The sequence below is a fragment of the Budorcas taxicolor genome, chromosome 24 (assembly GCF_023091745.1).
Source record: "Budorcas taxicolor isolate Tak-1 chromosome 24, Takin1.1, whole genome shotgun sequence".
Lineage (NCBI taxonomy): Eukaryota > Metazoa > Chordata > Mammalia > Artiodactyla > Bovidae > Budorcas > Budorcas taxicolor.
The window spans coordinates 19,610,092-19,682,180 of record NC_068933.1 but is presented as its reverse complement, the minus strand read 5'-3'; the positions used below and the strand labels follow the sequence as shown (position 1 = coordinate 19,682,180).

Genomic DNA, 72,089 nt, shown 5'->3' with positions numbered 1-72,089 from the left:
ATCAACCCTGGGATTTCTTTGGAAGGAATGATGCTAAAGCTGAAACTCCAGTACTTTGTCCACCTCATGCGAAGAGTTGACTCATTGGAAAAGACTCTGATGCTGGGAGGGATTGGGGGCAGGAGGAGAAGGGGACGATTGAGGATGAGATGGCTGGATGGCATCACGGACTCAATGGACATGAGTCTGAGTGAACTCTGGGAGTTGGTGATGGACAGGGGAGCCTGGCGTGCTGCGATTCATGGGGTCGCAAAGAGTCGGACACGACTGAGAGACTGAACTGAACTGAAGAATGGCCTCAACCATCAGAACAAGACCCAGTTTTCCCCACTGTCAGTCTTTCCCATCAAGAAGTTTCCATAAGTGTCTTAACCTTATCAGTCAGAGGGCAGAGAGAATGAAAACCACAATCACAGAAATCTAATCAAACTGATCACATGGACCACAGCCTTGTCTAACTCAATGAAACTAGGTGCCATGCAGTGTAGGGCCACCCAAGATGGATGGGTCATGGTGGGGATTTCTGACAAACTGTGGCCCACTGGAGAAGGGAATGGCAAATCACTTCAGTATTCTTGCCTTGAGAACCCCATGAACATCATGAAAAGGCAAAAAGATATGAACTGAAAGATGAACTCCCCAGATCGGTAGGTGACCAATAAGCTACTAGAGAACAGTAGAGAAATAACTCCAGAAAGAATGAAGAGACACAGCCATAGAAAAAACAACGCCCAGTTGCAAATGTGACTGTTGATGGAAGTAAAGTCTGATGCTGTAAAGAACAATACTGCACAGGAACCATGGTGAAGGAAGGTGAAGTCACTCAGTCGTGTCCGACTCTTTGTGACCCCACAGACTGTAGCCCACCAGGCTCCTCCATCCATGGGATTTTCCGCGAGAATACTGGAGTGGGTTGCCATTTCCTTCTCCAGAGGATCTTCCCGACCCAGGGATCGAACCCAGGTCTCCCGCATTGTAGGCAGACGCTTTACTGTCTGAGCCAACTGTGTACAGGAACCATGAATCAAGGTAAATTGGACCTGGTCAAACAGAAGATGGCGAGAGTGAATATTGACATTTTAGGTATCAGTGAACTAAAATGAACTGGAATGGGCAAATTTAATTCAGCTGACCATTGTATCCACTACTGTGGGCAAGAATCCCTTAGAAGAAATGGAGTAGCCCTCATAGTCAACAAAAGAGTCCAAAATGCAGTACTCGGGTGCAATCTCATAAAGGACAGAATGATCTCTGTTCATTTCCAAGTCAAACCGTTCAATATCACAGTAATCCAAGTACATGCACCAAGCGCAAACGCAGAAGAAGCTGAAGTTGAATGGTTCTATGAAGACCTACAAGACCTTCTAGAACAAACACCCAAAAAGGTGTCCTTTTCATCATAGGGAATAGAATGCAAAAGTAGGAAGTCAAGAGATACCTGGAGTAACAGGCAAATTTGGCCTTGGAGTACAAAATGAAGCAGGACAAAGGCTAACAGAGTTTTGCTAAGAGAACGCACTGGTCATAGCAAACACCCTCTTCCAACAACACAAGAGACGACTCTACACATGGACAACACCAGATGGTCAATACCAAAATGATACTGATTATATGTGTTGCAGCTGAAGATGGAGAAGCTCTATACCGTCAGCCAAAACAATACCAGAAGCTGACTGTGGTTCAGATCATGAACTTCTTATTGCAAAAGTCAGACTTAAACTGAAGAAAGAAGAGAAAACCACTAGACCATTCAGGTATGACCTAAATCAAATCCCTTACAATTATACAGTGGAAGTGACAAATAGACTCAGGGGATTAGATCTCATAGACAGATTGCCTGAAGAACTATGGATGGAGGATCGTAACACTGTACAAGAGGCAGTGATCAAACCATCCCCCCAAAAAAAGAAATGCAAAAAGGCAAAATGGTTGTCAGAGGAAGCCTTACAAATAGCTGAGAAAAGAAGAGACATGAAAGGCAAAGGAGAAAAGGAAAGATATATCCATATAAATGCAGAGTTCCAAAGAATAGCAAGGAGAGATAAGAAAGCCTTCCTCAGTGATCAGTGCAAAGTAATAGAGGAAAACAATTAAATGGGAAAGGCTAGAGATCCCTTCAAGAAAATTAGAGAAACCAAGAGAACATTTCATGCAAAGATGAGCTCAATAAAGGACAGAAATGGTATAGACCTAACAGAAGCAGAGATATTAAGGAAGAGATGGCAAGAATACAAAGAAGATCACCACAAAAAAGATCTTCATGACCCAGATAATCACAATGGTATGATCACTCACCTAGGGCCAGACATCCTGGAATGCAAAGTCAAGTGGCACTTAGGAAGCATCACTATGAACAATGCTAGTGGAGGCAATGGAATTCCAGTTGAGCTATTTCAAATCCTAAAAGATGATGCTGTGAAAGTGCTCCACTCAATATGTCAGTAAATTTGGAAAACTCAGCAGTGGCTACAGGACTGGAAAAGGTAGGCTTTCATTTCAATACCAAAGAAAAGCAATGTCAAAGAATGTTCAAACTACCGCACAATTGCACTAGTCTCAACACACTAGCAAAGTAATGCTCAAAATTCTCCAGACCAGGCTTCAACAGTCTGTGAACTGTGTAATTCCAAATGTTCAAGCTGGATTTAGACAAGACAGAGGAACCAGTGATCAAGAGTTCCAGAAAAACATCTACTTCTGCTTTATTGACTATGCCAAAGTCTTTGACTGTGTGGATCACAATAAACTGTGGAAAAATCTTAAAGAGATGGGAATACCAGACCACCTCACCTGCCTCCTGAGAAATCTGTATGCAGGTCAAGAAGCAACAGTTAGAACACGACATGGAACAAAAGACTGGTTCCAAATTGTGAAAGGAGTATGTCAAGGCTGTATATTGTCACCTTGCTTATTTAATTTATATGCAGAGCACATCATGTGAAATGCGAGGCTGGATAAAGCACAGCTAGAATGAAGATTGCCAGGAGAAATATCAATGACCTCAGATATGCAGATGACACCACCTTTAGGCAGAAAGCGAAGAAGAACTAAAGAGCGTTTTGATGAAGGTGAAAGAAGACAGTGAAAAAGTTGGCTTAAAGCTCAACATTCAGAAAACTAAGATCATGGCATCTGGTCCCATCACTTCATGGCAAATAGATGGGGAAATAATGAAAACAGCGAAAGACTTTATGTTGGGGGGCTCCAAATCTCTGCAGATGATGACTACAGCCATGAAATTAAAAGACACTTACTCCTTGGAAGAAAAGCTATGACAAACCTAGACAGCATTTAAAAAGCAGAGACATTTCTTTGCCAAAAAAGGTCCATCTACTCAAGGCTATGGTTTTTCCAGTAGTCATGTAAGGATGTGAGAGTTGGAGAATAAAGAAAGCTGAGCACAAAAGAACTGATGCTTTTGAACCTTGGTGTTGGAGAAGAATCTTGGGAGTCCCTTGCACTGCAAGGAGATCAAGCCAGTCAATCCTTAATAAGGAAATCAGTCCTGAATATTCATTGGAAGGACTGATGCTGAAGCTGAAGCTCCAATACTTTGGCCCCCTGATGGGAAGGACTGACTCATTCATGGAAAAGACCCTGATGCTGGGAAAGATTGAAGGCATAAGGAGAAGTGGACAACAGAGGATGAGATAATTGGATGACATCACTGACTCAATGGACATGAGTTTGAGGAAGCTCCGGGAGTTGGTATTAGACAGGGAAGCCCAGCATACTGCAGTCCATGTGGTTGCAGAGTCTGACACGACTCAGCGACTGAACCAAAATGAACTGATGTTTAGTTTTATTTACAGGCTCAAGGATGAAAGGAAAGGCATTTCCGTGGTACCAGGTTTTTATACTGTAAAACTTTTCAAAACATGAAAGTGTAAATTATTATTATTTCAATCCATTCATAATCACATTTCAGAATGCTTTGAGGAATCCCGAACCCTGCCCTCTAAGAGTTTGCCTTCTACAGAAAAGACAAGTACTTAATATCCACTCTGTTTGGTTCTTATATGGTCAGTGAACTGAGAAGAAAAACCCCTAAATATTTGTGGTTAAAGTTCCTGCCAAAATGCAGCTTTTCTAAGAAGGCCCCCAACCACAAACCTACAGTTAAGGATTAACCTCTATAGTCAAATAATAATAATGCTAAGTGTCCCTTCAAGTGGTAAAGATTAATACTCCAGACAAGAGATTATAGTGGAATTTAAAGCTCAAAAAAAAAGGACTAAAATCTAAGATTAAGGGAGAATTCTCTTTGAGTTTTAATGACTGGGCAGGGGTTCAGAATTGGAGCTGTCTTAAAGAGGCACTATTTCCTTTTGAAGTGAACATGCACCAACATCTCTTAGTGAACAGACCCTTCACTGGGTTAGGATTATTCTCTTGCCATAGGTATACATGGAATAGAGGAATAGGAAAGTACATTACTCCGGTAAAAAAGAAAATTTCTGAGCATAAATAAATAGAAACAAAACTGTAACATTAACATTATTCTAAAGGGTTTAATCTTTTCAGAAATAGGAAAATATGTACTCAAGTATATTTCTCAAAAATTATTTTTTCCACCATGTTTTCACCTAGAGTTATGGGTCAAAATTCACTTTATCCAAGCAAACCTATTTCATTTCTTTTTTATTGTTAGGAATATTTGATTTTTTATACATTCAGTAAATATTTAATGGATTACTTCTATGTGGCAGACAGCATAATGATTGCAGTTAACAGAGAAAAAGAGAAGATACAAGTATGCAAAGACACATTCCTGGTCACAGAGAATTTCACAGACCATTGGGGAGGATAGATAACTAGAATAGGAAAGATCCAAACCGTTGCAGAGAAGATATGGCTTGATCTGAGCCTTGATGAAAGAATTACTGGGAATATCAGTTATAGGCAACAAGGGAAAGAGGATTCCAAGCAGAGACATCAGTATGTGCAAAAGCTCAGCCAGAGGCACAACCATAGTACTTTCTGAGATAGGAAATTATGTGGTACAGTTTGAGCATTTTGAAAATTGAAATGGGAAGGTGAAAATATAACCATAAAGTTATTTATTTCTATAGTTATACAGAGATATGTACATCATAAAGTTAGATGGGGCACAGACCTTAAAGGGCTTGAACACAGTTTAAGGAGTTTAGATGTGTACCTCTCTGCAAAGAGAGAGTATCTGTGAAAGACACATCTGATAAAGAATTGTTATCCAAAATAAATGAAGAATTTTTTAAATGTAATGATCAGAAAAAGAAAAAAAGACCAAAAAATGGCAAAAAATCATAACAGAAGATAGGATGTCATGAAAATGTTTAATATATGATTAGGAAAATAAAGAAGGAAATAATGAGATAATACTATATATCTATTAAAATGATCAACATCCAGATAACTGACATCAAATGATGACAAGGGTGTGGAGCAACAGGAACTCTCATTCATTGCTGGTGGGAATGCAAAATGCTGGTCATTTTGGAAAATGGTTTTGTGGTTTCTTACAAAACTAAACATACTCTTACTATATGTTCCAACAATTATGGTTCTTAGTATTTATCCAAAGTAGTTGAAAACTTAGCTCCACACAAAAACCTGCACACCAATATTCATAACAGTTTTATTCATAATAGCCAAGACTTGGAAGCAATCAAATGTCCTTCAGTAGGTAAAAGGATACTATGGTACATCCAGACAGTGGGATATTATTCAGTACTAAAAGAAATAAGCTCTCTTTTCTCCAAGCCATGAAAGGATATGGAGGAAATGCACATTACTGAAAAGCCTTTCGATGAAAGTGAAAGAGAAGAGTGAAAAAGTTGGCTTAAAGCTCAACATTCAGAAAACTAAAATTATGGCATCTGGTCCCATCACTTCATGGCAAATAGATGGGGAAACAGTGGAAACAGTGTCAGACTTTATTTTGAGGGGCTCTAAAATCACTGCAGATGGTGATTGCAGCCATGAAATTAAAAGATGCTTACTCCTTGGAAGGAAAGTTATGACCAACCTAGATAGCATATTAAAAAACAGAGACATTACCTTGCCAACAAAGGTCCATCTAGTCAAGGCTATGGTTTTGCCAGTGGTCATGTATGGATGTGAGAGTTGCACTGTGAAGAAAGCTGAGTGCCGAAGAATTGATGCTTTTGAACTGTGGTGTTGGAGAAGACTCTTGAGAGTCCTTTGGACTGCAAGGAGATCCAACCAGTCCATCCTAAAGGAGATCAGTCCTGGGTGTTCATTGGAAAGGATGATGCTGAAGGTGAAACTCCAATACTTCGGCCACCTCATGCAAAGAATTGACTCACTGGAAAAGACTCTGATGCTGGGAGGGATTGGGGGCAGGAGGAGAAGGGGATGACAGAGGATGAGATGGCTGGATGGCATCACCGACTCGATGGACATGAGTTTGAGTGAACTCTGGGAGTTGGTGATGGACAGGGAGGCCTGGTGTGCTGTGATTCATGGAGTCGCAAAGAGTCGGACACAACTGAGCGACTGAACTGAACTGAAGTGGAAGAAATAATTTGAAAAGGCTATATTACTGTATGATTCCAACTATATGACTTCTGGAAAAGGCAAAACTAAGGAGAGAGTAAAAAGCATCAGTGGTGTGTGCCAGAGCTGAAGGGAAAGAAAGATGAATAGGTGAGACACGGAGAATTTTTAAGGCAGTCAAAGTACTCTGCATGGTATAATGGTGAATACATGTCATTCCAAACCCACAGAATGTACAATACCAAAGATGAACCCTAACATAAATTATGGACTTTAGGGGATAATAATATGTCAATGTAGGTCCATCAATTGTAAACAAATGTACCACTCTGATGGGTGATGTTGATAGTGGTAGGCACTACCACTCTGGTATGGAGGACCAGAGGTTATACAGGAAATTTCTGTGCCTTCTGCCCAATTTTCTTGTGAAAAAAATAAACTCAATTAGAAATTTTTTCTTGTGAAAAAATAAAGTCAATTAAAAATAATTTTTGAAACCTTCCAATGGCTTTCCATTGTCATTGGAATATTTAAACTTCTTAACACCAAAACCCTGACTACTTGTCCATCCCTATGTACATAACAGCTTCGATTCTATTCATAAAAATTAAACTACTTTCATATAGTACCTTCTTAAACATGTATTAACCCAAAGAATAATTATGATTATCATTAATTGATGCTTACAGGTGAGGAAAGAGAAGCAGAGATTATGTAACATAAACCCTCAGGCAGCCTGGAAACAGCAATGTTCAACTATACCACTTTTATATAACACTTCCAACATTAAGGATTAAGTTTGACTTAATCAAGTATGATCTTTCAGCATATCATTTTTGTTTAGTACATGATGGAGAAATTTACTACTTAAATGTGCTAGCAGGAATTAAAAGAACTAGAAAACAATTTAAACTGATCTAAGTTCAGCAGAAGCTGAGAAAAAAAACAGCACACTTAACAATATCATTGATGTTAAGTGAAATTTGCTACTTAAAGAAAGTGTAAGTCAACTGAATATCATTTTAATTAGAAAGAGTTGGAAGATTCTGATGTGGTTTCTGATGGTGATGGTTCACTTGTAGGCCAGCCTCCCAGAAAAGGAACTGACCCGCTGTATGGCTCCAAGGAAACTAATTTAGCCCAGGGCTTGAGGCAAGGTAGGGTGTGTACATTGCTTGGCTGTTTGCCCTATATCATGACAGTTTCCATGACAAATCATGACTCAGACAAGGGCACCATATAGCTGGTAACAGCCATATAAAATGAAAAGATTACGCTAATAGTTTCTAAAATGATTCAATAGTTTCAATAAACTGGATTCAAATAATTCAGAAATTACTGGAATGTTCTGAGGAGTTGCGCTTCAACCTATGTCACTTGATATTCTAATTATTTAGAGAAAACATTGATTCATTTTAAAGTTCTGATCTATATATTAATTCATATTATACTAGCTGCTAAATATATCAATTATCACTTCCAGATCTAACCACAGAAGTAAAATAAACATGAAATAAAATGAAAAACCGAAAAGTTATACTTGACCGCTTTTTCTTATTGCCATTTAGGAAACAATAATCAACAAAATTAATCAATTACCTAAGGTATCACTATAGTTCATTTAATTCTTTTCCCCATGAAAGTTGTCCTCTACATGACAAGATGCAATCAACACATTTTTACTAGAAGATACAATATCTTACAGGGCTTCCCAAGTACCACCAGTGGTAAAGAACCCACCTGCCAATGCAGGAGACATAAGAGAATTGGGTTCCATCCCTGGGTCCAGAAGATCCCCTAAAGGAAGGCATTACAACTCATTCCAGTATTCTTGCCTGGAGAATCCCATGGACAGAGAAGCCTGGCGGTCCATAGGGTCGCAAAGAGTCAGTCACAACTGAAGTAACTTAGACACATGCACAAATGGTGTCTTGCCTAAGACCAAGTATAAATATTCTAGAAACCCAAGAGGGATCCAAAATAAAAATTTATTAGCATGCAGAGCACTTGGAAGTCATGCATGCTTATAAGTAAATAAATCACAGTTTATAACGAAACTTTCTTGAATCCTAAAATGTATAGTGTGTATATATTAAGCAAAAAAATAAAATTAACTGTTAAAGTTCATGAAGAGGTCAGAGAAATGTTCCTCTTTACATTTTTATTTTCAATCTAAGTATTGGTTTATTTGAACTATGTGTGTGCGCACACATGCACGCGTACCTCTATGCAACCCCATAGACTGTAGTCCGCCAGGCTCCTCTGTCCATGGGATTTCCCAGGCAAGAATACTGAAGTAGGTTGCCATTTCCTTCTCCAAGGGATCTTCCCAACCCAGGGATAAAACCCACGTCTCCTGTGGATCCTCCCATGGCTAGAAATCTCCTGGCAAATGGGTTCAGTACAACTTGAACAAATGGTTATTTTCCACAGCTCTCTACTACTACTACTAAACTCACACCCACAGTTAACCAAGTAAGGAAGTCTGTCCTATTTCCTCTCAAGAAAGGATCCCAGGAGCTTACTGGATTGAGGCTGAGATCAGATGACTCTGGAAGATCCCTCAGCCAGGTGCTGAGTCTTCGGGAGACTGATAAAACTCCAAGGTAGCAAAAGCTTCATTGGTTTTTGCTTTTTGTGTTACATTCTATTTGTATAACTATTCAAAACTATTATAACTTATAGACTTAAGTAAGAAAATGTGTTGTTTATATGTGCATTTTCTATGAAATATTTTTAGCCCCTGAAAGACCTAAAGAATTATCATTTTAAAAACAGATATTTATTGCAAACCTAACACCTGCTAAGCACTGGGCCAGAAGCTTTACATGCAGTATTTCACTCAATGTGCACAACTTTATCTGTAGATACTATTATAGTGTTCATTTTACTGACTGTTAATCTAGGGTTTAAGGAGGTTGGTGAATTGGGAAAGCAACACAGAGTTTGCTCAGGAGTTGGGGTTTTAAGGTTTAACTGTCTGACAGCAAAGCTTTTATTCTGCATTATGCAATGCTACCTCCAAATCGAATTTAAAGTGCTTTGAGGTATATAAAGAAGTTCACAGATCATTTTTATTTAATTCTCATAATCATTCTCAGATGTCCATATTTCATGTATTAATAGTATAAAGTTTAGACTCAAACCCAAGCCTATAGCTGCCTAATTTAAATGTGGCCTAATTTAAAAGGGATAAATTGTCAAATCTAAACACTGTTTCCTTATCATTTATATTTCTAAAACAAATAGCCATGGAGGAAAGAAGGTTACTTCAGTAGTATGTAATACATACTTGGATCTATCTAAAATATAGAAATGTTTTTCTTAATTTTCTAATTTTTTTTTAAATTTAGCCTATCCATCTTCCTATCCTAAAGTATTCTAGAGGTAAAATAGGGGAAACATTTTTTTTCTATTTGGCTACTAAAAATCATGACTCAGTAGTAGTGATTATTTTTAAGGTATTAATAGAAGGGTTTTTAAAGAAAACAATGGAAAAAGTAAGAAAGGTATAGCAAGTTTCCAAGCTTCGCTTTTCACTAGAATTTTAAATATTCTTAGAAAGTCATCTATTGTCAGATTTTATTTGCTATTTTCTAAATTTATAACATAAAGGAAATGACAGGACTGAAGATGTTCCAATAGCTTACTTCATGGATCTAATTGCTGAAATCTTTTCAAAGCCCTTTGGGATGGTTTTTTCGAACACTCAGCTCTTCTCTGAAGATTACTCTGTTGAGTCCAATGGTAATGATATAATTAATCAACAGAATCTTAACTAAATATTAAATATGCCAAGGCAACATTATCTTCTGGGTATTTCTGCTTCATTGACATTTGGAAATCAAAGGCCTTTTTCTTCCACTTTATCATATATTTAATTGGTTTTTCTTCAGAGTACAGTTTCTTCAGATGTATATTTAACCTGCACAATGTGCTTTGCAAGTAGTAATAATGAAGATGCAATTAAAAATTTTTTTAACTGTTAAATTGAACTTTACATAATCTATATTTCATTTGAATGTTCACATAATTCTTGTAGAGCCTGTTTACATAAAACCAGATATGCTGCACTTAGTGGAGGTTGTAAAAGATTTTCAATTGTAATTTTGACTCCATGTGATTTTTGTTTTTCTAACTTGGGAAATCAGTCCCAAGTAAGATGTGATACCACTGAATTCAAAGTGAAAACAAGCGAATTTTATTCACCATTTTCTAATTAAGAAGATCAAATGTCAGTTTTAAAACATATTATGAAAAGCCTCAGTTTCTCCATAAATATTCAAGTTAAATGATGTACAGGTATATTTTGTTGTTGTTCCACTGCTAAGTCATATCCAACTCTTTGAGATCCCATGAACTGCAGGATTCCAGGCTTCCCTGTCTTTCACCATCTCCCAGAGTTTGCTCAAACTCATGTCCATTGAGTCAGTTATGCCATCCAAACATCTCATCCTCTGTCACCCCCATCTCCTCTTGCCTTCAGTCTTTCCCAGCATCAGGGTTTTTTCCAGTGAGTCAGTTCCTTCACGTCAAGTGGCCAAAGTATTGGAGCTTCAACTTCAGCACCAGTCCTTCCAACGAATATTCACGGTTGACTTCCTTTAGGATTGACTGGTTTGATCTCCTTGCAGGTATATACCCAATTTATACTGTTCACTAGGTTAATTTAATATGGAAGAATCCAAGGTCATGAACCCAAACAATTACATGCAATTGTCACTCTCAATTCAGAAATTTCTCAGTTCTGAAGAGCTGACTATGTCTTTGGATCTTCCACTTTCATTCTCCAATTTTTTGTCCCTAGAACATGACTGAAGTGACTGAGAGAGTTTAACATCTTTGACCTTTAAGGGAATCCCATGCTCTCCTGAACATCATATGGCACTGAAATTTAGGTGGGACACCTTGCCTCTAGAACACACCTGATTTCCAGCCTGCAGCCTCTTCCTCCTCAGCTTTAACAGTCTCAGAAATTGCAAAGCAAACAATATAAAAGCACCTCATAGATTAACAAACCATTACTAGTCCTCGACACTTCAGTAGATGAAACCTCCTTGATCCCAGACTATAAAAACGCCTTCTGAAGGCTATCGAGCTCCTCTTTGATTCTTGGCCCAAGTCTTAATTTTCTCACAGTGCTGAAGCTCTGTATTTCATTAGAGATATCATCTTAAATCCCTGTGTGCCCCTACTTGTTTAAATGGTCTCTTTTCTACAGATTCATCTGTATCTATTTTAATGGTTAACCAGTAAATATCATGATATATTTTTTACTCTTGTGATAATAAAGACTGGGTTGGGTTTTTTTTAGATAAAGCCCAATGGTTATAATCCTGAATTTTTCTCATTCTAATCTGATATAATCACTTCATATTGAGTCCTTAGGTTAAAAAGACACAACTATTATGGTCAGATTATGTTCCACAGCCATCTAAGTTATTCTTGCACTTCATGTCTCAACTAAATTCATGTAATCTCTAGTGGTGATCATCAATTGTCCCAAGAATCTTTTCACTACATTCAACATAAATAATATCATCAACAGAGTTGGAGTCTGCTGTATATCTATAAAGGCAAAATATGAAAACCTGAATCTTAGTACAAGCCCAGCCCTTAGTGTGCCAAATGTTTATTTTGTATTCAAGCTGCTTTTTAAAAATAATAATAATAAATATTTTTCAACCTGACAAAAAAAAAAAGCAAACAAACAAATATACCTTTCTTCCCAGGAATCCTCTCATGTACACCTTGATCCACAAAAACATAGCCTACATATTCACTGGTTTATTTTTAGTTTTCAAAGCGCTGATAGCCATATTTTTTTTCTTGGTAACATAAATAACACATGCTTATTCACAATAAAATAAGAAAGAAAATATCAACTAAAATTTTTTCTATAGTAATCTTTTTGTTCATTAAATTATTTAGTCGAAACTAGAATTATCTGTCATGGCATTCCTCAGAATAGAAAAACCGAGGAGCCAGCAAAGTTCCTATCTTTCAGGAACTGACAATGCAAAGCTCTAACTGCCCAGGCCATTAGGTCAGCCATTTGTCACTGAGTAATCCATTAAAAAATCAATCTAATTGTCCTAAAATTATATGAGCATTATTTACATTGGGAAGCTAATTAGGTAAGAGTGAGTGTTTAGCAACAAGCCAATAATAAATAATACTTATTTCAACAGAATCATCTCTCATAAGTATATTAAGAAATCAAAATGTAGAGTAGTTATTAAATGCGTAATACTATTAATAAGTCACAAGTCCCAGGAGAAAGGGCAAGAGCATCACATGGGACATGATTAAGGCAAAGATAACTAACAAGGAATTTAAACGCTGCCTATTGATAAATGATTAACTAAACTTGGGCCCTCATAGTTTTTAAGTAACTTTATAAAAAGAAGACAGCATTATTCTAAATTAAATAATTTTATTATGTGGGTTCAGTTGAGATAAATTGTATAAAGGCATTTAATCACATTCTCATTGAACCTAAATGAACACTGACTTCCAGAAACCTATCAAATCTTTTCTTTACTTGAACAATATAATACTATTTTGCAGAGGTGGGTTAATGAGAGATGAGCATGAAACTGATTCAAATGAATCCCCAAAATTAGTCTTCCTGAAAAACGGTGCCATAAAAATAGGTGGATACAAGGATGGATGGAATTTGATCACAGCTCAAGAATCACTGGTGACACACAACCTCAGGCAAATCAGAGTCTTGGTTTTCTAACCAAATAGAATAAGGATAACAGCCTATTTAGTGAGAATGTTGAACAATTAGAGAGATTTACGGACAGAGTAACTGGAACATTACATATTCTCAGGAATGTTTTGGTTTACTTCCATTTCTAGAAAATAGGAACAACACCTTCCTATATAAAAGGCAAAATAATTATTCCCATCACGAAAGGCTTTAATTAAGCTCTGTAAGAAAGTGTTACATAATGTATACAGTATACTAAGCAAAACTGTCCCTGCCTTGAGAACCCTATAATCCAAGCTTGGCAAAGCAAATCAATTTTAAAGAACTTGAATACAATGTCAATATCCATTCTTTAGGAATTTTTATGAGCTGCCCCCCAAAATAGTAATCTGGCCTTAAATAATGAGAAAGTGCTTGGTTAATCATTCCTCCTTTGCACAATAAACATGTTAAAGAAACAAATTCACTTAAAAAACAGATTAAATGCTTATTTTTTCTTATTACTTTAAAAATTATAATTGCTAAAATTACTAGATAATTGTGAAATACATAACCTACTCTGAAGAGTTGTTTATTATATAAATGTATATATGTGTGTGTATAGATATACATATATGCAGATTTATAAATATATGTATATATTTATAAATATAGGTTATATATATATATAATACACATATATATATATTTATACTCCAGATACCTTTGAAAAATATTTTGTGCATCTTACAGAAATATACATTATATAATAAAAATAAATAGCTATAAAATAAAAAAGACCAAGAAGCTCTAGAGCTTAAAAAAGAGAGAGAGAGAAATATTAAGCAAAAAAAGGTAGGCATTAAGGTCCTTAAAGTCAGTTCCTAAATGTCAGTTGTTAATTTTGCCCTGATTTTTCTAGTGGCCAACAGATGCCAAACTGATCATAAGACTGGATACCTTGGTGTTATCAGAAAAGCAACACTTTCCTTACATCAAGATCCAACAAAAGTTTCTCCTTGGAGGATTCTCACAAACAGAATATTAAAGGATAAAGTAGAAAATATCTACTTTATTGATGCTTTCAAACTGTAGTGCTGGAGAAGACTCTTGAGAGTCTCTTGGACAGCAAGGAGATAAACCAGTCAATTCTAAAGAAAATCAACCCTGAATATTCATTGGAAGGACTGATGCTGAAGCTCTAATACCCTGGCCACCTGATGTGAAGAGCCAACTCACTGGAAAATACCCTGATGCTGGGAAGGATTGAGGACAGGAGGAAAAAGGGGTGAGAGAGGATGAGATGGTTCAATGGCATCACTGACTCAATAGACATGAGTTTGAGCAAACTAAGGGAGACAGTGGGAGTCTGGTGTGCTGTAGTCCATGGGGTCACAAAGAGTCAGACATGCTTTAGTGATGGAGCAACAACAAAGACAATACCTGAAATAGCAACTCTAAGTAAATAAACCAGATAACTTTTTAAAGAAACTATATTCTGAGAATACTGCAATACAAGTCTAGTGAACAAAATTGAAATTTACTTTGTACAATATCCTCCAGAAAGAATGGTACTGGACAAATAATAAAACCTAAGGTGCAGAAAAGCACAAGTGCTCCTCTGCCTCATTTTTCTTATTTATAAAATGAGGAAAATGGACTAAACTGTTTCTAAAATTTTTGACTCAGAGAAGCATCAAAATAGCTAACCTAGATGCTTACACACTAATATTTCTATTAAAAGAATAACAAAAATATCACTAATAATGCTGAGAAACAGAAACATTTGGAGAGGAGGGGAATATTACATTTTGAGTTGATGGGAAATCTATCATTTCTCTGGTGACTTAAGTGAAGAGAAAAACAGGGCCAGTTACCGTAAAATGCAGGCCTGTAGATCTTGAGCTTTAATTCTTTCAAGCATGTATCATGTTTTTTTTTTTTTTAAATCATTTCATTGCCAATCTTTATAAGTTGGAAGAATTCATATAAAAATGCATGTTACTGGCTTCTCCTGTAACAGAAATAATTATTAGAATGGAGTCAGCTGAAGCTGCATGTTCAAGGTCATTAGACTCTCTAATGTGATAGCCCCATACCTAGTACTTTCTATTATGAAACTGTGTCCGTTGCCTTTTATCATTGTGCTTGTGCTATTATTCCCATGTTACAGGTTTAGAAGAACAAAATATATGATATCTCATACCTAAGTTTCCTTTTCAAATGTGGGAAGATAATTGTTGAATGAAAGCAGTTTATTTCAAGAAAAATTAGAGAGACTATATTTCTTGGGAGAAGTAAAGAAGATGCCTATATATTTAAAGATGCTCAGTTAATAGGATCTGGAAATGGGGAGATGTTTGTCAAAAAGTACAAACTTCCAGATACAGAACGAATGAGTTCTGGGAATCTAATGTACAACGTGGTGATTATAGTTAAGAATGCTGAATTATATACTTGAAAGTTGCTAAGAGCGTAGACCTTAAATGTTCTCACCACAAAGAAAGAAATAGTTATTATGTGATGTAATGGAGGTGTTAGCTAAAGCTATGGTAGTAATCATTTTGCAACATATAAGGGCATCATATTGACACATTGTACATCTTAAAACTCACATGATCTTGTTCATAATGCTGAAAAAAATATATTGCAAAGGGTGGAAGAAGAATCGGAGATTAAAATAGACCTAAGAGCTGTAACAATCACAGTGTTTTAAACCTATTCGGATCTTAAGTCAAGTAAAGAAATTATAAATATAAAAATATCTGTTTACTACACCTAGTCTAGTCCTTAACAATGGCTACAGAGTACCTGGCAGTATTTCTACTTTATATATAATGTTATCAGTTCAGTTCAGTCACTCAATCGTGTCCAACTCTGCAACCCAGAGACTGCAGCACACCAGGCTACTCTGTCCATCATCACCTCCCGGAGTTTGCTTAAATTCATGTCCATTAAGTTGGTGACGCCATTCAACCATCTCATCCTCTGTCATCCCTTTCTCCTCCTGCCTTCAATCTTGCAGCATCGGAGTCTTTTCAAATGAGTCAGTTCTTCGCATCAGGTGGCCAAAGTATCGGAGTTTCAGCTTCAGCATCATTCCTTCCAATGAATATTCAGGACTGATTTCCTTTAGGATGGACTAGTTGGATCTCCTTGCAGTCCAAGGGACTCTCAAGAGTCTTCTCCAACATCACAGTTTAAAGCATGAATTCTTCAGTGCTCAGCCTTCTTTATAGTGCAACTCTCACATCCATAAATGACTACTGGAAAAAATGTAACTTTGACTAGATGGACCTCTGTCAGCAAAGTAATGTCTCTGCTTTTTAATATGCTGTCGAGATTGGTCACAGATTTTCTTCCAAGCAGCAAGCGTCTTTTAATTTCATGGCTGCAGTCAACATCTGCAGTGATTTTGGAGCCCAAGAAAATAAAGTCTGTTTTATTTGTAAACAATGGAAAAAAACTGTTTCCATTGTTTCCCCATCTATTTTCCATGAAGTGATGGGCCAAAATGCCATGATCTTAGTGTTTTAAATGTTGAGTTTTAAGTCAGCTTTTTCACTCTCCTCCTTCACTTTCATCCAGAGGCTCTTTAGTTCTTCACTTTCTGCCATAAGGGTGGTGTCATAACTTATTTACTATGAAACAATGTACTTTGGGTTAACATGTTACATTTACTTCAAGTATTCTAGAGCAACTGAGAATAGAACAAATAATGATATTTCCAGAAGGAATACTGAAGAACAATCTAAGAGAATAAAGAAATTATTTTAAAAACTCAAAATTCAACCAACTGCCACAAAACCTTAAGAGCACATAATTTTCTTTAAGGTTTACTTGTGTGCAAAAAAAGAATTGTGGATTTTTTTAATCATATAAAAATATTACACATTCAAGTGGGGAAACATGCAAATATGCTTGTAGACACTCACATTAGGCTTAATTTAGCAACTACAGTGATAAAACGCACTAAGGGCTTAACACTCTTTTACTTTACTGATATAACTAATTAACTAATGTGAGTTTGCATATGAACTATATAACCAAGACTAAAACCTGGCTAAATAGCTACAATAAGCTGGGTCCGCAAAGGGCAGTTTTTAAGATATGAAAGAAATGCTTAACAGGGTGACCTGGATTTAGAAGGTAAATGTCTTGACTGAATTACTGTTTTAAAAACATTTATATTAATTCCTTGACCTATTATAATAGAGCTGATAGCCATACTGTAAAAAAATACAAAATCAAAATGGAAAAGTCATTCAGTGTTTAGAGTAAGTTTCATTAGGAAACAAAGTTCCAAACGATGTGTTAACTCATTTAAGTGCCTCAATACACCTGTGAATTAGGTATGTTTTCTCTGAGCTCTTCTATCCACTAAAAAGGCAGAGTAAAAACACTCTGAAGAATGGTGAAAATAAAATAACCACAAAATTCACAAGAAAGTTCTACACATAGTCACATTTCCACAGAGAGTAGAAAGAACGACAGTTTTTCATCCAGCCAAATTCGGACCAAATTTGTACACATGGTTCTCACCAAAGCCAACTGACTCTGGAGCAAGGGCTGTGCTCAACGTTGCCAAGTAACCTTCCTGCCTTTTGTGTTTTTCCAATATTCCCTTTTGTTAATGTTAAGACTCAAGATAGAGTAAAACGTCAGTAACTAGAATTCTTCACTAACTGCTCTTTTCTTTTTTGTACAATTTTGGGAGACAGTGGAAAATCACAAGGAAAAGAACCTCATATTAGATTTCATTAAACATATGCACGCAATTTTTAGAGAATATCCTGGGCACAGTATACGTTTCTAACCTCAAATCCTGTGGATCCTTTAGATAAAGGATAAAAACAGTAAAAACGGACCTCCAGAGTAAGTCAAGCACGCAGTATTGCCTAGCTCCTGGAACTGGAGCAGCCTAAGTTCAAAATCCAGCTTTTCTGTTTGCTTACTAGATTTCTTAGGCTTCAATGTATTTATCTGTGTAAAACAGGAATCAAAATAATAGTATCTACTCCATGAGGTTGTAACAATAAGACAATTCATGTCAAGCACATAGGAAATGTGGATATATAATATCATCACTTCAGTTTTCCTATTAAACTCTCAAAGCAAGTGTGTGTGTGTGTGTGTGTGTGTGAAATCTTTTGGTAATACAGTAAACCAAGGAAGATTTTGTTCATGAATGCACTATAACCTTAAAATGCAATTAATTCCAATATGATATTATACAATTCTTTCTTCAGATACAGACTTTTTTTTGTTGTTTCAATGAAAAGCTAAAAAAAAGACAGTGTTTGGGAATAAGCTGGCTCCAGGTCTGAACTTCAGCTGTCACTTACTAGCTGGGTGACTTCAAGTTACTTAAAATTTTCCTAGTCTCAGTTTTCTCATACTTTGAATAATCATTGGTATAAAGATTAAAGAGGCTACTTGACATAAAATAGGCCAAAAATAAATAGTAGCTGTTATCATTATTATAATGCATGTGGTTATTCAATCTTTCAATGAAAAACTTATTAGAATATTCAACATTTAATTTGTACTCTAACCAAGGCTTAACATTAAAAACATGTAAAGGCTATTTTAAAATTCCCTCTTACTTTGGCAGCACTATGCAGCATGTAGGATCTTAGCTCCCCAAACGGGGATCGAACCTGAACCCCCTGCATTGGGAGCACAGAGTCTTAACCACTGGACTGCCTGGGAAGTCCCTAAAATTCGTTAATAAAATGGCTTCACCTTACTACCAATTTCTGTGACTTATAAGATAATAATTAGAGAGACATGCTTGTTAAGTTTACCAAATTTTTGACATTCCTTGAGTCACATAGCCTCTTGGGTGATAAGAACAAAAATGTTCAATAATTTTTTTAAAAGGGAACACATGATACTAAGATATTTACAAAAGTCAGTGTTGTCACATGTTGATACTATGGAGCCCTGGCCACCTTCCTGATACTTTTCCATGTGATGCAAATGTAAGAATTATTTTTCCACTTGCATCATGTTCAGACGTGAAGGAAATTCAGAGCATAATACATGTACTTTTCCACTTGGGTTGCAGAGGGACAATAACATATTTGGGGATAAAGAACATAAAAACCATTATTATACCGTTTTGGCAATTTTAGAAAGAACAAAAGAGCCTGGACTGAACTTTAGCAGTAATAGGTTCTGACATCGACAGCTGGTTACCATTATCAGAATGAATCATGGAGCAGAAGTGACAGGTGGATTGGAGCAGAGGCGACCAAGAGATGCTACAGATAATTTCTTTGTTTTTAAGGGAGATTTTCTCCAGTTCCTCTGACCTAGTGCCGCATATGTCTTAATTTAAGTCGACAGATAGTGTGATAGAAAACAAAGTACAATTGTAAGTTTAAACCCAAAGATTCCAAACAAATAGAAGTATCTTAGAGGTGGTATACTTTCCAATGTGGGCAAAGCAATCTCTTTGCCCGAGAACTCTTAGTTAAATGCTGGAAATATCTAGTGCTCTGCTTAGAACAGTTTAATGTTTATTTTTTTAGATAAGGAATAAACTGTATCTGTTTTTATGGTCAAGTTAAAACAAGACTTCTACTTGTAAGCTTGACAGGTAAAGCCACTCCAATCTTTGCAGCTTTAAAACCAATGGAAAAAAAAAAATCTGTTTTATGCTTCTCAGACAAGACAACAAAGTTATGAGAGGTTTTTTCCCTTCAGATTTAGTGTAAATGTCCCACCTGACACACACAAAAGCCCAACTATCAAACGGAATGATGATGCTGATGTTCAACACCTGCGCTTTCAGAGCCGCCAACAAAGGAGACAGAGCCTTACCCTACCTCCACACCTGCTGGATGGGTGGGTACCTTTAACCTCTGCGGCTCTTGGTGGGTCCCTGCAAGACAGAAGCGCTAAAGCATGCTCTTCAAAGGGCAGGAGAGCGGGCAAACAAAAGTGTTCTCTATGACGAGGTTGAATGCTTAATTACAGAATATATCTGGCAATACGCTTGGAAGGAAAGTATACTCACAGAAAAAAATATTCGTAACTGCTCCTAAAAGAAATGGGGAGGGGAGCAGATTTCTAAAAACATCAAAAGATAGATAACTATTTAAAGGAAACTTACGACATTTCATAGTATGTATGAAATAAAATCAATTTTTTATTACTAGAAAATTTATCAAGTCTAAACACAGCATATGTGTATTACTAAAAAATTCTTTCTGAAAAACAAAGTTTTTTCACAAATACTAGACATGTCATTTATAGACCTTAAACCTTTGCATGCCTAATCAATTTAGTGCTATGCATATTCATAGTATTTAAAAAACAGTAGACAATTGTTTTAATCTAACTTTGTTGAAAAATAGATGAGTCACTAAGAAATGAACAAAGATAGCATCTGTTTGGGAAAATGTTTATTATGTTAAAGTATTAGAGGGACTTCCCTGGAGGTCCAGTGGTTAAAATACCATGCTGCCAGCACAGAGGACACAGGTTCCATCCCTGTTCGGGAACTAAGATCCCACATGCCTCATAGAACGGCCAAAATATTTAAAAAATGAAAATAAAAAATAAGGTAACAGAAAAATAATTTTTTTAATTGTGAAACTTGAAGAGTTTATAGAAAATCCAAAAGATTTCACTTTGCAGTATGACTTAAAATAGCAATATATGTGGGAAAGAATTGGAATGTTATATATGTTAAAGTAATTATGACACAATTACATTTAAAAATATTTTCAGACACTGGGTTAAATGCCTATTTCATTAAATAGCAAGATATCTCTTAACTTGTAAAATAATCATTTTACATTACTATACATACGCATTGTTTTTACAAAACAAGATTCTTTATGAGATTTAATCATTAATGGTTTGGATGCACAAAAATTATGTCTTTTCACAGATAAAAAAAAATCAGGATACTTGAGTGCACCATCCTCATTTGTGACACTGCAGTTTGTTTCAAGGCTTGAGGGGGGAAACTCAAAGGTTATATGTATGTCCAACATTAAATTTGAGCAGGAGCAGAATCCTTTTGGAGTTTCTGAAAGATGAAAGAACAAACAACTTCCTTTCATGCTCTTTTCTCATCAGAGATACGACAGACTTGGGAAGCTGCCACCTAGCCAAATACCAAGCTCCAGAATTCTTCCGAAAATTTATTCAAATAAAGTGATTTAGCCCTTTGTGTGATATCACCATTCAAGAGAACAAGTTTACATACCAGACCAGAGTATCATTAGAAGAGCCCATATTTCAGTGGCCATCCTTCTAACCTACGCTTGAACTTTGGCAGTAGTTAAAATTCAAATTGGACTGTCCACTACCTATAAATGAAGCTAAAAAGTGCTGACAGTGTGAGGATAAGGTTGGAGCAAGCTAATAGGTTTTAGTGTCTAAAACTTTTGATAATCTGGCCTTAAGTGTCATGGGTCTTTCAAGGTGGATTCCATCTGTCCTATAAAGTTATGTATTGAAACATAATGCATCCCTTTGATCTCCTTTGTAAAAACCCCATGAAGTCAACAAAATGCTCCCAGTGACTCAACAGCCAGATCCCCAACCTGTGGACATGAAAGATTTTAACACTTGCAAGTGTTAGTAAACAGTAAATGATGTGCTGAAAGCTTCTCATTGAAAAGATTCAGCAATGGGCTGAGTCCTGCCACAGGCTGTGCTGCTACCAAAACAAAGCAAAAGAGCACAGCTCAAGCCAGGATTAGGCCTGATAATTTCCATTCATATAAATTTCCCAAAGTTACTCCCTAACAAAGCATCTATCTTGAAAAGCATATTTTATTTCCAAATCACTAGGGGACAAAAATATTCCTACAAAATAGTTGCTTACCATGGTAAAGACCACAAATAGGGACTTCCCTGGTGGTCCAGTGGCTAAGACTCCATGCTTCCAAAGCAGGGGCCCAGGTTCAATCCCTGGTCAGGGAACTAGATCCCACACACTAGAACTAAGAGTTCACATGCCACAACTAAAGATCCCACATGCCACATGAAAGCAACTAAGACCTGAAGCAGCTAAATAAATAAATCAGTATTTTTTTAGAAAGAGCATAAATAAGATATATACATGTGTATAGATGTATTTAGCTGTATGTATTTTTATTTGTTTACAATGCTCTGTATTTGTGTATATGTACTTTTTATACTCAACACAGGTGCATAAACCCAAGAGTGCACAGTGAAAATCACATTGGCTTTCACAGTCAGAAGGATGCAAATTCAAATACTGGCTATTGAGTGACCTTGAGCATTTTTCTTAAAGCACTCATACCTACTCTACTGATCTGGGGATGGAGAACAACTGTATCAAAGCACTTGATCAAGTACAGCAAACAGCAAATAGTATTTCTCTTTTCCTTCCCTATATCACCATCATGCTCCAACTTTGGTCCAAGCTTTTAATCCAATCTTTTAATTTATTCAATCTGCTGTTTCAGCATTAACGTATGTCCTCAAGTTCTCGAGTTGCTTAACACAGACTCAGGAGGCTCTTTTTGAATGGTAAGGAAGTGTATTCTGCCTGAAGTCAGAAATTCCCTGTTGACGAATCTCCTAACGAGGCAAAATCTTGTCCATCCTTCAACAGCCAGGTCAGGTGTCACTTCTCCTGTGAAGATTTCTCCAATCCTGCTGGGCAGCAATAATTAATTGCTCTTTTCTCCAGTCTCCCAAATCTTGTCTCATTCTATTATTAGAGTACTTATTACATTGCATTATAATTAGTTCTTGTCCTGTCTGCTTCCTCTTAGAGAAATTGAATTCCATGAGGTCAGGATCTGTGTCTTGGTCTCCCTGGTGCCCCAGCATGAAGCACAGAGCCTGGCAGACAGCAAACACATGACAGAAAGGGAGAAAAAAGCAGAAAGGGATACAAGAAGGAATATTTGCTTGCTCTCCTTACATTTTGTCTTTGATCACATACTCAGCAATGAGTGAGGTTTAAAAATAAAGTGGTCATTAACAAGAAAACTAAACAATTCTAAATCCTTCCTAATCTTCAGAATATGATTCTATATTATTTCAGTATCTCATTCTTTAACTGCCTCAAGGAGCTGCTCATTTTCTAACACTATCCAGCTGAGCATATGACAGATGGCTCTGAGATCCACACTGTATTTTGTGTGTGAACCAGCAAATGTGCTACCAAGTGGCATATGCATGCACATGTTAGCAATGCTAGATGGTTCAAGCTTGCAAACAGAGCCCTAAATGAGGAAATGTATGTGCCATGTGAATTTACATAAACACAAAAGCCTTTTATTTAATTCAAAATTTAATACTCATCAATTTACTCAGGTATACCTGCCCATTTATATATTTAGTGCCTTTTCTCAGTCAGTCTTATTCAGGTTCCCTTGGTATAACTTTTTTTATGGTGTTTCCCTTTACACATGCAGGTGTACACACACAACCATACACACCTCTGCACTAGAATTTAAAGCCAGAAAGGGGACAGTACTGTGCCACCTTCCATTGCCATTTGCTCCCATTCCTCTCTGAGAGCACACATTCAGACACACACCTATGCACAAGCATATGCCTGAGTACCACCTCCTCTCTGTCATCTTCCACAGTGACTGCCACCAAAGTGATCTGCCTCGAGCTCAAATATGATCATTGCACTGCCACACCAAAAATTCTACCTCATCAATAATAACTGTAACTATACACCAGTCATTAACAAACTACCTTCTGCTCACCAGTTATGCAAAAATCACTTTGAAAATACTATTTCCACTTTCCAAAATGCCATTATCATGCTTATCCTATTAAAAAAATATTTTCTGGCCTCTTGATTTCAGGTCAACTGTCAACTTGCCTGAAAAACTTTTCATAACCCTTTCTCCCCTTGCCCACTGAGAGGCTGGGTGCCCATCCAACCTGCTCCCCAGGACACTGTGGAGATGTATAAATACCTGCCTCCTACTACTGTACTATAATTTTTTACATGTATATTTGCCTCAGAGTGTTTATGATACTCAAGAACAGGAACTGAATCTTGTTCATCAACTGTATACTCAGCACTTAGAATACTGAGTTTAGTTCTTTGTTGAATAGGTAAATTACTATATATTGTCCACAAAGGATTCATAATAACTTTGTATGAACATACAAGAAATTACAAAGCTTAAATAAAACAGAAGGTATAAATGAAACCTTGGGGATCAGGACTAAGAAGGTCAGCAGATTAGAGGGGGATTAATCACATACAAAAGGATGCTGGAAACATGTCAGATTATTTCCTTAAGTAAGATGAAGCCATTATGGAAGCTTTATATATCCCCCATTAACCAAGAATTCCTTAAGACTCTCATTTAAAACAAAAGTAGCCATGGCACACTTTCAGAGGGATAAATTTTTACCATCAGAGCAATAATCAGATTTCATAGCTTCAAGGCAGTAAGACAGTGGAAGAAGCACAGGCATAGGAAACAAATGATTGTCCACAATGACTGTGGTCTCTGGGAGGCTGCCCGTCTTAAAAAGGAACAGCCTCCTCTGACCCTCTAGAAAATCCGGAGCAGCTTTCAGAGCAGCGGGTGTCCTGTGATGCACAGGAACAAAGGTTGGCACCATCCATCCCCTAGTTCTGCCTAAGACATATTTTCTAACTCTGATCCATGCCACAAAGCTGTAACATTCAGCCTCAGAATTTTAAGATTACAGAATTCAGTCGACTGTTATTTTGTCACAAGTATAATATGGCAGAGGTTTGTCGTTTTGCCTCCCTGGAAACTGATCAGCTAGATGAGAAAGGAAGCAAGATCTTGGTTCTTTCTATGGAAAGACAAGGGGAGAGAGTTCAGGTAGCCAGGGTATGAGCAAGGGACGTGACCCTGGCTGACTGGTTACTTCTTAGACTTTGAATCTATAGAGAGTAATTCTAAAAATGGAAAAAGACAATCACTGTTCACAGCATGGAAAGCAGAGTAAAAAATTCAATAATGCACTAGCAATATTGAAAGCTGAAATATCCAAGTGGATTATCCCTATGGCAGAGGGTGTCTGTTGTTCATTCTATCTATTCTTTTTTCATGAGTTCCCTAAAATCTCATGTTTCCTAACTTTAAAATTGTTACTGAGTGTCAAGGTCTGTAAAATAGCCATTACCTCTAGTTGTCATTCCATTCCTGCCAGAAAAACCTCAAATCTATGTGTCCATAGTTATTGAAAGGAACGTGGCACACAAAGGAAGAAACTGTACACTATCTAGTTCAGCCCTCTCAGCTTTCAGATGAAGAAAGTGAAGTCGTTGGGAGTTAAGTCACTTGTTCTTGGTCACTATATTCACTAAATAGCATAGACGGACCAGTCTTAACCTACTGGTCAGGCAGACCAGTTCTGCTTGACCAGTAGGTTCTTGCTAGTTTGCTGCCACTACCAGGGTAGTCATATTCTTATGGGAAGGCTTCTCTCTATTGTTCTAAATTATTATGAGCAAAGACATACTCCATTAGTTCACTTCAAATGTGTTCAAACCCTTGTGACTTCACATCTCCGTATTTTCGGACATGGGGTATAGGATGAGAGAGATCCGATTTGAACCCAAGCTGTGTTCATTACTAGAATTCAGACATGGGTAGTTACATGAAACCATCATCTGGCACAAATAGATATATACATTGTCAATTTTACTTATTCAACATTTACTGAATACCTATGTGTTAGGTGCTGTGACAGGCAATGAAGATGCAATAATGAGCAAAAGTGAACTTGTTCCAGCCTGCGGAGCTTACAGTCTCCTGGGGGAGACACACACATCCCCAAATAATCACATGCAAAAAAGTCCATGCTATGCTAAATGCTGTGAAAGAAATGCACAGGGTTGGGGATTAGGTTTAGGAAGGAAGTTACATTTTTAAGTCAAGCAAAGGAAAATAGAGATTTTTCCACAAGACCTTAGCATTTACAGCACTACCAAGGAAATCTTTTGATTGGTTCCTAAAGTGTTCCCTACCCCTTGGTTATTGGCCACTGCCTTTATTCTACATTGTGAATATGAACTGCAAAAAACTAACTGCAGTTATTGGTGACCATTTATATACTAGTCTATTTCTTTATTAAACATATGGGTTATTCATTCACTTAGACTTCCCCTCTGAAATCTAGCCTTTAAACCATATCCCACAATGAGGATTAATCCCACTCAGGTTCACAAGGATGAGCAAATTCTTCACTGTGGCAGCTCTTCCTCGTCCATGCTCTGAGAAATAGTTCACATACTCAACCCTCTTTACTTACTTGTGGAAATGAGACAAAGATCCAGTGATCTTTCTGTCCAGCCCTTGCTTTCCATCTTCTGGTAGGAGCTTGCACTCACTCATATCCTTGACCAGAGATGGTTCTCCCCTATCAGGAAGGTTAAATACTAAACACATACATTATTTGGGGAGAAATGAACAGAAGAGTTGAACAGGGAAGGGATACTTGAAAACCTCTAGAGTTGGCCTCTACTTGTTGAGAGATATCTATGCTCTAAAATATGTGTTGGTGATAAAACAAAAAAAGGAAAATAGGCTATGTGAACTTCACATAATTTGAAGAAAACAAGATTCTAAAAGCAAAAGATCACGAAATAATCATTTACAACTTAAGTTTCCACTTTGCCTTGCACATTAATTACATTAAGAAAACAATATAGTACACAACTCACACTTTCCCATAAAGAGAAATCCATGAGCCTCCAAAAAGCTACCAGTAGACTGTCACTGCTCTGAGAAGAGAAAAATTAAGTGGTCTGGAACTTTTTTATATAAAATTATTTAAATAAATTAGTATTTCATTTACAATACAAAATCAGGACTAACAATAGTATGAAACTCAACTCAGTTTCTATAAGCACAGTCAAGACTTGTGAATCACTTTTAGCAGTGCTCCCCTCTACTCATATGACACTGCAAATTATTATAATTCTCAAGTTCAAACTCCAGGCATGAGACAGGAGAAGAATAATGGAGGATGAGAAGTGAATCAAGCTTCAAGTATTTAAGTAAAGAAAATGACTTCTAGAGGAGAAGGAAGATAACAGAACAAATTCAGCCTCATGGTTCTGTAGTTGAAGTAGTGATACAGAGACTCCATAGGCTTTGTCCTACTATGAGAGTTACCAATCAAAATGTCAAAATATTTGGAATTATATACAGACTATTCTTAGTAAATTCATTCCTAGATACTTGATAAAATATTTGGAAGAGAATGAATTTAATAAATTTCATTTAAGGACTCATTCTGGTATAAGTTTTGCATAGAATTTTAATGAAGATGTCAATTTTCTACTTTATATCTTATACCATTCAAACTGTCAAGCACTTAAGTTTAGAGATATTCCTGTTAAACTAATTTTTAAGAATAAACAAGCCAAGAGACTGCATTAACACTAAATATTAACAGAATGAAAGTAACAACATAGCCTTGTGGTCTATAAAATAAAGGTGACATTTTAAGATCACAGGTCTTAAAAAGGCGGAAATTCAAGATATGTGTTCCACATATACATAGTTTAAGTTTAAAAAAAACTAAAAAGAAACTCATAGTTATCATAAAGAACAAGGTAGATGAACATACAGATGGCTAACAGGCATATGAAAAGATGCTCAATATCACTAATTATTAGAGAAATGCAAATAAAAACAACGAGATATCACCTTACACTTGTCAGAACGGCCTTCATTAAAAAGTCTACTAATAACAAGTGTTGGAGAGGATGTGGAGAAAAGGGAACCCTTAATAGTTGGTAGGAATGTAAATTGGCACAGCCCCTATGGTAAAACATGCTGCTGCTGCTGCTGCTGCTGCTGCTGCTGCTGCTAAGTCACTTCAGTCGTGTCCAACTCTGTGCAACCCCATAGACAGCAGCCCACCAGGCTCCCCATCCTTGGGATTCTCCAGGCAAGAACACTGGAGTGGGTTGCCATTTCCTTCTCCAATGCATGAAAGTGAAAAGTGAAAGTGAAGTCGCTCAGGTGTGTCCGACTCTTAACAACCCCAGGGACTGCAGCCTACCAGGCTCCTCCGTCCATGAGATTTTCCAGGCAAGAGTACTGGAGTGGGCTGCCATTGCCTTCTCCATGGAAAAGCATGGAGGTTCCTCAAAAAACTAAATATAGAACTGCCATATGATCCAGCAATCCCACTACTGAGTATAATATCTGGAAAAACCAAAAACATTAATTCAAAAATATTCATGCACCCCAATGTTCATAGAAGCACTATTTACAATAGCCAAGTCATGGAAGCAACCAAAATGTCCATCAACTGAAGACTGGATTAAGAAGATGTGGTATATATACATATAATGGGATATTACTCATCCATGAAAAAGAATGAAATACTGCCATTTGCAGTAATGTGGATCTTATGCCTAACAAAACAAGTCAAAGACAAATACTATATCAATTATATGTGAAATCTAAAAAATAATACAAACAAATGTATACACAAAACAGAAATAGACTCACAGATAGAAAACAACTTGTGATTACCAAAGGCAGGATAGAAGAAAAGAGGAAAATTAGGGGTATGGGTTTAACAGATACAAAGAACTATGTATAAAACAGATGAGCAACAAGGATACATTGCACAGCATGGGAAATTATCTAGCCATTATCTTGTAATAACCTATAATAGAGTATACTCCACAAAAATACTCCATCACTGGGTTATACACCTGAAATTAACACAATATTATATATCAGCTATACCTCAAAATTAAGTCTTGACCAAAAAAGAACATGGTAGAGAAACAACTTCCTAGGAGAAGAAAAATATATTAGCTGAAGGCAGGCTGTGGAGTAGACTGCCAACACAGTATGTATAACTTTGTAGTCCTTGGGAAACCTTTAAACATGTACAGAAGGCATAAAATGATATATATTGGAGCCACTGTGATCAATTTTATATATTTTAAGTTGTCGGGGGAGAGGAGGCTTCATTTGCTTCTCTCCAAATACTGCTCCATAATCAGTCAAGATCATCAAACAGGCTTCCAGGCCTTAACATTTCCCTTTGTTACAAGGTCCTTAAAGCTGAACCATGTCCATAGTCCTGTGAAATATGTCCTGCAGAGTTGGCTTCTGAATGAAATCTATTGTAGTCCACTACCTCTAAAACTCTAGCTCCGGTAAGCTATTTTTGAGACCCAGGCATAAAGGAAAAAACACAGTCCTTTCTTTCACTTTCCGAAGTCTCTCGCAAGTTTTCCCTTTGGGCTCCATTTTATAGGAAAGAAACTCCCCCATTGTTACAGGTCAGTACACGGTCAAACCAGAGATATATTTTGTAAATACATAAAATGATCTGTTTCATTTTCCAGTGCAAACGTTATTTGAAGTAAAGATAATGCATTTGTAATTGATATAATCTTTTACTCTGCATTGGCTTTGTACATCGGACGGACGCTCTAAGGCTTCAAGAGAGCGGCTTCCATGCTTCTACTTGCATGCATCCAAGAATCTGGATCAAAATCTACTAGTTAATATTCCTCTCAAGTCTTTGTGACTCTAGGAAGGTAAGGAGGCATTCCTGAAGAAAAAGTCACTGCAACGGTGGAAGAAAAGAAAATTTATGTAATTTATATTCACCTCATTAGATGGCAGCACAACACCCAAAACCAAAGTCTAACATTCTGGTAAGGAATAAGACATCTCTGAGAAGTTGTGGAAGGAAAATAAATGCGGGGAAAGTGAGTATTTACATGAACATTTTCTATTCTATCTTGAACGCATCGATCAAAAAGCACATGTAATTTTTAAAAACAGACTGAACATAATGCAAAATTACATTCATATTTTTTCATTCAAAAAAAAAGTACTGAACACCAACTAAATAACAGAGACTGTTCTAGATCCTTCAGTTATACATGTGAACAAAGATCTGTCTCTGTCTGGAGCTTACAGTCCAAAAGGAGAAAGGAAGATATTTAATGGAAATGATACATCAGTAAGTTATCTAAGATGTTAAAAAAAAAAAACTAATTAACATCTATAGAAAAAAATCATAGAGAAGAGGTTAAGAAGGGAACCCATAGTGTTGGGGCAGGAGGTCAGGATGTGATATTACACCGACAGAGCAGTGATGGTCTCCTTGAGAAAGTGACACTCAGCAAAGGCCAAGGGGATGTGAGGGAATCTTAATGCTGACAATTGGAAGAAGACTGTTTCAAGCAGATACAGTTTCAACCTGACACAAAGGGCTAGGATGTTGCTGAAACAGAGTGAAAATGAGTAGATGAATAAGAAGTTAAAATGAACATGTAGAAACAGGGAGCATATAATACAGAGCCTGTAAGAACCTTGGCTCTGACTGAGTAAAATGGGGATGAGTTATAAGGTTTTGAACACAGAAGTGATCCAAGAGGAGACAGATTTTCAGAGCATCACTCTAGCTGCTGGAATGACAACAGAGCAACTAGAAAGTGGGGGAAAGGGGAAAAGCAGGAAGACCAGTTAAGAGGCGTCTGCATCCCCCAAGTGAAGAGGACTATAGCTCAGGCCAGGACTGTAACAGTGGAGGAGGTAAGAAGCAGTCAGATTCTAGGTGCAGTTTAAACATAGACCCAATAGGATATAGACCTTCCAGTCTAGAAGACTGGATAGAAAAGGGGAAAAAATAAGGGTTGCAAAAATGAATCCAAAATTTTTAACCTCAGCAACTGAGAGGACACAGCTATCATTAAATGAGATGACAAAGGCTGTGGGTAAAATAAATTCTGGAAGAAAAAATGGTTCTGAACATGTTGAGGTTAATATTAGACATCAATCCAATACAAAAAAGAGGGGATATATGTATGTGTATAGCTGATTCACTTTGCTGTACAGTACAAACTAACACAATATTGTAAAGCAACTATATGCAAATAAAAATTAATTTTAAAAAAGAAAATTTTGAAATATACATATTTTAGACATCAAAAAAGGAAGGTCAGTACAGCATTTGGATATGTTATTAGTCTGGAGTTCAGAAGAATATCCAAATTGGAGCTAAATAATTGGGAGTCACCAGTGTATACATGGTGCTTCCCAGGTGGCACAGTTGTAAAGAATCCGCCTGCCAAGGAGATGCAAGAGACTCAGATTTGACCCCTAGGTTGGGAAGATCCCCTGGAGAAGGAAATGGAAACCCACTCCAGTATTCTTGGCTAGAAAATCCCATGGACAGAGGAGTCTCGTGGGTGACGGTCCATGGGGTTGCAGAGTTGGACACAACTGAGCACATACACAGAGTGTATCCATGATATTTAAAGTCATAGCACTGGAGGAGATCAAGGGTAGGAAGAGCATAGGGAAAGAAGAGAAGCAAGGTCTGAGCACTGGTGTACCCTAAAATTAAACTGGAGGAACTGTCAACAAAGGAGGCTGAGGAAGAAGGGTAAGTAAGATTGGATGAAACCTAAGAAGATATGGTATTTGGTATCAATACAAAAAAGAAAACGTGCTGTTTAACAATGATGCAAGAAGTGGAATCAGAAGAATGCCTGTCATTTAGGTTTTTAAGGTGAGGAAATAATAGCATACTTGTGTGCCAGCTGGAAAAAATGATGAGGCAGGAAAAAGAGAAGAAAATTGCTGGGAAAATGTCCTTGAACAAATGAGGGGAAATAGGATCTAATGCAGGAGTCAGGAATTGGCTTTAGACAGCAATGTGAAAAATTCAAAAGAAAAGAAAGCAAAACACATAGTTGAAGGTGCTAATAGGGGAAGAAGGCTTCTAAGAGACAGTGCAAGAGTAAATAACGCTAGGAAAATACCGTGTGATTGCCAGGTGTTAGGAGATCACTTGAGGTTTGTGATCATGACTCTAAAAGTAAGACTGTCAAGTGAATAGATGAAGATGTGGTATATGTATACACAGTGGAATACTATTCAGCCATAAAAAATGAAATTTTGCTATTTCAAACAACAAGGATTGACTCGGAGCATATTATACTTAGTGAAATGTCAGAGATAGATAAATACTATTTGTTAGCACTTACAAGTGGAATTTAAAAAATAAAATGAATGAATATAACAAAATAGAAACAGATTCATAGATACAGAGAACAAACTAGTGGTTACTAAAAGGGAAGTGGGGAGAGGCAAGATAGGAATAGAGGATTAAGAGGTACAAAGTACTATTTACGAAATAAGCTGTAAGGCTATATTATACAGCATCAGGAATAGCCAATATTTCATAATAACTTTAAATGCAGTACAATCTATAAAAATATTTCATAACTATGCAGTATACCTGAAACTAATATAATTTTGTAAGTCAACTATACTTCAGTTTAAAAATAAGTAAAATAAAAGTAAGACAGTGTGACCATGTATCTTCCTCTAGTTTCATTCACCTTCAGAGCTGTAGGTGGGGAGTAGGCAGAGCTGAATTTAACCAAGATTGTGATTTTGGCAAGTGAGCACAAGATCTAGAAAGCCAGAGGGAGGCAAGGAAGTCATCATGATCACTGACCATGAAACTTAAGCAGTAGGAAGAGGAGTGAGCACACAGGAGTGCAAAAGATATTAAAAGGAAGGTAAGATGAATGACTGGAAGGTACCAGTGGAGCTGGGAGACCATGGGGGCAGGATACAGGACTGGAAAGAGAGGGAATGGTGCTCACTGCATGGGATGCATGGAACTGAGAACATAGAGAAACCACAGCTATAGTAACAGGTTGCTGAAGGAATGAGTGACCAAGCCAGGGTTTGATAACTCTGTGACAACAAATCAGCATCATCTGGATGAGGCCATAAATACACCCATTCTTAGAAATGATCTGGAAAATAAACAGAGCTTGATGATACAGCAAGTATCAACCAGTGAATTGTCACCGCTTAAGAGGTGGAAGTTCCTGTAATGAGACAAAAGCCAACAGTGACACTGAGGGAAAACATCCATAGACATGACTATTAGGATACACTAATGTTCACAGTCAGGCAAAGCTTTCATGACAGTTAAGAACCTTGATACTGTATTGAAAGAGTCTTCACATTAAAAGAGCAAACACTGAAGATGCAATCTGCTACATTTGTACCTTGCTCATTAGCGACTATTTTAAATAGCAGCCCCATAGATAAATGCTATAATGCTTGCAAACTTATATAGCAATAAATGTAGCATCTCCTCTAGATCAAAAACATCTTCCTACTAATCAGAAGTTTACTTGATTTTTTAATAAAAATGTCCCACCTTGAGTTGTATCTAAACCATATCTAAACCTGCTATTTTATGTATATCTTTTCTTCACTAGTGGTTCACAGCCTCTCTGTTGGAATACAGACCTAGAAAGAATTTCTGTTCCTTTATTCTTAATTTGTCATACAACAGTAGTCCATTTTTAGAGATCACAGAGATTATTACTTAAGTAGTCCCCCTGGTTAATAGCACAAGGTCATTAATATTTAGTATATAATTTCTTATGATTGATATATTTCAAAACTTCAAATATTTACTTTTTTGAAAATACTCCTATGGATGTGAATTATTTCTTAAGACAGTTTTCAGCCACACTTTAGTATAAGATGGATTGTGCCATGAATTACTTGGAACATACATGAGAATGAAACCTTGCCTTTGATGGGAATGAAGTTGTTTGTACCCAGCTGACCCCTCCCCCTCACCATCTTCATGTTTCTTCCAGGGAATGAACCCCCATTTTTCAACTGCACTGTTGAGACAAGAGATGTTAAGTGTCCTATTAATGTTGAAGGATGGGTGGCTGAATATCGCAGTTACTTGCATGTTACTTGGTAACTTTAGGTTGACCCACTGGATCTGGTGTCCCAAAGAAGATTTTGGTTTCCCTGACCATTTGGGCCTAGGACAGGTTGAGTCTTTGAATTTATAACTTTCTGGGGTTAGAACAATAGAGGTTCTTTAGAAGGTTAACGCTCCTCTCTTTTTTATTACCTTCCCCTACCCTAGTTTCAGTTTCTCATCTTTCACTTCTGTTTTCTCTCTGTGCTCTCTCAGCCTCCCTGCAAGTTTCTATGTAGGAGTCGGGTGTTTGAACAACGTGAAGGTGGTCTACCCAACAAGCTGTTAGTATGACTTAGAGCTCTGCTATCAACAGAATGTTGTGATGAAAGACACTAGTCAATACAGTTCTATGCTTCAGTGGTTTCCTAGTTGACCAGGCAATAATTCAAACTGTAATCGCCTGATTTCATCACTACTCAACATGCCTTGAAAGCAGTACTCAGGTGAATTTCTTTTTGCAGTGGCTATCTTAAACTGTTGAACAGCTTGTGGGGTCTGGCACTATGCACATAAAATACTCTTGTTTTCAGTTTCAAGATGTCAAGATGAATGTATCTGTTTCCTGAGTTTCTGATTAAAAGTATATGAGGTAGATGGAATCTTATGTATAAAATGACTCTGCAAAAATTTTGTCATATCAAGAACAATGAAATTTTTATGTTAGTCCAAATTAATTTTCAACTCAAGAAACAATGTATGAAGGCTATCACTGATGTGTTTTGAGAATGGAATAGCATATACAGTAGTAATATCAATTTAGATATACATCTAAAGATACAACTAAACATTAGAAGTCTACCAGCTCTTTGAAGATTTATTTTGTTGCAGAAGCTTTAAATTTTTATTTTCTTTTGTTAGTTAAATGTAAGCAATTATAATAATCATATTCCTTAGGGGAAATGTGGAAAAGAAAGTAAAATAAAATGAAGGTTAAGGGGATAATATTGTTATTTAGTTAACTAATCAATGCTGTTCATTTGGAAGAAGGGTAATTGTCCAATCTATTGGGTAGTTTCTATATTTAAAAGGTTATAACTCTTTCTATAGTAAAAAGATTAAAATAATGCCTTCAATGGAGATTTTTGCCTTCAAATTTTCTCATCAACCTGAACCTGATCTTTTATGTTTCTTACAATCTGTCTTTGATTAGAAGAGGAAGACTTCTGTCAAAAAAGTCCTCATTTACCTGAGGTGCCCAAATATCTGTGGGCTTCCTCTAACACTAACATTGGAAGAATAAAATGTCCAGAACCTAAAAAAATTCAGAGAGACCTAACTAACTAAACCTCTTCCAAAGTTTCCTCAATACCCATTAAAGCCTGAGGCCAACTAAGGCCTCACACTAATGTCAGAAGACCTAACTGCCCGGGGAATAATCATTCCCTGTGCCAGCCCCTGCAACACAACTATCTTGCCAGTTCAGAAACATAATGAGTAGGGATGAGGATTAGTCCAGGGCTTGAGAGCTATTAACAATGTAGTTATTTACCATTTCCTAGTTTTTCTAAACCCAACACCCTTTTATCACAAGTTCCATCAGACACAAAATGGTTCATTGATATGGACTTTGACTCAATCCTTTTCAGCATCCCTGTAGACCCCAATAGCCAACATGTATTTGCCTTTACTTGCAACAATCAACAATACAACTGGACAGTTATGCCTCAAGGGTTCATCTTAAACACTTCTTGTTTATCCCAAGAGCTCTACCAAGATGTAAGTACCCTCCAGTCCCCCAGGAAATGGACCCTTCTGCAGTAGGTAGATGACCCCTTGTGGTGCTCAGTTACCAAAAAGGCATCCATAAAGGACTCCATCTATTGGAGCCCATCTATTCCATACTGCAACAGTTAGCCGAAAAAGGACATAAAGTCTCTAAGGAAAAATTGCAATTATTTTCAGATGTGACCTAGGGCATAATCTGAAAGCTGAAGGAATCTAGCTATCTCCAAAAACAATTCAGCTAATCCAAGAATTCCCTAGGCCCTCAACTAAGCAACAGCTCTGTGGGTTCCTAGGCCTAACTGGTTATTGTACAGTTTGTGTTACTAACTTTCTCTGCTGCTTCCCTACTCTAAGAACTTACTAAAATTTCAGTCCCTGAACCCCTTCCTTGGGAGGATAAACATGAGTAGGACTTTATAAGACTAAAAGAAACACCTGCCCTAAGGCTATTCAACTATTCAAAGCCTTTCACTTTAGTTCATTTCAATTCAGTCGCTCCATCGTGTCCAACTCTTGGCGACCCCAAGAATTGCAGCACGCCAGGCCTCCCTGTCCATCACCAGTTCCCGGAGTTTACGCAGACTCATGTCCATTGACTTGATAATGCCATCCAACCATCTCATCCTCTGTTGTCCCCTTCTCCTCCCACCTTCAATCTTTCCCAGCATCAGGGTCTTTTCCAATGAGTCAGTTCTTCACATCAGGTGGCCAAAGTATTGGAGTTTCAGCTTCAGCATCAGTCCTTCCAATGAATACTTAAGACTGATTTCCTTTACGATGGGCTGGTTGGATCTCCTTGCAGTCCAAGGGACTTTCAACAGTCTTCTTCAACACCACAGTTCAAAAGCATCAATTCTTCAGCGTTCAGCTGTCTTTATACTCCAACTCTAACATCCATAATGACTACCAGAAAAACCACAGCCTTCACTGCTGCTCTGCTAAGTCGTTTCAGTCGTGTCTGACTCTGTGCAACCCCATAGACAGCAGCCCACCAGGCTCCCCCGTCCCTGGGATTCTCAAGGCAAGAACACTGGAGTGGGTTGCCATTTCCTCCTCCAATGCATGAAAGTGAAAAGTGAGAGTGAAATCACTCAGTTGTGTCCGACTCTTACTGACCCCATGGACTGTAGCCCACCAGGCTCCTCCATCAATGGGATTTTCCAGGCAAGAGTACTGGAATGGGGTGCCATTGCTTTCTCCAATAGCCTTGACTAGATGAACCTGTGTTGGCAAAGTAAGATCTCTGCTTTTTAATATGCTGTCTGCTGCTGCTGCTAAGTCACTTCAGTTGTGTCCAACTCTTTGCCACCCCATAGACGGCAGCCCACCAGGCTCCCCCGTCCCTGGGATTCTCCAGGCAAGAACATTGGAGTGGGTTGCCATTTCCTTCTCCAGTGCATGAAAGGGAAAAGAGAAGGGGAAGTCACTCAGGCGTGTCCGACTCTTCATGACCCCATGGACTGCAGCCTACCAGACTCCTCCGCCCATGGGATTTCCCAGGCAAGAGTACTGGAGTGGGGTGCCATTGCCTTCTCCATAATATGCTGTCTAGGTTGGTTGTAACTTTTCTTCCAAGGAGTAAGTGTCTTTTAATTTCATGGCTGCAATCACCATCTGCAGTGATTTTGGACCATCCCCCCTCCCCCCACCGCTGAAAAGTCTGTTACTGTTTCCACTGTTTCCCCATGTATTTGCCATGAAGTGATGGGATCAGATCCCATGATCTTAGTTTTCTGAATGTTGAGCTTTAAGCCAACTTTTTCACTCTCCTCTTTCACTTTCATCAAGAGGCTCTTTAGTTCTTCTTCACTTTCCGCCATAAGGGTGGTGTCATCTGCATATCTGAGGTTATTGATATTTTTCCTGGCAATCTTGATTCCAGCTTGTGCTTCATCCAGCCCAGCGTTTCTCATGATGTACTCTGCATATAAGTTAAATAAGCAGGGTGACAATATACAGCCTTGATGTACTTCTTTCCTATTTGGAATCAGTCTGTTGTTCCATGTCCAGTTCTAACTGTTGCTTCCTAACCTGCATACAGATTTCTCAAGAGGCAGGTCAGGTGGTCTGGTATTCCCATCTCTTTCAGAATTTTCCACAGTTTACTGTGATCCACCAAAGTCAAAGGCTTTCACATAGTCAATAGGCAGAAATAGATGTTTTTCTGGAACTCTCTTGCTTTTTCAATAATCCAACAAATGTTGGCAATTTGATCTCTGGTTCCTCTGCCTTTTCCAAAACCAGCTTGAACATCTGGAAGTTCATGGTTCACATACCGTTGAAGCCTGGCTTGGAGAATTTTGAACAAACTAGTGTGTGAGATGAGTGCAATCATGTGGTAGTTTGAGCATTCTTTGGCTTTGCCTTTCTTTGGGATTGAAATGAAAACTGACCTTTGCCAGTCCTGTGGCCATTGCTGAGTTTTCCAAACTTGCTGGCATATTGAGTGTGGCACTTTCACAGCATCATCTTTTAAGATTTTAAATGGCTCAGCTGGGATTCCATCACCTCCACTAGCTTTGTTCATAGTGATGCTTCCTAAGGCCCACTTGACTTCGCATTCCAGATGTCTGGCTCTAGGTGAGTGATCACACCATCATGATTAGCTGGGTCATGAAGATCTTTTTTGTACAGTTCTTCTGAGTATTCTTGCCACCTCATCTTAATCTCTCCTGCTTCTGTTAGGTCCATACCATTTCTGTGCTTTATTGAGCCCATCTTTGCATGAAATCCTCCCTTGGTATCTCTAATTTTCTTGAAGAGATCTCTAGTCTTTCCCATTCTATTGTTTTCCTCTATTTCTTTGCACTGATCACTGAGAAAGGCTTTCTTATCTCTCCTTGCTATTCTATGGAACTCTGCATTCAAATGGGTATACCTTTCCTTTTCTCCTCTGCTTTTCACTTCTCTTCTTTTCACAGCTATTTGTAAGGCCTCCTTAGACAAACATTTTGCTTTTTTGCTTTCTTTTCCACGGGGATGGTCTTGATCCCTGTCTCCTGTACAATGTCACAAACCTCCGCCCATAGTTCATCAGACACTCTATCAGATCTAGTCCCTTAAATCTATTTCTCACTTCCACTGTATAATCATAAGGGATTTGATTTAGGTCATACCTGAGTGGTCTAGTGGTTTCCCCTACTTTCTTCAATTTAAGTCTGAATTTAACAATAAGGAGTTCATGACCTGAGCCTCAGTCAGCTCTGGGTCTTGTTTTTCCTGACTGTATTGAGCTTCTCCATCTTTGGCTGCAAAGAATATAATCAATTTGATTTCGGTATTGACCATCTGGTGATTTCCATGTGTAGAGTCTTCTCTTGTTTTGTTGGAAGAGGGTGTTTGCTATGACCAGTGCGTTCTCTTGGCAAAACTCTATTAGCCTTTGCCCTGCTTCATTCTGTACTTCAAAGCCAAATTTGCCTGTTACCCCAGGTGTTTCTTGACTTCCTACTTTTGAATTCCAGTCCCCTATCATGAAAAGGACATCTTTTGGGGGTGTTAGTTCTAGAAGATCTTGTAGGTCTTCATAGAACTGTTCAACTTCAGCTTCTTCAACATTACTGGTTGGGGCATAGACTTGGATTACCATGATATTGAACGATTTGCCTTGGAAATGAGCAGAGATCATTCTGTCATTTTTGAGATTGCATCCAAGTACTGCATTTCAGACTCTTCTGTTGACTCTCATGGCTACTCCATTTCTTCTAAGGGATTCTTGCCCACAGTAATAGATATAATGGTCATCTGAGTTAAATTCACCCATTGCAGTTGATTTTAGTTTGCTGATTCCTAAAATATCGACATTCACTCTTGCCATATCTTGCTTGACCAGGTCCAATTTGCCTTGATTCATGGACCTAACCTTCCATGTTCCTATGCAATATTGCTCTTCACAGCGTCAGACTTTGCTTCTATCACCAGTCATACCCACAGCTGGGTGTTGTTTTTGCTTTGGCTCTGTCTCTTCATTCTTTCTAGAGTTATTTCTCCACTGATCTCCAGTAGCACATTGGGCATCTACTGACCTGGTGAGTTCATCTTTCAGTGTCCTATCTTTTTGCTTTTTCATACTGTTCATACTGTTTCACCTTAATTTGTGCACAAAAAAGATAACCAAGCCCTGGGGATGCTCACAGGAAGGCAATACACAGAAACCTACTGCCTATTACAGCATACAGCTTGGTTCAGTTGCTCTTTCCTGTCCCAATTGCCTTAAGGCTATCGCTGCACTTGCAAGCTGAGTAGAGGCCTCAGCAGTTTTAACCCTATGAAATGATATTTATTTATAAATTCCACATACTCACTTTCCAAAGTCTTCTGAATTGACTCAGCATTTCTCTGCAAGCTGACTAACATCCTTTGAAATCCATCTGCGAAACCATCTAATCTGCATCTTAAATGCTGCAACATTCTTAATGCCACTAATGCTGCTACACTGCTACCCCTGCCTGACCAAGGTGAACCCTACAACTATGAGGTAATAATGTCCAACTTAGTGATACTGTGTCCTGATTTATGGAATATCCCTTTGACTAATCCTGGTCTAATTTTGTTTGTTGGTAGGTCACACTGTAAAAATGAAAAGGGAATTTCCAAGCTATCTATGCTGTCACTACCCAGTTTCAAATACTTGAGAAGCCTACCACAGCTAAATCAGCCCCCAACAAGCAGAGCTCCATGCCCTTCCTAGAGCAAATCAGTTATCAGAAGTATAAACTGCTAATTTTGTGATGCCATGGAGACAATCAAATGGCTGGGTCAAGTAAACAATGAAATATATATGTCTCTAAGTGTAGATCAGAGATATGATTTGGAGTTACTGGCATATAGACAGTATGGAGAAAAAAGTTCCAGATCACATTAAGTCAAGTGGAAGAGGAAAAGTTATCTAAAGAGAGGAAAGAAGATGCTCGGTTAGAAAATCAGTAAAGTTTTTTATTACACAGAACAAGAAAAGAGCATTTCTAGAAGGAGGAAGCAATTGTGTTGTGTGTTTTTGAGCAGCCAAATAAGATGATAGCTAAAAATATTGGTTAAATTTGAGGACATGGGTATCCACGGTCAGTTTAGGATGTGACTTCAAGAGCAAGAGGGACAGATGTGAGACTGGAGTGGATTGAAGAGTGAAAGATGAAGTAGAGAAAAGACATAGAGACAACTTTGTTAGACACCATTAGTTGACTACCCCAAAGCTATTTCCCCCATGCTAATAGAATCCCACTTTTTCAGTGATATCTGAGTGGTCAAATCCCTTAAGGGTGTGAACTGATATTGTCCAAATTAATCATTGCATCTCATTCACATTGCCACTTGATTGGGTTAGCCAACACATTTTATACATTCTGGCCAATATCTTCCTCCTAGTTTTAACTTGAAGTGAAACAAAGTGAAAGTCCCTCAGTTGTGTCTGACTCTTTGCAACCCCATGGACTATACAGTCCATGGAATTCTCTAGGCCAGAATACTGGAGTAGGTGGGTAGCCTTTCCCTTCTCCAGGGGATCTTCCCAACCCAGGGATCGAACCCAGGTCTCCCACAGGATAACAGTAACATTCTAAATAAAATATTCCCTAGGTAGCAAAATGGCTTTAATTTGGGAGTGTTATTTCAACACTCTAGTATTGATTATGAGCAATTACCCTACTTAACCTAAAAAAAAATTACTATCTACCATAACAGTTATAATTGTTACAATTTGTTGCTAACTTGCTATATGCCAGACATTGTACAGTTGTACTGCTGTACAATGTAGATTGTACGGCTCTATGTATAATATTTCAGCTAAACTCCCAACAAACTTGTCAGACATAGTTACTTTTATTTTTCAAGACTTAGAGAAATGAAGTAAAATAGCCAAGGTCACAATCAAATGAGTGGGAGAAGCAATCAGCGACTTATTCAGCCCGTCAGAATTGTTCACTCCCTACAGAATAGAGTACATGTTCTTCTGCATCTATTAAAGAGATGTTTTATCCTGTGCTCGTCTACACTTGCCTGTTTTCTTCGTTGCTCACACCTGCCCTTTTGATTCCATTGGCTTTCAGCCAACTATTACACATGAAGATTAAACATGTTGATTTTACTAAGCTGACCCTACTGGAATGATAAGCTTTCTCTAACATACTGGAAAAAGAGGTTGGGTTATTTAAAGGCTGACCATAATGAAAAATAATAATTAAATATTTTATTACTATACAACTTAACATTCAACCAAAGGAAAGAATTCACCGCACATTTGTAAGTGTTAGCTGCTCGGTCGTGTCCAACTCTTTGTGACCCCATGGACTGTAGCCCTCTGTCCATGGAGTTCTCATGGTAAGAATACTGGAGTGGGTTACCATGCCCTCCTCCAGGAGATCTTCCCAACGCAGGGATCAAACCCGTGTCTCCTGCTTTGCAGATTTTTTACCGTCTGAGCCACCAGGAAAGCCCCATATATATTTATAACGTGGAATCAAAGAAATATTATGTGGAATTGACAGCCTGATTTTGGCACTTAAATTTTCTTTTTCAAAATATGCAAATACATAGTGTTTTTGAAGATACAGAATAGTTAATTAGAGCAAAGCAAACCCTGAAGGAATTGGATGACAATATTTTATTAAAGGCTCTAGTATCTGTGACCTGAGCAGGGCTTTTAATCTTTTAAAAAATATTTATTTATATTTATTTATTTGGCTGTGCCAGGTCCTAATTGCAGCATGTGAACTCTTAGGTATGGCATGTGGGATCTAGTTCTCCAGCCAGGGACTGAACCCCAGGAATGTGGGAGTCTTAGCCACTGGACCACCAGGGATGTCCTAGGGATCCTAACTTTCATGAATCTATCTCCTCATTAGTAAAATGGACATAAAGCTGTATGGTTTTCAACCAAAATTCAAATAAAAGAAAGTAAAACCAAGTTTTCTGATCATGGTAAGGTATTCATTCAATTTGTGATAATTTCATATCTATGGTGTTTGAGGTGCTGTGTCACCTATAGTTACTACAGATAGTGGAACAAATGCTTAAATTCATCAGTATTACATAAATAGATGGTAAACGCATTAATAAAAACATGTTCAAAATCCTACAGAAGCACAGGAAGATGGATGTGGTGAGAAGGAAGTTTGGAAGAGTAAGGTAAGTAGAAAGTACGTGCTGTGTGCCGTGCTAAGTTGCTTCAGTCATGACCGTCTCTTTGCGACCCCATGGACTATAGCCCACCAGGCTCCTCTGTCCATGTGATTCTCCAGGAAAGAATACTAGAATGGGTTGCCATGCCCTCCTCCAGGGGATTGCCCCAACCCAGAGATCAAACTCACATCTCTTATGTCTCCTGCATTGGTGGGGGTTTTTTACAACTAGCACCATTTGGGAAGCCCAGACAGAAAGTATAAAGGGCATTAAAGATCGACTAGAGAGTCTGACTATTATTCATAGCAATGTTCTTATTTAAAGTTTCTACACATGATGCAGGAATGATATGATTATATGTGAATGTAGTAAGGATGATGGTTTTGAACAAATTGGAAGGAGAAATACAGGAGTTAGGGAGACTGGTTATCCTGCTACTTCCAAAATCCAGAAGAGACTTGGTAAGCCTCAGAAATCTGTCTTTTTCACAATTTCCTCATGATTCTTCTGTACCTAAATTTGAGGGAAAATATGTAAAAGGGAAATTCTTCTCTGGTATCAAATATTAGGAGAAAAAGAAGACTAGTTTAATTAAAACTATCAATGTACCACTTCCTATGCAAATATTTTAAATATATTATTTTATTTAATCTAACAACACCCTATGATGTTCATATTATCCTTACCTCTAGTTAACTGTCTTGCCCAAGGACATAGAGATAAGTAGTAGAGTCAAAATTTAAACCTAAGTTTTCCTAGTGAACAAAAAGAAACAAAATCCCAGATACTGTAGAACTAACTTACCAAAAAAGGTGCTTAGACGGATATTAAAGGAAAGGTAATACATATGCTTTGTTTTCTCTTTCTGGTAAGAGATTTTTATGATCATTTTATGCAAAAAAAAAAAAAAAAAAAACCTTCCTTGTGTAGTTTGAGTTCTGGTACTAACCAGCATGAGAAAACTCAGATGGAGCTTAAGCTTTAAAAGTTGCCTACTCACTATAAGATTTAAAATACCTGTAGTTTTACTCACATTTCTTTTTAAAGTTGTTTATGAAATGTCTCAGTTTGATTGTGGACAATTAGGGGTACCGTTAGATAACCCAAGTGTACATTTCTTGGTTACGTTCCAGGTATATAGACCTTCAGAGGCTCAAGGAGAATGACATCTATCGCAAAGGTAAATCCTGTCAGGGCACAAACCATTCTGCTGAAGCAGCACTGTTAATGAATTTACTTCAGGGATTGCTGCATGTGCCCACTCAAGCCAGGGGTCAGTTAGGTTTTCAGTGCATTTGGGAAGTAAATCTTCTATCTTTAAATAAAAAGTTGTCTTCAGTTATTGGCATAGATGAGTCTGCTGGTGAGATCTTTTTGTGATGAGGGACAGATCTGATTTAGATTATCCCTAGAACGTTTCATGCAAAGACAGGCACAGTAAAGGACAGAAATGGTATGGACCTAACAGAAGCAGAAGAGATTAAGAAGAGGTGGCAAGAATACACAGAAGAACTATACAAAAAAGGTCTTAATGGCCCAGATAGCCACGACGGTGTGGCCACTCACCTAGAGGCAGACATCCTGGAGTATGAAGTCAAGTGGACCTTAGAAAGCATCACTATGAACAAAGCTACTGTAGGTGATGGAATCCCAGCTGAGCCATTTCAAATCCTAAAAGATGATGCTGTGAAAGTGCTGCACTCAACATGTCAGCAAATTTGGAAAACTCAGCAGTGGCCACAGGACTGGAAAAGGTCAGTTTTTTCATTCCAATCTCAAAGAAGGGCAATGCCAAAGAATGTTCAAACTGCCATACAATTGCTCTCATTTCACAGGCTAGCAAGGTAATACTCAAAATCCTTCAAGGTAGGCTTCAGCAATACATGAACCAAGAACTTCCAGAAGAACCAGTTGGGTCTAGAAAAGGCAAAGGAATGAGAGATCAAATTGACAACATTTGTTGGATCACAGAGAGAGCAACAGAATTCCAGAAAAACATCTACTTCTGGTTCATTGACTATGCTAAAGCCTTTGACTGTGTGTATCAAAACAAACTGTGGAAAATTCTTAAAGAGATGGGAATACCAGACCACCTTAGCTGTCTCCTAAGAAACCTGTGTGTAGGTCAAGAAGCAGCAGTTAGAACCTTACAGGGAACAACAGACTGGTTCAAAATTAGGAAAGGAGTATGACAAGGCTGTGTACTGTCACCCTGCTTAATTAACTTCTATGCAGACTACATTGTGCAAGATGCCAGGCTGTATGAATCACAAGCTCAAATCAAGATTGCTGGGAGAAATATCAACAATGTCAGATATGCAGCTGATACCACTCTATAATGGCAGAAAATGAAGAGGAACTAAAGAGCCTCTTGATGAGGGTGAAAGAGAAGAATGAAAAAGCATAGCATCCAGTCCCATCATTGCATGGCAAAGAGATGGGGAAAACTTGGAAACAGTGACAGATTTTATTTTGGGAGGCTCCAAAATCACTGCAGATGCTGACTACATCAATGAAATTAAAAGATGCCTGCTCCTTGGAAGAATAGCTATGACAAACCTAGATAGTATATTAAAATGCAGAGACATCACTTTGCTGACAAAACATCCATATAGTGAAAGATATGGTTTTTCCAGTTCTCATGCACAGATGTGAGTGTTGGACCATAAAGAAGGCTGATAGCCGAAGAATTGATGCTTCTGAACTGGGGTGCTGGAGAAGACTCTTGAGAGTCCCTCGGATAGCAAGGAGATCAAACCAATCAATCCTAAAGGAAATCAATTCTGAATATTGATTGGAAGGCCTGATGTTAAGCTTAAGCTCCAATACTTTGGCCATTTGACATGAGGAGCCAACTCACTGGAAAAGACCTTGATGCTGGGAAAGATTGAGGGCGGGAGAAGGGGACAACAGTTGGATGGCATCACCAACTCAATGGACATGAGTTTGAGCAAACTCTGGGAGCTAGTGAAGGACAGCGAAGCCTGGCATGCTGCAGTCCATGGGGTGGCAAAGAAGTGGACATGACTTAGCCACTGAACAATCCCAAGAACATGGGGGTGCAAATGATTTGCATATGGATTTGTGTGTAACTGGGCAATACAGCTATAATCAGAGAAAGGTAAAACTGGATGTTCTGGCTGTGAAAGTTGGATTGTGAATGACCTCTAAGGGTGGTTGACTGTAGTTTACAATAATTGGAAATAGAAGAAAAATTGATTACAGGGGACCTTTAGTATCCTAAAGGTGTCAGTATCCTAGGGCTTCCCTTGTGGCTCAACTGGTAAAGAATCCGCCTGCAATGCGGAAGACCTGAGTCTGATCCCTGGGTTGGGAAGATCCCCTGTAGAAGGGAAAGGCTACCCACTCCAGTATTCTGACCTGAAGAATCCATGGGGTGGACCCCTGTACAGTCCATGGGGTCCCAAAGAGTTGGACATGACTAAGCGACTTTCACTTAGTATCCTAGCCTGTTCAAAGTTTTTGTTAAGTCCAGTAGTCTAAGAGGTTACCCTTCTTAGCAATGTCCTGGGAGATATGGATGATGGTGCTATCTTTCAAGGCCAAGTTAAAAGAAAGAAAAGAATAGAGTATGTAGTGACTTAGGTACAAGCAGTCTGATTTTGTAACAGCTACTTCTCTTCTTCATCAGTTTGATTTGGAGACTTCCAGAATTTAAACCAAACCAGATGTCAGGTGGAGCTTTCTTTAGCTGTGAGATGTGTGTCCATTGTACAATGCCTTCTAGTTTTGCAGCAGTATCAGCGGTCAGGAGTACGTAGTAAGATCTTTTGCAACAAGACTCAAAAGCTGTCTTCCTCTTGTGATGTTTCCAGAACACCCAGTCAGTAGGCTCCAGACTTGACCAATGGGATCCTTTTAATTAGAATCTGGGAAAGTTTCTTTAACCTGTCTACAGTGGGTTTTAGCAGGACACTAAAGACTTAAGTAGCTGGTCATATTAGTGTAAGATAACACGAGATCAGCAGAAGGTCTACCAGTGACTATCTCCTGTGGACTGAGTGCATATTTCCTGAAATGGGTGCTGTGAACAGTCAACAAGAGATCTTGAGTGTGAGGATCTCATTAGTTTCTTCTGCTTCACCTAACGAGAGTGACAGAGACAGTGATAATTCCAAGAAGTTTGTGAGGCTTTTGTGAAGGCTTGTATGATTTACCTAGTAAAATGGGAAGCCCAATCCCTGGTGATCGTGGAAGGTATACCTCAAGTGGAAAATTTGTTTCTAACAGTTCCCTTGCCACTGTGAAGGCATCATTCTTGTGGCAAGGGAAGGCTTCAGCTCACCCATAAAACATACATACAATAACAAGAATGTATTGATAACCCACATGAGGTGGCAGTTGAATAAAGTCCAGATGCAGATGCTCAAAGGGTCGAGACAAACAAGGGTTTGAGGCTTCAGGAAACAAAAATAGTTTTCCCAGGATTATGGTAAATTGTCTTCACAATGTTGTAGAGTCTACAGATCCTTATTCATAATGCGAGTTATCTTAACTGTACCGTGGTAGGTAAAGGAATGAAAGACGGGGTTTGCCAGGGAGCCAGGAAGAACCAAGCAGACATCCTGGGTTTCCTGTAACCCTGGACAGTTCATTGAATTTACAACCTGCATTTGTCCATTGTGATTTCTCTGATTCTGGAACAGAATGGTGCCATATCCCAAGGACATCAAGATGGCAAAAGTTTGGTAAGAGGGGGTCATATTTTGCACAAGTAGACTGGACTTTATCCTCATGTCTCATATCCTTTATAGATTCTATTGCTGCTGCTTTTGCATGAAAGTCAGTCAGGGTGTTTTCCTGAGACTCAGGTTTAATCTTTTAAGTGTGAGACTCAATTTTGATAGCAGCAATTTCAGGAGGTAAGAGAATAGCAGCAAAAAGATCATTTACTTGTCCATTTTTTATTGGAATCCCAGTGGACATAAGCAGACTCTTTGTTTCCATAGCAATCCAAAATCATGGATGACCTCAAAGGAATACTCCAAAGGCATACCTTTCACTTCAGGAAATATGCACTCAATCCATAGGAGACAGTCACTGGGAGACCAGTGTCTGTCAGTACACAACTTTCTGTTGATCTCTTATCTCACACTAACATGACTTGAGCTTTTTATTTTCTCTGAAAACTGTTACTCCTCCAGACTTACACGATTTCAATAAATGACACTCTCACCTCCCCTTATCTGTTTGCTTAAGCCCCAAATCTGGGCACATTTTGACATGTGTCTCTCTCATCTCCTCATCTCCACTGATATGTACCCTCAAAACACCCTGAATCCATCCATCACTCTCCATTTGCACTGCCAACACCTCAGTCCAAGGTATGCCAGCTCACACCTGGACTAATGCAACTGTCTCTTTAAAAAGTTAACCTTCTTCCTCTCATACCTCAATCTGATCCAATGCAATGCCTATATTTTAGCCCACAGAGTCTTTTAAAGATATAGATGAAATGGTATCACTCTCGTATTTCAAATCCTTTTATGACTGTCTCCCACATTTCACTAAAACACAGTTCAAACAACTCAGTATGGCGCAACCATACCAACCTCTTCGATCTCATTTCATGCTAACTTGTATTCACTAACTGCACTCTGGTCATCATGGCCTTCTTTTAGTTTCTTGAACATCTCACACCCTCAGTTACAAGGTCTTTTTCACGGATTGCTGTCCACACACATCCTTCCTCCCAAATACAGATTCTCTGTTCACCTAATTATTTGCCCTTCAGAAGCTCTTTTATGATTGTCTCAAGTAAAGAAAATGCCCCCTGGCATTTATTACAGCACCTTGTTCTTTTCCTTCATAGCAGTTATTCCAATCTGTAATTTTTAAATGTATTTTAATTTTACAAACAAATTACAAATGTGTAATTATTAAAATTTGTTTCATGCTTTTGCTGTCTGATGAAAATGAGGTATAATTTAGAATGCTAATTTACTATATGTATTTATTCTTTACTCAATGCTTGGAACCCATCTCCTTTTTTAGTTACTACTATAAGAACACACACACACGAGTATGCAGACATTTCTTTATAGTTTGGGGGGGAAATTGTTGTTTAGTCGCTAAGTCGTGTTCAACTTTTTTGTTCCCACATAGACTGTAGACCACCAGGCTCCCCTGTCTGTGGGATTTCCCAGGTAAGAATACTAGAGTGGGTTGCCATTTCCTTCTCCAGGGGATCTTCTTGATCTAGGCAAAGAACCTGCGTCTCCTGCTTGGAAGGCAGATTCTTTACTGTTGAGCTCCTCAAAATTCCAAAATCTGTGCACATAATTTCTTAATCCTAATGCCATTTTAATCCAACATAATTTAGTCTTCACTGAAAGTTATTTTATTCTTACAAAGAATTATACCCAAAAAAACCCAAATTCATTAGTATTCAGCTTCAATTTTCACTATCAATAATGAATGAAAAATCTCTAATCCAAAGAAATCTAGTTTATTTCAGTATGTATATACTATAAAATACTCCTGTGTTTTTGGACCACTGTCTTGTTCTTCATTTTAATTTATTAGCCTGCATCAATTGATCTATGTTAATTATTTTAAGGGAAATAATATTAGTAGCATTTTGTCTTTAACGTCTCAAATAGGAAATCCCCATTAGTGTAATAAATAATGTATTTGGCAGGAAATTGGCAAGCCGTCTTAATCAGAAAACTTCCTGGCTGACAATCACACAAAACTGAGACCATAAAGCATATCTTAAATGTTTCAGCACTTGGATTTTCCTAAATACTTCTTTTAAGTTCCTTCTGAACAACTTGCACAAAGATCAAAACATACTAATTTCATCATTGCTGGCCAAAATCACAAAAGAACCTTATGAAAGCATATGGATACATTTACCAACTTATGAACAACGAAATGTTTCATGACTTTACTGAAAAGAGTCAATAAAAGATTTTCCTCATTTATAAAATGGAGAGATTGACCTAGATGAAAGCTATCTTTAAGCTCTAAAAATTCTAATGTTTTTACTTAGATTAAATAGAACATAAAGTACTACATACTACCTATAGTACATATTTTCCTCTTCTTACAAGGAAAGGCATCTATGTTTCACCATTTCTACATTTTTACTTTACATTTATTAATGTGTTAATAAACCAGAAGACATGGATGCAGTCTTACCTCTCTAAGAAGTGAAAATACAAAAGAAACATCGTTTGCAGGCTTGAGCAAACAGCTCATCAGAGGACTTTCTGCCACCTCTTTACTCTCTCTTTTATACCACTCTTTCTACTCCAATCCTCTTAAACACCCACCCCATCAGGATGTTCATTATGGATAGGATCATTTCTAATTTACTGAGAGCAATAGAGAGCAACCTCAGGAACCACAGAGTAGAAACAACCCTTTCTAGAATCCATCTCAGGTGTCTCCCATGACAGTTCAGCTAGAGATGCTGCACTATGAAGGCATTTCGTTCTGACCCTGGTTCACAGCTCTTCAAATATGCTGTTAAAAAGTAACAGAGTTAAAATCAAATCAAATCATAGATGCCACTGAGCAACTAAGAATATGACCAAATAAGCAGGAATGCCTACGGTTAGGTCCAAGCTGTACCTGGCCCCTTGAGCCAATAGACTCTCTTTTATTAAAGATATCAGTGCTAGGGAAAAACACCATGTGAAATCTAGGAGAAGGCCAAGTGGGAAATACTGGCGCAAGATCACACAATTTGCAATAGATATATGTCTTCTGAAATGCCATTCTCTGCATGGTACAAAGCCCAACCATGGGACATAAGAATTCATGAGCCAAATCCCCACTTTGCCATAAACTCAGATAGCCCAGACTCTGGTCATCCACCACTGTTGCAATAGCACCACTTCCTCAGCATAATCTCATGGCCCAGAAAGGGGATCTCTGAGGATGAGCTGATTGAGGATGAAAATGCCCAAGCTTGGTTTACAGATGAGTCAGCTCAGAGTATGGATGCAAGCCACTATAGCCTAATTCAGGGGAGGTTCTCCCAATTGGCAGAGTTTGAGACAGTGCATCTCTGGTCACCTTCTGACTGTGACAAAAGAAGTTTTCAGAGATTAGAACATTAGACAAAAGAAGTTTACAGGGATTAGGACTCACAGGTAGTCTGGCTAGCTGATCAAAATCATAGAAGAAAAATGATTGGAAGATCAAAAATAGATCTGGCAGAAAGAAATATAGTGTATGTTAAATGGGAGTGGATATAAAATGAGAAAATCTTGGTATTAAAAGTTAACATCAGTCCAAGAGTTTCAAAAATAAGGCATATGGAAAAAATAAATCCAAGAGTTCCCAACATGGAAGTGGCATTAAACAATTAAGTAGATAGAATAAGTCAACTAGTGACAGCAAGCTCTCGCTGGTGTCCTAGCGTATTAACACATATTAACGTATTAATTAGGAAGTGGCGCTGGTGACAGAGACAGAGGTTAGGTGTCACCCAGAAGCAGGGGCTCCCACTCTCCATAATGAATCGAGCTACTGCCATCGATAAATGTCCAATTTGCAAGCAACAAAGACTAACAGAGCCCATATCATGGCACCATTCTTTAAGGAGACCATCTGTCCATTTGATAGCAATTTGCCTATAGTGAGCTCCTTTCACCTTTAAAAGACCTGTGATTGATTCAGATAGGAACAGACCTATTTTTGGTATAGCTTGCCTTTCCTGCCCTCAGAGTCTCAGCCAGCATCACTAACCAAGAGTTTGTTTTACCTGCATAGGAACCCACACACAGCACAGCAGGCATAAGGTAGTCCAATGACACGGATATACACCAGTCATATCACTTCCATGAAAATGTGGATTTGAGCAACAACAAGTAGGTTGTGATGGACAATGGAGATTCATCCTCTACAGGCCTCTGTGAGGAAGAATTTATGGCTCCAGCTGCCCAGGTGTTGCCAGCCCTTTCAGAAACAAACAGCCCCACTTCCTGTGGTGACCCCCATCCAGCAACAGAGCACCCCCATCCCCAAGCACTAGCATAAAGCATCAGCGAACCCACAACAGTGAGTTGGGCAATTTTAGCTTCCGCTCAAACAAAATGACCAAGTCTGACAACATTTCTGCTCAGACTTATTCCCAACATCTCCTCCCCAGTCGTATTCCTTTGCCTTTTGCTCCCACACTTGTTTTACCCAAGGGCAACTGTGGTGTCTTAATAACTAAGAACACATGGTAACTATTCAATGAAAAATGTTAAATTTAATAATATTAGATGAAATTAAAATGTTGCTTGTCATTTACAGTTTGTTTGGTGAGGGTTTTAGTTTACAATTTTTCCCCTGGAATTTCTACAGATTAATGATTTCTTGTGGCCAGAGGACACATTACTACCTGTTTGTTTCTTACAGTATCATTGAGATTTTGCATTGTTACTTCCCTGGTGGCTCAGCAGTAAAGAATTCGCCTGCTAATGCAGGAGACAAGTTCAATCCCTGGTACCGGAAGATCCTCTGGAGAAGAAAATTGCAACCCACTCCAGCATGCTTGCCTAGGAAATCCCATGGACAGAGGAGCCTTGTGAGTTACAGTCCATGGGGGTCTGAAACAATGCCTAATAAACATCCTATTCTCTAAACTCTATCTCAGAGTCTAAAGAACCCACCTGGATTACATTTTCTGAATGAATCTCAGGCACAGAGTGGGAGACCCAGCACTCCGGTCCCCAACCTCCTGATGACCTGAGGTGGAACTGATGTAATAATAATAGAAATAAAGTGCACAAAAAAATTTACCCCATTTGAAGTATCCCCTAATCACCCCTCACCACCCCCCCACCCCCCCCCAACGACAGAAAACGTTTCTTCGATGAAACCAGTCTCTGATGCCAAAAAGGTTGGGGACTGCTGCCCCAGAGCATGGTACAATCTCAGGACATTTTTATGAATCTACACAATGCACTGTCGTTAAATCCGTATCTGAAACTTATTCCTGGGATTAATACTCGCAGTTTTTCCTAAATGAAGTAGCAAGTAAATAAGTCCTCAAGTATCTTTCTTTACCTGAAATGTACACAAAATGTATTTGATTTGATACATTTGACATATATCAAATTCCAGGACAGGGCAGCAGGGCCTGGCGTTTTCCTCACCGACATTCCGCCAACTTCCTCCGCTTGAGCCTCCTCTCTCGCGACCCCCAACCTGAGTCCCCTTCCGGGTTGGGGGTAGGGGAGGAAGTCCGGACCCCCAGGGAATTTCTCGAATTCTCTCCACCCTTCCCCCCCACCCAGCCTGCCGCCCTTTCGACCGGCCCAGCGGCCTCCAGAGCCTGGTGCGGGCCTTCGGGCTGTGAAGACAGGATCTCGCAGCAGCCTGGCCCACGGTCCAGAGGATCCTGGTCTTCCTGGCCAGGGTGTGAAGACCCGAAGCCCGGCGCTGCCGCCGCCGCCACCGCCGTAATGACCCGTTCCCAGAAGGCCCTGAGGCTCGAGCGGAAATCCCCGCAGGAGAAAGCTGAGGAAGGTGCCACATCACCCCGAGGAGTGAATCCGACCTCTACACCTGGGAGGTTGCCCTCCTCCGACGGCCTCACACCCCCTCCGAAGACAGCTACTTCAAGGCGCACAGTAAGGTTCCCAGTGACTAACCACAGTCACCACCTACCTTCAGATCCTCGACCAAAGTGAGGCATCGCAACGTTTGAGAGGATGGAGACGGATACGTTTCACCTCTTCATCCGCCTGTAGACGCCCCTCTGGAGTGGAGAACTGCCCTCAAACTCTCAGGACTGTCCCGTTAAGCGTAGTCCCAGTTGCTTCATGAGCCCGACACTTCTCCACAACCAAGATGGATGCTTCGGTTCTGTCCATGAAAGGGAGGACAGTAAAGGAGAAGACAAAGAATATGCTGAAATCGTTAGGAAGCAGGTTTCAGCCACTAAAGCGAAAGCATTAGAGGATGGAGTGAAGGTCCTCGCGGCCCTGACAGGACGCTGCACCAGCACTAGCGGGCCTTCCAGTGACAGCAGCTCAGATTTGCTTTATGACAACTTTACGACGATGACGTGATGCCGAAGATGAGGAGGACGAAGAGCCGAGGGTTAGGATGATGGGGGTTCTGTAAATGAGGAGTCACGTTGGGCTCCTTCAAGGCCCTTGTACTGCCCTGCCATCTCAGGCCAAAGGGAAGGGAGCCAGTGAGGATCTAGCAGCAAAAACCTATCACCTGGGTGGGGAAAACATGGCTTCTGCTGACTCCTCCAATGGATATCAGTTGGTGCCTTTTTATGGGCCTCTTAATGGAAGGAAAGTAACCCTCCACAGAATGTCTGAATTTTTGCATTCCATCACTGTACTGATTTATTCTTTTTGGTTTTTTTTTTTCTTTATTTCATTAAACTTCCACCTCCACTTTGTCTCTACAAAGTGTTCACAGCAAAACACATCTGGTCTGTTTTTAGATTCTTGAAGAATTAGTCTTTCATCAAACAAAATGAATAAAATTGTAAAAATTTCACAGGCAAAAATAATCTCAAAATGGATCATAGATCTAAACGTAAGAGTTTAAGCTATAAAAAACTTAAGAACGCAGGAGAAATCTTTAGTAACTTTGAGTCTGGCAAAGATTTCTTAGCTACTAAACAAACAGCATGAACAAAAAATTTTTCATAAATTTGATGTCATTAAAATTTAAAACCTTTGCTCATCAAAAGACCCTGGTAATGAAAGAAAACATAAACCGCAGGCTGAGAGAAAATATTTGCAAAATATATGTTGTAGCTAGAAGATACAGGGAACTCTTACAACTCAATAATATAAATAACAATAAGTTTAGGCAAAACGTTTGAACTAATACTTTACTGAAAAAGATACATAGATGACAAATGAGCTGAAAATAGGGTCCATGTCACAAGTTACTATGGAATTAAAGTGCATTTAGAGGCAAATAATATGCAACTTAAAAACCTGATATATCACTGAAATTTCTAAAACTTGGAAGACTAATCAGACCAAATGTGAATGAGCATGTATTCCGTAAGGTTATGGAAAAACCTGAATCAACTTTTTGGGCAACCTAGTAGAACTTCTGGAACTCTTACATGATGTTCTTTTAAATGTAATATGGTACAATCACTTTGGGTCACTGATTGGCTTTGTATTAAAAATATAAATCAGCAATTTCACTCTAGATATTTATCCCAGAGAATGAAAAATATATGTTTATAGCAGTTTTATTTGTAATAGCCCTGGAAACAACCAGATGTCCATAACCTCCCAAATAGAAAAACAAAACTGTGTTCTAGCCTTGCAATGAACTTGTTCTACTCGGCAATAAGGAGAAAGATACCTCTGATACATACATTCTAGAAAATGAAAGCTAATCTGTAGTGACAGTAAGCAAATCAGTGAGTGGCTTCCTTGAGCAAATGGGCAACAAGAAACACTCTGGCCTGATGAAAATATTCCATATTATGAGTGTAATGGGGGTTACACAGGTGTGTATATATATGTCAAAAGCCATAAAACACTGTGCTTAATACCTTGGAATTATTTTATGTAAATTATACTGCAATAAAAAATTTTAACACTTGTAAAAATTGTTTAAAGGATGATCAATATATGAAAGTAGGGCTTGAATAAATATTTGTACACCCATATTCATAGCAGTTTTGCAAGAGAGACAAGGGGTGGAAACAATCCAAGTGTCTATGATCAGAAGAATGTCTAAACTAAATATGATATATACATACAATTAATTATTATTCAGCCTAAAAAATCTGGCACCTGGTACAACATAGATGAACCTTGAAAACATTATGTTAAGTAAAATAAACCAGTTACAAAAGGATGAATAATGTATGGTTCCACTTATATGAGGTTCTTAGAGCAGTTGAGTTCATAAAAGCAAAAAGTAAATGGTAGTTGCCAGAGGCTAAGAGGAGAAGGGAATGGGGAGTTAGTGTTCAATGAATCAGAGTTTCAGCTGAATTCTGGAGTTGAAAGGTGGGGATGGTTGCACAAACAATATGAACATACTTAATGTCATGGAATTGTACATTTTTTAACTTTCAAAAAGGTAAATTTAGTGTTACACACATTTTACCACAATTCAAGAGGTGGTGAATATACTATGTGAGAGGAAAAGATGGACAACACTTTGAAATTGGTGCTTTGTTTCTATGGGTAGGGAAAGCTTGAAAACCAAGATGAGGTGATTTGCAAGGAATAGTAGAGCAATCTCACCTTGCAAAACTGATAAGCAAGGGATCAAGGAGACTAGAAAGAAAGAACTTCAATAGGGACTATCCTGACCAAGAGGACAGGTGAACCTAAAAATCCAGATGATTATGACAAAATGCAAAGAAACAGGCATCTTGAGTCTATCCCAGAAGATTACATTCCTAATTCCCAAAAGCTTTTTATGGAAGCATGAATTTCATGGGAAATTCTGGAGAATGGTCTAATGAAAAGATGAATTTTGATTGGGCCCACTGTGTGCACAACAATTTCCCTGTAAGCTAAGAGAAAAGGCCATTAGATTTGGAATCACATCCCCCAGTTCACAAGAGAAACGCTGGCAAGTTGCTAAGACTCAGAGGAGATCAATAGGACAGAAGAATCAGCTAAACTTGCGGGCACGGCAGCCATGGCAACAACCTTGGCAAACCCTCCACACAGATAGCAACAAGCCACTTCACGATCACTGGGAGCCCAGCCAAGAGAGGGAACACTGAGACAAGGACTTCGTAAATCCTGAGGATAAGCTCCCTGCACATGAAAAACAAAGGACACCTTCCAAAGCATCTCCTTTGATTTCTTCTGATCTTTCTTAATTTAAGAACCCTGGCACTAAAGTCTGGAGATCAGGCCCAGTCTCTCAAAGGGAAGGACAAATTGCTCCAAAGTCCTTAACGTCCAGTCCATTAAAACATTAGATCGACCTGGAGAGACTTTAAACTCTGTGACTTATTTTGAACAAAGGATAATATTCAAGAATCTCAGGTACTTTTAGATACAGGATCAAATATAACACTAATTCTGGAAATTTGAATGCAAGGAGAGAAATTGTTTTGACTATCGAAGGGTATAGAAGAGAAGTAGCTAAGGTTGCTGAGTTGTGATAATGGCTGGACACAGCGTGTATGCCCAGTTGCTTCAGTCTTGTCCAACTCTTTGCAACCCCATAGACTGTAGCTCGTCAGGCTTCTCTGTACATGGGGTTGTCCAGGCAAGAATACTGGAGTGGGTTGCCATATTCTCCTCCAGGGGATATTCCCAACCCAGGGATTGAACCCACATCTGCCTGCATCTCCTGTATTGCAGGCAGATCTTTACCCACTGAGCCACCTGGGAAGCCCAGCTGGACACAGGGGGCCACAAAAGTTTTCCTGGAGTGGTATTTCCTCTCCGAGTGTGTAATTGCAAGAGATTCATTAAGTTCTAGGGATGTAAAGAGCTTTCAAAAGGTTAAAGAGTAGGGTCCCCAAAATTGGACCTGCCAAATGAGAACCTCTGGAACAACACTGTTGCAAATGTGGAATCATATGGAAGTGCAGTAGGTCTATGCCAAATTATATAGGGTATTAAAGAAACTGGAGCTATATAGGGTGTTGGAGAAATTGGGGCTAATCCCATATACCACTTACCCCTTATACCCTGGTTTGACTGGTCGAAAATAGAGATGGACATTGAATTAACCGTTTAGTAATCTGTGTCACTGATGTAGCAAATGCATTCTTTTAGATCCCTGTTCATTTTGATCATCAATATAATTTGCTTCATTTGGCCAAAATTATACCTTTATCATCCTGCTACTGCTAAGTCACTTCAGTCATGTCCAACTCTGTGTGACCCCATAGATGGCAGCCCACCAGGCTCCCCCATCCCTGGGATTCTCCAAGCAAGAACACTGGAGTGGGCTGCCATTTCCTTCTCCAATGTATGAAAGTGAAAAGTGAAAGTGAAGTCGCTCAGTCGTGTCCTACTCTTGGCGACCCCATGGACTGCAGCCCACCAGGCTCCTCCATCCATGGGATTTTCCAGGCAAGGGTACTGGAGTGGGGTGCCATTGCCTTCTCCATTTATCATCCTACTATACCATAAATTCTTTAACACTGTTTTATCATCTCATATGGTAAATTTTAAACAGGTGTCTTCATTTTATTCAAATAGAAAATGTATTCATTTTATAGCACACTGGATAACAGTGAGAAATAACTGTATTTGAGGCTCTTCCTTTCCTTATCAGTTTATGACTAAAAATGGTAAAACAATTTAACAGAAAAACTAAATTCAAAGACCATTTGCCAAAGCAGTAACTTTTCTGGGAATGTTGTTGTTTTGAAAAAAATTAATTATGCGCTGAACGGAACACAATGTTTGTCCTTGAAACCCACATCACTAAACAGGATGCAAAGAAAGGTATGGATACTGACCCAGTGGGATATGATCCTGCAGTATCATAACTAGATCACATGGCCTCCTGAAAGGCAAGTTTTTTAAAGATTACACAGGAAACTCTCTAACCTCTCATCCTATATAACCCAGACATGACTCTCCAGTGGACTCTCCAGTGATCTGATGGCATGGAATTATTGGCATGCCCCAAGGAAACGACAAATGTGTAATGTCTGTCAAATAGTGTTTTCATTTCTGAGTACAGATCAGTTGCCAGCCACTTATTGGTCCATCATTAAAACAGACAGAGAAGGCAATGGCACCCCACTCCAGTACTCTTGCCTGGAAAATCGCATGGATGGAGGAGCCTGGTAGGCTGTGGTCCATGGGGTCGCTAAGACTCGGACACGGCTAAGCGACTTCACTTTCACTTTTCACTTTCATACATTGGAGAAGGAAATGGCAACCCACTCCATTGTTCTTGCCTGGAGAATCCCAGGGATGGGGGAGCCTGGTGGGCTGCCGTCTATGGGGTCACACAGAGTCGGACACGACTGAAGCAACTTAGCAGCAGCAGCATTAAAACAGAGCAACCCAAAGAGAGAATAGCAAGTCCTTTTGTCACCACCATGAATTTGATTATATCTGATACCCACACACTCTCCAGGAATGATGGGCAAATGAGAGCTCAACTGTTAAATGGAAGTGGTAGCATCAGGATAGAGTACTGCCCTTCACAGAAGTGTGCTGCTCAACTGGAAGCCATCCCATGGCAAGGGCGCCTTTACTGATGCCTAAGGTACACTGCTTCTTCTAAGAAACACTTTTCCTAAAGAGAAGAACCTTGGTCTCCAAGTATTAGTTATATCTAGTCATGCAGGGCAATGGCTGGGACCTGTGGGGAATACGCAAGCAGGAAAGAGATCAATCTGTTTTATTTTAGCAAGTAGATGTTAATGCAAGTTGATTTACATATGTTCTTTTATCATTACTGCAGGTAAATTTTGCAAATGATGATTAACATTCCAAGCAAGAAAGAATGGAAAATGTAAATTAGTAAATGATTTCTAACAGAACATTTTGGAGAAGGAAATGTATTCTTCCAGTGTTCACTCCAGTATTCTTGCCTGGCTCATTCCACGGATAAAGGAGCCTGTCGGGCAACAGTCCATGGGGTCACAAAGGGTCGGACATGACTGAGCGACTAGCAGGCACACACACACACACACACAATAAAACATTTAAAATAAAGAAGAGGATGACTAATGGGCAAAATTTCCCCCAAGCATTCTGAGAATAAAATTATTTTCAAAATATTAATTTGATAAAAGACCAAATTATTCTTATCCTTCCATGTATGAATTAATATGCTCACACTCTACTTCCATTTTATTTCACTTTTCACTTTCATGCATTGGAGAAAGAAATGGCAACCCACTCCAGTGTTCTTGCCTGGAGAATCCCAGGGACGGGGGAGTCTGGTGGGTTGCCGTCTATGGGGTCGCACAGAGTCGGACACGACTGAAGCGACCTAGCAGCAGTAGCAGCTACTTCCATTTAGGAATATCAGGTGAAATCAAGTGAAACGTATTAAGAAAACAGATCATTTCTTCAAGTAATATAAATTCAGTAAATACAAATTGTTTTTCTGACATAGGAAGACATGCCAATATATAAGTAGAATTAGAATGCAAGATACAGTGACTTTTTAGTTATCTGAAAGTTTGTAACATCATTGCCTCAATCATACTTCATATCCCAAATTTCTACAGGTAGTTATCACCATAAAAATGTTAAACTTATATTCCTGTTATATCTTAAAAAAGAAGAAATTTTGATTGAGTAAGGATATTCATTGTGAGCCATCTTTGAACAATGGATTCTCTCTTTAAATTTATAAGACTTCCTCCACAGCTATAAGTTTAGACACCGGGATTGATTTGATGATTTGAAATACTTGCATAATGCTTGCTTTGGGACACATGCTTTCAATATAGATGTTCAGCACTGAAACAAAATTAGTTTATTACTGACAAATAAAAATAAATGGGAATTGTTTTATTATGACTATTATGAAAATATTACTGCTAAACCATTTTTTACATTTATGAAAGCAATAGATTTTAAGCTATATTGCTGCCTCTTACACTGTATGCACACAAGTGCACGCACTACTCCTCCAGCCACACACACACACACGTTCCCATATAGCTTTATTAAAGGTATGTGAGGAACTTCTACCATCATGCCACACACCACCATTAATGTATTCAAGTCATGAGAGGATGAACCAATAGGAATAACTCTGCTGCTGCTGCTGCTGCTAAGTCGCTTCAGTCATGTCCGACTCTGTGCGACCCCATAGATGGCAGCCCACTAGGCTCCTCTGTCCCTGGGATTCTCCAGGCAAGACTACTCTAGAGAACATTAAAGCAACAGTCAGTCTTGCATTCAAAGCGTAATATGCGGTATGACCGTATCGAGCATCAGCTGGGATATTGTTAGGAATACAACAGTTCAGTTCTCCATCCCCTAACCCAGACCTAGTTTAACAGATCTGTCCTTTAACAAGATCCTCAGGTGTTTTTACATGTACACTGAAGTTTGAAAAACCCTGCTCCAGACTAGTGATTCTTAAAGTATGGTCTCTGGACCAACTGCATCAATGTTTCCTGGGACCCTGTTAAAAATGCACGTTTGTAGGATCCCTTTCAGACACATGCATCAGAAACGGTGGGGCTGGAGCCCAGCAGTCTGTTTTACAAGGCTTCTGCATTCTAACTGGTGGGAGCTGTCTCTGTGATTATTACCACATCCCCAGTGATGACCGCCATGCATGAGGGTGGTAACGGCTGGGTAGGAGCAAATAAAAACTACAGGATTGTATCTGTGTGGTTTTATAAGTTTGTGTGTGCCACTCTCCCAGTTGGTTACTCAGCAGCAGCCACAAAGTTCTTTCTTGCTTTAAGGACTCCAAACTCACTGTTTCCTCTTCCATCGTGGCTTTTTAATCTTCTCTTGAAAGAAATGTAGTGAAAGTGTGAGTCACTCAGTTATATCTGACTCTGCAATTCCATGGACTGTAACTTGCCAGGCTCCTCTGTCCACGGGATTCTCCAGGCAAGATTACTGGAATGGGTAGCTATTCCCTTCTCCAAGGGATCTTCCTGACCCAGGAATCAACCAAACCCAGGTCTCCTGCACTGCAGGCAGATTCTTTACCATTTGAACCACCAGGGAAGCCCCATCTTAGCCTTATCCTTTAAGAAATGTCAGCTCTTTAGAAAAGCCTCTGACCCATCCTATCTAAGTTTATCCTCTCTTTTTTTCTGTCTGAACCTTGTTTTTTTCATAGAGTACATCACAATTCACCATTACTGTGTCAGTTTCCCCTACTAGATAACAAGCTTCATGAAGCAGGACCCACTTCTGTCTTGATTACTGTATTTTCCTTAGTTTTTAACAGTATCTTGCACCCCACTCCAGTACTCTTGCCTGGAAAATTCCATGGACAGAGGAGCCTTGTAGGCTACAGTCCATGGGGTCGCAAAGAGTCGGACACGACTAAGTGACTCCACTTCCTTCTGTATAGTAGGCTTAATGACTATTGTAAAACGACAAATTAGGAGATATAATGGAAAAGATGGCACACTCAGATAGGTAGATGGGGCCCTACTATTACTAACCGTGGTTCCACTAAGCCTCATTCTTTCTATGATCATGTGAAAGTGAAGGTGCTCAGTTGTGCCTGACTCTTTGCGACCCCATGGACTATGGCCTACCAGGCTCCTCCGTCCATGGAATTTTCCAGGCAAGAGTACTGGAGTGGGTTGCCATTTCCTTCTCCAGAGGATCTTCCCAACCCAGGGATCGAGCCTGGATCTCCCGCATTGCAGGCAGATGCTTTACCATCTGAGCCACCAAGGGAGCCCCGTCTATGATCATAGTGAGTAAAAAGAAATGAGCTTTGCCACACTAAGTCAAGAAAATAAGTAAGCATAGCTGATTTATAATGTCCAATAATTTTCAACATTAGAAGTTCTCTAAATATTACATTTTTCTCAGGAACTTAGAATTATGTCACCATAAAAATATGTTATATACATAGAATAACTTCACCTCAAAAGGAATGACACCAAAACATTAAAGTATCGGTGTTTAATTCCCTTTTTGAATGTGTGTTGAATTCAATACAAATTGATACAGAATTTTTCTAGGCCAAAGAAACCAATGTTACATTTCGAAGGCAACTGATTGCAAAAAATATATAATCTATGCTATACTTCATTTTTTAAAAGAAATTCAGGATCTTATTCTATGCTTAATGTGTAGCAATAACAAAGTCTTCTTGACAGCCAAAGATATCACAGCAAAGGAATGGCACGATAAAGAAATTTTGGTTGTTTTTTCTCCTCTTCGTATTATCTTCATATACCAGTAAAAAATATACTCTTTAATAAATAAATATATATAATAAATATTTGCCAACTGAAAAAGTATAAATAGGTCCATCCTTTAAAAAAAACGGTCCATCTTGGTGTGGGCCTGCTTCCTAGTCCATATTTCACCCCAACTTTGTACATATAATGTCATCACCTGCAAAATCCTGAAAGGTTCTTAGAATTTATATAGCAATAATCTTGGCCAACTATGTCAACCCATCTCTTCAACATGAAGTATCTCTTTGTAATGTAACCTTCAAAGTAAACATACTCCAGAGAAGTGAGGCACCAGCAGCAAACTCAGCTGAGTTCCCAGGATCACAGTTGAACAGATTTTCAGCTTCAATCTGTGAGTCAGCACTGAGCCGTGTACCCGAGGGAACTAAATCCACTTGTAAAAAGAGATCTTGACCTAGTTCAAGTGAAAATATTTTTTGTTTCTTGTTCTCAATATTCTTTCCAAAGCAAGTATCTCAGTGGAAAACAGACTCCATAACATTCTGAATGTTGTCCTGGGTTCCTATTTTATGATGAGACCAGAAACAAGAAAGAATAGTTGTAGATTGGTTCTTCAGTAAAGACATCAACCCCCTTCAACTGTACATAAGTAGGTCCTTGTACAGTTCAGGAACTCTTTCTGGATCCACTGGTCTAGGCAGGAAATGTGTAAATTTCTGGTGTCTTTTGGACCTGGCACCGTCTCTTGGAGTTCCGTCTTTATTAAGTGCCACAAAATACCTGCGGCCAGTGTCTCCATGTTTATATATGTTCGATGAATAGGTATTATACCAGTTCTCTTCAAATTGCTCTCTAAAGATGCATTCAGAAGTCAGTTTCTCCTACAAGAGAGAAGATGGCTACCATTAAAAATGATGTTTTTAAGAAAATTTCCTTAGAAAAATCTCGGCTTTTATATTTTTATTTCTTTGTTTATAACTATATCCTTGTCAAAGAAGGAGAAAGGATAAACTGTTTCTGCTTTGTTCTGTTTTAGTTCCCATGTTACCTGGAACTCTTTCTCCCAGGTGACTCCATCCAGCAGTTTATTTAATTCAAAGAACTTTAAGTTGAATGTCAATTTTCAATTTTATTTCCAAATATTGGGTTGGCCAAAAAGTTCACTTGGTTTTTTCCATAAGCTGTTACAGAAAACTCAAATGAATTTTTGGCCAACCCAGTACTTAATAAATATTCTAAATTTGGCCATGCTTCATTTTATCTCAATTCCTACACCATAACCACCAAACAGACTTGTAGTTTATCTTGTTCCATCATTAGATGCCAAAGTTCTACACGGATAAATCTCTACTATCATCTTGAAACATTTCAAGATGTTGCTAACATTCAAATTGCTAAATTGCTAAAGTCAATATTGCTAACATTCAAATTCCTAATTCAAGATCATCATTCCAAATCATATATCCTCCCTTTAGGAATTAATTATTTAATACAATACCCACGATTAACTTGGGTCTGGATGTTACTATTTGGTAAATGCACCAAATGTAGTAAAAGCCTGGTAACTTGTTGTCACTTCAAGATGGACTGCATATTGTCCCAAGACATTGACTAAGTTGCTTTTTTTTTAAATCTGACACATACATGAAGAGGGAAGACTGAAGTGCAAGTGTTAGTTGCTCAGTTGTGTCTGACTCTTTGCAACCCCATGGACTGTAACCCACCAGGCTCCTATGTCCATGGAATTCTCCAGGCAAGAATACTGGAGTGGCTGTCCATTCTCTTCTCCAGGAGATCTTCCTGACCCCAGGATGGACCCAGGCCTCCTGCATTGCAGGCAGATTCTTTACCGTCTGAGCCACCACGTGACTGTTTTTCTCTTTCAGTTGTGATTCTACTCTTATGAGATTACAAAATGCATTCTTTCTCTTTCTTCTGAGCTGACAGAAAGCCCAGGAAGGGCAAGTTTTACCTTTAAAAGGATAGATATTAAGTGGAATACCATTTACTGAAATATGATAACCAATTTTCCTCAGTGTATATTAAGATTCTAACTGTACATTGTGGTCTCAGTTGAGATTTTAAGAAAAAAGAAAGTACCCTATAGTGTCATCTGATAAACCATAAAAGCTAAATTTTCTTTGGAAATAGCTACAGAGATTTAGACGTTAAGAAGGAATTTCATGTGAGATGATGGGAGGGAATGGCACACATTTACAATGTAACAATTTTCTTAAAATTAAATCAATTATAAGAAACTGTGAGCAAATAGATAATGTTACCAGTGAAAGATAAAGATTACATCATACTGCAGATTGAACTTTATATTATCTTGTTATTCTAATCCTTGTGTTGTTGCTGTTTTGTCGTTTAAAAAAGAAAAGAAAAAAATCTTACACTGATGAAATATGAACCTGAAAAGTTTAAATTTTTTAAAGTATGTCCATATTTTAAATAGTTATGGTAGACCTACAAATGTGTGCACTTATCCCCAGTGATGAGCTTAAAAACTTCCCAATGCAACTCCAAGAGCACAGATACTATAATTATCAAGATATCAGATATGGCTCAACTAGTGTGTTGCCATTGTCTGTTGTTGTTTACAGTATCGTAAGATTTCATTATATCATTTCCTATATTGCAAAGGTCAGCAAGTCAGTGATGTATACTTACCTACCTACAAAGGTAGTAATGAGTAGAGAAAATTTATAGTAAATGAATGTAAAGAATCTAACAAGGCAAGAAGAAACTGCTCTCATTTTCCTATCTCTGGTCCCAGGATAATGGGCAGAAAGAACTAGTGAACTAAAAGCAATAAAGGTTTAGGGTTTAAGAAGTAGAAGTGAGTTATTAATGCTATACTACAATCTAAACATATGGAAATTTATCAAGATAAAGATTTTTCATTTCTACTTAAGTATGTGTATTTATATATTTCTTCTGATATGCATTATTGGTAGCTATTTTACTTTAAAATGGATAGTCATTATTTAATGAATTACAGTAATTAAAAAAAAAATACGTACTGATCCATATAGTTCTCCTTTGTCATTCATTCCAAGGTAAAGACCACTGTCCACACCTCTAATACTGACAAGTCCCACTGCCACACTGATGAATTCCAGGATACCTGAATTTATAAATAAAACAATGATTTGCATTTATTAAAGAACATACAACTAATGAAAATCTTCCAAAGAGAAGTAGATCAAATTGCTAAATATAATACTGTGTGTGGAAGTCCTTCATAAACTGAAAAGTGCTGTACAATTGTCATTATGATGAAACTCCCATTTTATAGATAAAAAAACTAAAAAAAGAAAAAATCATTCATTGTGATATAGCGTTAAAGGTATAAAACTTCAAACAAAACTAACCTGGGTTTGAATCCAGTTTAGTAACTTACTGATTAGTCTGAGTACATAAGTCATTTGTCTTTTTTGAACTTCAATGTCTTCATACATAAAAGGGTGAAATACTTCCCTACAGGAGAGTGGTAAGGACTAACATTTTTAGGCAACCAATAAATCGAAGCTATTATTACCATAAATTAGTGTATAATAGAGATATTCTTGATTCTCCTTGATTCCACAAATTATAACCATGTCCTGTTAATTGTTTTGCTTTGTTTTTGCTTAGTATGAACTAAGTAAATTTTTTTCTAGCAGCAGCCAATATACTTTATATGGATGCATTAGTATTTAGCAGTTCATAAAGGGCGTCTACTTTTACTTTCCCATCTGGTCCTCAAAAACAACCTCCTAAAATAAGTATGGAAGATATTATTATTCCATTTTACATACAAAGAAACTGAGGTTTGCCTGAAGATAATGATATTTGTAATTAACAGAACAGATACTTGGAGTCATATCTTCTGAGCCCTAATTCAGTGTTTATACTTTGGAACACTGCTTCAAGAAAGTAGTTTCAAAAATTACAGGTTATATAATATGCTGTTTCCCATCCCATGATTCTTAAAGATAAATTTTATGGTTCAAAAGTTAAATGACTTTATAATTCATGAAATGTGATAACTAAATACCAAGAATTTAACATGCAAATAGATTTCACTTTCAGAAACTTTCCAGAATTGAGCAACAACAACAAATAGGTAAATTAGTACAAAAACTCTCCACTCAACACTATTAATACACTATAGTTAAACAAAAACAACAACAAATAAAACCCTTAATGCTTCCCTCTGCATCATTCTTTTCCTTGGCACACACTAACCTTTGGACTAGTGTCTTTGTCTTGTTCTTCTCTTTAGACTCTTTGCTGAAAAAGTATATAGACAGACTTTCTATGCTTGGAACTGCCTTCCTCAATAGCTTTATACCTTCACCCCTTCGTCTTGTCTTAAGATCCATGACAGTATAAATGTGTACCATTTAGCTTAACTCTTGCTCTTAAGTCATTTCTTGATTTATTGTACTACAAGTTTCTGTTTGGACACATGATACTACCAAGGCCAAGGGAAAATACAAAATCTGGCTATTTGCTTATATGAAGGGCTCTGTTCTGCCCAGATCCTAATTCATTCATTGGCAGAAACATAGATGCTTAAGCTCTAAACATAGATTCTTAAGAGCTCAAAGGAGCTCTTTCAAACTATTAGGAGATCATGTAGAACACTAGACCTAACAAGGATCTAACAGCAACAATATACTGCCAGATTTCCTGTAAGTGGCTTGCCCAAGGCTGAGAGGAGAAAACAGATATAGTAGGATGACACAGACCCCAGAGGAGAGCCATTATGATAACTGATAGAGAGGTAGGAAGTAGAGGAAAATTAAACTTACTACCAAGCTCATCAGTGATCTCTATTAGAAACAAAAATAAAGACCCAAAACATCACTGGTAGAAGAAGGCACATTGATGGAATTTCATCCAGGATATACTTACAATGTATAATTACTTGAAGTTGTAATGAATATTACATTCAAATTGAAAAGTGTACTGTGGCTCACTTGTAACTTAACTCTCTTTAGGTATCTGATTTACATTAAGACACTCTTGTCTTTCAAAGAACAGGAACTGATTAACTGATTAGACTGCATAGCAGAACTAGTTTTCAAGTACAATAAAAGTTTCATTTCCATATAAATTAATAATAAAACAGATCTTATAATGAATTCATTTTTCTCACAACTAAATCATAAACCACCTGCACTTTAAGTCTAAGCTTAAAATAATGCTGCTGTCTTGTCATAAAACATGTTAATTGCAGAAAGACAAGCAATTTTATATATTCTTAGAATAATTATATTCAATAGCTTCAACTTCATTAAACGATATACAAAGCCTCATATACATATAACAAAGTCAAAATAATTTTGTGGTGGCTCATAGGAGCTGATAGGAAAAAGGTTATGTGCTTTTCATGTTCCTCTTAAAGATTTTAGCCACACTTTTAAATTCTGATCCTTTTTCTCCACAAGGAAATAGTATACCACACAGTAATTTGTAATCATTTGATTCTTAAATGAGATTTGACAAGTCTTTCTTATTTATAATATGAGGTGGCAACTAAGCTAATTCCTTAACAAAGAGTAGACATGAAAAACTTTCCTTTAGAGGTAATCACAGATTTTGGATAGATTTTCTAATGCCCAGTGTCCCATAAAAAGACTTGGACGTACTTTGTCTTTCTGGTATCATTTTCAAAGCCAGCCTTTAAAAAAATCATAATAAACAGGTGAGTCAACCCACAATGCAACCACATCAGACAAATCTATGGAGAATAGGGGAGAAGAAAGGAAAAGCCTTTAAAGGAATATGTTTGATCTCAGGCTAAACTTTTTTTTAAAGTAATGATTCCATGTTTACGTATTAGGTAAAATCTTTCTACTATACTACTGTGCAGAAAAACTCTATTATAAATACGGAGCTAACTCAGATAGGGAATTTTTTAAGCCTCACTGGGACCTTTTGTTTTTATTCTATTGATGTGGTTTTAAAATTTTAAAACACAGTATTATGAATTTTTTATTTAATTATGGTCAAATTATAAATAATCAAAAATGTTATCTACTTAAACATCTCAAATAGTACACCGTAAGCATTTTCAGAATTCTTACTTTGATGACAAAGAAATAAATTTTAGAGAGAATAAATAATTTCATAGTCAATCATTGAAGAACTAAGAAAAGAAGGCAAAGATAAAGAGAATCATATAATGTTGTTGTTGTTGTTGTTGTTTAGTTGCTAAGTCATGCCTGACTCTTTTGTGACCCCATGGCCTGCAGCCTGCCAGTCTCCTCTGTCCATGGGATTTCCCAGGCAAAAACACTGGAGTGGGTTGCCATTTCCTTTTCCAGAAGATCTTCCTGACCCAGGGATCGAACTCACTTCTGCATTAGCAAGTGGACTCTTTACCACTGAGCCTCCTGGGAAGTCCATTTAATATTACACACATGCATGCCGAATATATACTTTCTTCTCATCTACACTTCCTTGTGGTAAATTATGGTGCTTTAGCTATCAAATGCCACTAGGATGCACTGTAATGCACTCTAGAGGTTACTCATTTAAGCTACCATACTAATCTGGGTATCCTTCCTTTTTGTAGCAGTAAATATTTTGTTCCTATAAGTACCCCTGCACCATAGAGTGACTTAACCCAGCACAAAAATCAGTCCAAGTCATATTTTTGCAATTACTAAATAAGCATACAAAATTTTAGCAAAAACAAAATTTCCACTAAGATGGTCATTCTGATAGGCAACATCTGTATCTTAAAGAATGGAATAAAATACCAGTTTAATGAATGTTATCAAGTCGACAAATATTTACTAATCTCTTCTCATAGAGTCGTCTTATAAAAAGACACAAAGTAGGAGAAGCAACTACTTGACTTTGGGGAGATCACAGTTAAATTACAAGTATCTTAAAAGTAGAATTTCCGAAGTTACGCCATGTATCACATGGACCTCCCTGGTGGCTCAGCAGTAAAGAATCCGCCTGCCAAGCAGGAGACATGGGTTCGATCCCTGGGTCAGGAAGATGCCGTGGAGAAGGAAATGGCAACCAACTCCAGTATTCTTGCCTGGAAAATCTAATGAACAGAGGAGTCTCGAAGGCTACAGTCCATGGGGTCACAAGAGTTGAATTTAGTAACCTCACCACCACCACTGCTATGTATCAGAGGAGTAGGCGGGTAGGGGAGCCTGACTATTACCTAAGCTTAACTTCTACCTTTCTACTTATAGGCATTAACACATTTGCCCTCATTTCTAAACCTTTCTGGTAGCTGGAGGGTTTTTCTGTAACAAGTGAAGTGCAGTAATTACTCAAGAGGAGGGAACTGAGCCACCTGGTGTCAGCAAAGTTCTTTAGACGTGGAATTTCAGCCTCTTCAATTTAGAAACCACTTTCTGAAAGTGACCCCAAGGTTGGCCACTAGGTCATGACACTCTGGACTCATAGTCAATGGGAATTTGGAAGAGATCAGTGGAAGTTGCAAACATGTGGGGTTTAAAAAGTTAATTTTCTAAGCCTTTAAGTGCTACCAAATGACCACCACATGCTCATTTCCACATCTAGGGTTACAAATGCCCTCTCAAACTGAGATTTACACTTTTCCAAAGTTTTAATGAGGACTTCAAGTCAAAAAGGGAAAGCCAAATAAGAACAAGGGATGAGGACAAGAGAGGGCCCTTCAGAGAATTCCACTGCTAAGGAAGGGAGAAGGAAAAGTAACATTATGTTAGGTAGGCCCTTTCACATTGCTGCTGACAGGTAAACGGAGTCTTTAAAAAGAGATATAATGATTCTATCTAGTGAAGTTCCAACTTGGATGATCAAAATCCTTCAAGAGTGTTAACCCTTGAAGTTAACTCGAATATGATGAACACTTCCACAGTAGAGGAAAGATCCTGGGCTGTTAGAACAGAAGAGCATCTTAAAAGAATCACCTGATTCAACCCCATCATTGTACAGACAAGAAAAGAAAACTCAGGCTCACTGGTTAGAGCACGTGCTAGCCACACAGCTAAGTAAGGAGGAATTACAGTAGAGACTTCATGGTTTCCCAATCTAGTCTCTTAGCAATTTGCCTTAACAATCATTCAGGTTTTGTTTAGTGGTTTTTTTTCTTTCTTTCTTTCTTTTAACGCCTTCTGCTCCCAGGCACTGTTAGAGGTATTCTGAAACGTTTCTTTGCGCTCCCACCCATGTCTTCTTTCGCTTCCCTACTCCCTCTTACCTATAGTCAATATCAAGATCTTTGCTTCAGGATTCCATAATTTCTAAAGAGGATCTTGGTTAAGGGACTGGGCATGCTCTGTAGCCCGATAAGCTTTTTGTTTGTTTGTTTCTCACCAAACTTTAACAGCGCAGAGAACTGCAGGCAGGTGAGCCTGACAGGAGCGATGGTGCCCACGGAGAATTAATCTGTTACCTGCTCAACATGTGTGGTGCTCTAGGTAGACAAGTAAAAGCTCGTTTCCTATTTTTGAGCAGTAACCATAAAGCATCATCAACTGCCTGGCTGTAGGGCAGGTCGAAAGAAGCGGAAGGTTTTCTGTTGTTAACTTTTGTTAAGTGGACAGTTACTGGGGGGAACGTGGGGGGCGCAGGTGAAAATAATAGGGATTAAAAAAAAAAAAAAAACTGCGAGGTAAGAATTGCGGGAAAGATGTGGCCCCGAGTCCAGGGCTCTGCGTCCCAGGCAGCCAGGTGCGGGCGGAGCACCCCCCTCTCCCCTCCCGCCCCCTCCAGCGTCTGGAGCAGCAGGCCTGCCGGAGAACACAGAGGCCGGCGGACAAGCAAAATCCCGGGGTCCCGTAAGTCCCAGCCCGCACTTGGCACCCTAAGGGTCTCTGGGGCTCCCGGCCCCGCGCAAGCCGGAGTCGCTCAGCAGGCGAGCAGGGAGGAGCGCGGGATGCGGGCGCCCGTACGTACCGAAGAGGCTGTGGTCCTGCCGGGTGCCCTGCACGCTGCCGTCGGGCAGGATCTGCAGGTGGAAGCCGGTGCGGCAGTAGAGCTGCCGGCGGCGCAGGAAGCCGTGCAGGTGCGCCAGCTCCGCCGCCCCAGGGCCCCCGCGGGCGCCTCGCTCCGCCGCGCCCCGGCGCTCGCCCAGCAAAGGCGGCCGCTCCCCGGCAGGAGGCAGCAGGAAGTGCGAGCCCACCTGCTGGCCCAGGCCCTCTAGGCCGCCCAGGAAGCCTCCGACTTCGGCTAAGGGAGCCATGGAGCGGCCAGAGGGCGAGGCGGACGATCCGGAAAACAAAAGACACCCCCACCCCACAAGCAAAACGGTAGCGGAGATGGGGAGGTGGATGAGAAAAAATGATGGCCAAACAAGCGCCCAAAAAAAAAAAAAAAAAAAGTTAAGGCCCGGTTACTCCCGTGAGGTCGCAGGATGGACTTTGCACTGAGAGCAGGGACGCTTTCACTGTCTTGGAGCGATCTTCTCTCCCGGGGTAGGTGGGAGCCGGCTGCTGGCCTTGCAGAAACATCTATAAGCTGCCGCTGGCAATACTAAAACTGGGGCTGGGGGCTGGGGCTCCAACTCCGCAAACTGATCAGATCAGA

General features: G+C 38.6%; 1 protein-coding gene, 1 non-coding gene and 1 pseudogene across 2 annotated transcripts; 2 read left to right on the top strand and 1 right to left on the bottom strand.

The window, feature by feature from the left end:
- Window positions 1–22,069: 22,069 nt before the first annotated feature.
- TRNAW-CCA (transfer RNA tryptophan (anticodon CCA)) lies at window positions 22,070–22,141 on the top strand. Its single transcript has one exon. It is a non-coding gene; the product is annotated as a tRNA-Trp (tRNA).
- A 31,076-nt stretch (window positions 22,142–53,217) lies between these two features.
- LOC128068176 (ubiquitin-conjugating enzyme E2 R2-like) lies at window positions 53,218–53,958 on the top strand (annotated as a pseudogene).
- Window positions 53,959–63,190: 9,232 nt separating this feature from the next.
- On the bottom strand, window positions 63,191–71,745 carry FGF20 (fibroblast growth factor 20). Its single transcript, XM_052661505.1, has 3 exons — window positions 71,460–71,745; window positions 65,582–65,685; window positions 63,191–63,436 (listed from the first exon to the last, which is right to left on the bottom strand). The coding sequence occupies exons 1-3, from the start codon at window positions 71,743–71,745 to the stop codon at window positions 63,191–63,193; spliced, it is 636 nt and encodes a 211-aa protein (XP_052517465.1).
- Window positions 71,746–72,089: the final 344 nt, after the last annotated feature.

What these genes read in the sequence shown, in the direction of transcription:
- FGF20 (XM_052661505.1), bottom strand. Translation starts at nt 71,745, where the DNA reads ATGGCTCCCTTAGCCGAAGTCGGAGGCTTCCTGGGCGGCCTAGAGGGC. An exon ending in GCAGGACCACAGCCTCTTCG is followed by an intron (nt 65,686 to 71,459) that starts GTACGTACGGGC and finishes TTATAAATTCAG; the next exon opens with GTATCCTGGAATTCATCAGT. An exon ending in AAGGAGAACTATATGGATCA is followed by an intron (nt 63,437 to 65,581) that starts GTACGTATTTTT and finishes TCTCTCTTGTAG; the next exon opens with GAGAAACTGACTTCTGAATG.